Source organism: Pyrus communis, chromosome 12, assembly GCF_963583255.1.
Source record: "Pyrus communis chromosome 12, drPyrComm1.1, whole genome shotgun sequence".
NCBI classification, from domain to species: domain Eukaryota; kingdom Viridiplantae; phylum Streptophyta; class Magnoliopsida; order Rosales; family Rosaceae; genus Pyrus; species Pyrus communis.
In genome coordinates this window covers 15,677,275-15,748,996 of record NC_084814.1, presented here as the reverse complement: position 1 = coordinate 15,748,996, position 71,722 = coordinate 15,677,275, and the positions used below count along the sequence as shown (strand labels likewise).

General features: G+C 37.7%; 5 protein-coding genes across 7 annotated transcripts in view; 3 read left to right on the top strand and 2 right to left on the bottom strand.

Moving 5' to 3' along the window:
- LOC137710068 (uncharacterized) overlaps positions 1-6,687 on the bottom strand; it is a 9,492-nt gene extending 2,805 nt beyond the window's left edge. The window contains exons 1-2 of the mRNA XM_068449023.1: positions 6,588-6,687; positions 6,483-6,504 (exon numbers count right to left, since the gene is read on the bottom strand). Coding sequence (XP_068305124.1) covers positions 6,483-6,504; positions 6,588-6,687 — 122 coding nt within the window. The remainder of the gene's footprint in view (positions 1-6,482; positions 6,505-6,587) is intronic.
- Positions 6,688-17,217: 10,530 nt separating this feature from the next.
- LOC137710067 (uncharacterized) lies at positions 17,218-19,010 on the top strand. The gene is made up of 4 exons (XM_068449022.1): positions 17,218-17,847; positions 17,966-18,121; positions 18,233-18,364; positions 18,891-19,010. The coding sequence occupies exons 1-4, from the start codon at positions 17,266-17,268 to the stop codon at positions 19,008-19,010; spliced, it is 990 nt and encodes a 329-aa protein (XP_068305123.1). The 5' UTR covers positions 17,218-17,265.
- Positions 19,011-42,828: 23,818 nt separating this feature from the next.
- Positions 42,829-48,880, bottom strand: LOC137710700 (general transcription and DNA repair factor IIH helicase/translocase subunit XPB1). The gene is made up of 20 exons (XM_068449803.1): positions 48,731-48,880; positions 48,592-48,638; positions 48,423-48,492; positions 48,152-48,314; positions 47,827-48,049; positions 47,656-47,712; positions 47,282-47,425; positions 46,876-46,956; positions 46,678-46,765; positions 45,912-46,249; positions 45,739-45,814; positions 45,449-45,642; positions 45,109-45,272; positions 44,949-45,021; positions 44,395-44,508; positions 43,983-44,063; positions 43,760-43,819; positions 43,554-43,637; positions 43,325-43,467; positions 42,829-43,216 (listed from the first exon to the last, which is right to left on the bottom strand). Exons 1-20 carry the CDS (start codon positions 48,738-48,740, stop codon positions 43,123-43,125), a joined length of 2,304 nt encoding a protein of 767 aa, XP_068305904.1. The 5' UTR covers positions 48,741-48,880; the 3' UTR covers positions 42,829-43,122.
- A 10,480-nt stretch (positions 48,881-59,360) lies between these two features.
- On the top strand, positions 59,361-66,178 carry LOC137710728 (beta-adaptin-like protein B). The gene is made up of 15 exons (XM_068449838.1): positions 59,361-59,564; positions 60,194-60,391; positions 61,053-61,166; positions 61,333-61,583; positions 61,701-61,836; positions 61,952-62,131; positions 62,263-62,355; positions 62,464-62,675; positions 62,772-62,835; positions 62,972-63,151; positions 63,450-63,542; positions 63,920-64,329; positions 64,632-64,821; positions 64,901-65,104; positions 65,656-66,178. Exons 1-15 carry the CDS (start codon positions 59,478-59,480, stop codon positions 65,953-65,955), a joined length of 2,712 nt encoding a protein of 903 aa, XP_068305939.1. The 5' UTR covers positions 59,361-59,477; the 3' UTR covers positions 65,956-66,178.
- Positions 66,179-67,156: 978 nt separating this feature from the next.
- On the top strand, positions 67,157-70,844 carry LOC137710758 (serine/arginine-rich splicing factor SR45a-like). Of its 3 annotated transcripts, none has more exons than XM_068449881.1 (7): positions 67,157-67,335; positions 67,887-67,952; positions 68,064-68,147; positions 68,276-68,387; positions 68,998-69,147; positions 69,882-69,945; positions 70,466-70,844. In XM_068449881.1, the coding sequence occupies exons 2-7, from the start codon at positions 67,930-67,932 to the stop codon at positions 70,678-70,680; spliced, it is 648 nt and encodes a 215-aa protein (XP_068305982.1). In that variant the 5' UTR covers positions 67,157-67,335; positions 67,887-67,929; the 3' UTR covers positions 70,681-70,844. The 3 variants fall into 3 exon arrangements, with proteins under 3 accessions (XP_068305982.1, XP_068305983.1, XP_068305981.1); XM_068449882.1 differs by having other exon boundaries at positions 67,158-67,335; positions 67,930-67,952; positions 70,472-70,844; XM_068449880.1 differs by having other exon boundaries at positions 67,160-67,335; positions 67,930-67,952.
- The last annotated feature ends 878 nt before the right edge of the window (positions 70,845-71,722 follow it).

Sequence of the window (71,722 nt, the reverse complement as noted above, 5' to 3'; positions counted from 1 at the left end):
GTTCGTTTCGCAAATTCCTAAATTTATGCCAAATCCAAATTAGTAGAAAAAGTGAAATAAAATATATAAACTATTTGCGTTAATTGTATCCATGTCGTACCAAAAATTTACGTTTTTTTGTGATATATTTTGCAGTAATTGTATCCATATTTATTGGTAGGTATATTAGTTTGTTCCAATTATTAAAAGAAAAAATACCACACCTATATTTATATTTTTTGAATCAAATTACATTCCTATAACTTGTAGGTAAATTAATTTGTTCCAATTATTAAAAAAATTTCAAAAAAAAAAAAAAAAAATACTACACCTATATTATATATTTTGAATCAAATAACATTCCTCTAACTTGTAGGTAAATAATTTTCCATGACGTTTTTTTGATGTATAAACATGAGTGTTACATAATATTGTTAATATTATGCATCAAAGTACATTTCTTTTGTTATAGGTAAATTATTTTCCGAGTACTAGTACATATGTTAGGCACGTTTTGTTGGTATATACAATATTTTGTATCATTGTAAAGAAAGATATTACATTATACCCATGGTATAATTGTTGCAGGTAAATTATTGGAAATTAATTTGTAGGTAGGTAATGAACATTTTGCATCATTGGAAATGAACATTTCAAATAGTAGGTAGGTAAATTGATTTTTCTAAAATATATAAAAATTATACTACACCTAGTTGTATTTAATTTGTTCCAATTATTAAAAAAAACATTATACTACACCCAACCAAATAACATTTCTCTGACTTGTAGGTAAATTATTTTCCATGTATTGTTAGATATGTTAGGCATGTTTTATTATTGTATATACATGGGTGTAACATAATATTTTTAATATTATGCATCAAACTACGTTTCTTCTTAATATTGGTAAATTACTTTCCATGTATTAGTATATATGTTAGGAACATTTTGTTGTTAGTATATGCAATATTTTGCACCATTGTAACAAAGAGATATTATATTACACCTATGGTAGAGGGCAAGGTAGGAGGGAGGGAGGGAGGGAGCGGGTGGTGAATGGCGAGTGCAAGTGCCAGAATTCAAGTTGGCGGAAAAGGAAGAACTAGTTGGGGGCCGGAGGTTGTGGGTGAGGGGACGGTTAGCGGGCCAGATTTGGAAGTTGACCTTTCTACACCAATTTTGGTAAAGGAGGATATTAGGGAGGATTCCTTGGTATCTCTTGGGGAAGGGAATCAAGAGACAACGACAACTTCGGCGCGAGTGGCTCTGTTATGTGCAAATTCAATTAGTAATTTTGGTGGGGAGTCGCATGATGTGGTGATGGGGGAGTGTGAGGTAACTGGTGGGGGGACTTTGAGTGGGGATGGGGCTTTAGGCTTAGATGGTGGGCCAAGGTTATTATTGGGTAGTTTGTTTCCTATTAGGGATGTGACACCTAATTTGGTTTGTGGGCCCGTGTCTCCACTAGGGTCTAATTTTTTTGGCCTAAACCCATTTATCTATGGTGCATCCCACGAACAGCTTTCGAGATCAGGTGAAGAAAGAAAGAGATGTCAAGGAGATGGGAGGAAAAGCTTCCAGTGTACAAATACTAGAAGAAGATTGCGTTTTTCGATCTCCCAAGTTGATGGGGTTGCAGTCTCCTTAGAGGACGGGCGATCATCTCATAACCCAAGTTTGCCTGCCAACTTAGAGTTAGGTTGTGATGGGCAAGTAGTGGAGAAAAGAGTACAATAAGAGAATCACCAAGCTAGAGATAGGGCTTTATCTGAGTACAAGAAGTTATGCTCTAGTTCATTGGGGACTAGGCGATCGTCTCGTAACTCAAGTTTGCCTGCCAACTTAGAGTCAAGTTGAGACGGGCAGGTAGGGGAGAAAAAAGTACGATCAGAGAAGCACCAAGCTAGAGATGGGGCTTCATCTGGGTACAAGAAGTTACGCTCTAGTCTATTGGTGGGGAGTACCGGTGAGCACCTCCTCCGTTCACAATGAATGCGTTAAGTTGGAACTACCGAGGACTTGGGGACTCTCGTACAGTTCAAGCTTTGTTGGAAATCATCCAACGTCAACGTCCCCGCTTGGTTTTTTGTGTGAAACCAAGTATAATGTGAAGGTTATGGAGGCAAAAATTAGGATCATGGGTTTTACAAATGGTTTTGTCGTCCCAAGCAATGATAGGTCTGGTGGCTTATGTTTGTTATGGGCTGATGATGTGGAGTTGGAGGTTCAGTCATCATCGCTAAATCATATAGACATGGTGTGCAAGGAGGTTGGGATTGAGCATTGGTGGCGGTTGACTAGGTTCTATGGTCATCCAACGACGGCGAATCGGTATTTATCATAGTCTTTGTTGTCTTCTCTTGGGCAATAAGGGTCTTTACCTTGGCTTTGTCTCGGGAATTTTAATGAAATTCTAAGCGTGTAGAAGCAACTTGGTGGCAATGTGAGAAAGGATAGTCAGATTGATGGGTTTCGAGCTACGATCCAAAACTGTCAGTTGGTTGACATAGGTTATGTTGGATGTGATTTTACATGAACAGATAATAAAGAGGATGAGGTGAGGTGCAGATTGGACTGTGCGTTGGCCATTAATTCATGGTTGGCTTGGTTCTCCTTGTCTAGGGTGTGTCACTTGAACCCATCCAAGTCTGATCATTTACTGGTGTTGGTGGAGATTCGGAGTTCTTCGGTGGTGCGGGCTAAGAAGGGAAAGAGGTTTTGGTTTAAGGAAATGTGGTTACAATGGCAAGATTGTGAGAATGTCATTCAAAGTGCTTAGGCTTTTCCGAGTGCAAGAATGCCGTTATTCCAGGTTTGTGAAAAGATTCATGACACGCAAGTGGCGTTGTTGAAGTGGTAGCACAATGTGTTTAGTTCAACGAGATTGGAAATTGCAAATGTTCGAGAAAAGTTGGGTGTCTTGTTTGAGCACCCACCATCGATAGAGTTAAAGGTGTGTAGGGGGAAATTAATGGGTACTTTGGATTCACTGTTGAGTAGAGAATAGACATTTTGGTGGGAGCAATCTTGAACACAATGGTTAAATGAGGGGGATCGGAATACAAAATTATTTCATCAACATGCTTCGAATCGGGGAAGGAAGAATACCATGAAGTGGTTGCGGGATGAGGCTGAGATTTGGCAAAAGTCTACTTATGGTATCGAGCATGTAGTGGTGGATTATTTTAGGAAGATTTTCAATCCCAAGGGGTTTTGCTGATATGGTGGAGGTTGTTCGGTCTTTCTTGACGCCAAGCCGTTTGTTCCAAAAGTTAACAAACCTCAGGATATGACCCAGCTAAGGCCGATTAGTTTATGCAATGTAGTGTATAAGACTGGGGCTAAAGTGTTAGCTAATCGTCTTAAAGAGATTTCGCTTACTATTATCTCTCCACATCAGAGATTTCGCCTAAAATGAGCAGTGTAGAGCTCTTAGCTGTATTCATATTTATGAAGGTGCTCTGAATATTCATCACTTACTCTTTGTTGATGATAGTTTTCTATTCAAGAAAGCTAGTCTTGATGAGTGTGCGGTTATTCAACATATATTGGATGTATACTCTCAAGAGTCGGGGCAAGTGGTATATTTTTCGAATAGTAGTGTTGCTTTCAATGAAAATGTTGGTTCGATAGAGTAGATTTCTGTGGTCGGGTTTCTTGGTGTCTAAGTAGTGGAGCAACATGAATGCTACTTAGGGCTTCCTACCTTTGTGGGGAAAAATAAGAAACAAACATTCTCCTACATCAAAGAACGGGTTCTAAATAGGCTATATGGGTGGAAAAGAAAATGCTTAAGTACTGTGAGGAGTGAACTTCTTATTAAAGTGGCTGCTTAGGCCCTTCCAGCTTATGCTATGAATTTTTTCTTACTTCCTAGGACTTTTTGTGATGATCTTCACAAGTTGATGGCTCGATTCTGGTAGGGCAGTGATCCGAATACGAGGAAGATACATTGGTGGTCTTAGGAAAAGCTTTGCAAACCGAAAGAGGAGAAGGTATGGGCTTTCAGGACTTATTTGCATTTAACTTAGCGGTTTTGGCTAAGCAAGGGTGGCGTATTTTCCAGCAACTTGATTCTTTGGTGGCATAACTATTCAAGGCTCATTATTTTCCCATCATATCCTTTTGGGAGGAAACCATTCCGAAAAGTTGTTCATATTGCTGGTCTAGTATTTTAAAGGAACGGAAGGTGTTGGTTCGTGGCTCCAAATGGGTTGTTGGGAATGGTGCGTCTATTAAGGTATAGAAGGATAGATGGTTACCAAGACCTCGTTCTTTCAAAGTCCTTTCTATTGCTGCTACTGATCAGGAAGATATGCGTGTCCAGGAGCTAATTGATACAGAGTCTTGCTCATGGAAATTGGTTAAGTTACATGCTTTGTTTTCGGATGAGGAGGTGGGTTTAATTAATATTATGCTAATCATTTTTCGTTTACCGTCAGATCGGTTAGTTTGGCCTTATAATTATCGGGGTGAGTATACTGTTAACAGTGGCTAGGGAGTTGGTGCAATCTATCTCGGTTGGTGTGTCTACGTAGGAAGGGAGCAATGCTTTTTCACCTCCCTAGAAGTCAATATGGAAGGCTAAGATTCCCCCTAAGGTGAAAATTTTTACGTGGAAAGTTAGTAAGGACATTATTCTGACTAAATTTAATCTTGCAAGGAAGAGGGTGCACCTTGATATGGAGTGTGGGGCGTGTTCAAGGAATCTTGAAACGGATGGGCATGTACTCTGGGAGTGTGTGTTTGCGAAGGCTATGTGGTTGGGGTCTCCGTTACGAGTTAGTATCTTGTCGGAACCAGGAGCGTTGATGCGTGAGTGGCTCCTTTCAGTAGTTGAGAATCAAATAGCTAAGTGTGATCTCGTTAGCATGGTTTTTTGGGGCTTGTGACAGGCATGTAACTCTTTGGTATGGGATGGGCATCGTGGACAACCTATGGAGGTAGTATAGAAGGTCATATGTTGGTATCAGGCATTTTTGGTAGCCCATGAAGTGCAGAGTGTGCCAAAGTCGGCTCCTCAACTCAAATGGATGACCCCCTCTGATTGGGGGGGCAAAATCAATGTTGATGGGGCTATACGGCTGGAGCATTTTTCTGGGGGAGTGGGAATTATGTTAAGGGATTGGATGGGGAAGTTTTTAGCAGTGGGAGCATGGAGGAATGAGGGTATTGGGTATGCTCTTCATGCGGGGTTTGAGGTAGTTTTGGTGGGCCTTCGGCTAGCGGGGATGTTGCAGGTTAGACAGGTTATTATGGTGAGTGATTCCGCTCTCGCTATTGGTGCTATCAATAACTATTCTCGAGATTTGTCCGAGTTTGGTTTGCTAGCGGAGGATGTCAGGCAAGTGGTGGAGTTGTTTTTCCCGATCCATTTTGTGCACATGCTAAGAACATGTAATGAGGTTGCCCATAGATTAGCTAAGTTTGTCATTTCTATTGGCAATGAATGTGTACGGTTAAAGGACCCACCTGATCTCATTCAGGACCTCCTCAGCTAGGAGTTGATGTAGTGCATTTGATTTCAATAAAATATCGAGTTTTTGTCAAAAAAAAAAATTACACTATGGTATAATTGTTGTAGGTAAATGAATGTGCATGTAGATAATGACATACAATGTTCTAATATATTAATAAAAAACGGATAAAGTCAAAAGTATTCAAGAGTAAGGGGAAAAAAAACTGAATCAAATTCTAGTTTTATGACAATTCAAAGCCTTTTTTAAAATTAATATGCAATGAATTTTTAAATAACTCTCTCCCTACAATTAATTGTGTACACTAAATATGTAATAGGGGTATTTTAGGCACGTGAAAATTTTAAAAGGTGTAAAGTAATATTAAATTAACGAATTCGCTTATGTGGATTTAAAAAAAAAAATTAGTTAGTGTTTTTTTTAAGGACTAAAGTCATATTTTTAGTTCAATTTATTAGGGGGTTGCTACTTATACTAGTCTTGTTCATTAGCCTTTCTCCAGTGCAAAAGAACTCGAGCCACACTATATGTATAATGATTAACTAGTATTAGAGTATGGATTTTTATTTTTAACAAATCATATTATTTACATTAAAAATGAGGGATGGACTTAGCCTCATAATGAGCTAGCAATAATGGTTCAAATTTGTCTTTAGCGAGAATCGAACTTAAGACCTCTCACTTACAAGTGAACAAGAATACCATTAAACCGTAATATTAAGTGGCTAGAGTATGGATAATTTATGATCTGGTTCTGCAATTTTCGGCTTTACTGCCACCACTATACTACACTCTGATGGTTTTGTTCTTAATTTCTTTCTTTTTTGACAAGTAAACGAAATCTATACGGAAACAAATAAATAAAACTAGTTAGCTAATAGTCTATAAGTATTCCCCTCCATTTTGTTAGCACCAAATAAACATTATTCAAAAATTGATACAAGAAAATAATATTCTCACATTACATTGAGAAATCCAGTAAAAAAATAAACAATGCGAAGTAGCAATGAAACAAGCAAAGCTCACCAGAACGCCGCAAAGCAGCAATCTGCAACAACAAACATTTACAGTACCATATCACATACTAAATCGATCGAATTTAGAGAGACAGAGAGAGAGAGAGAGATTTACAGGGAGTGTCGGCCTGAATTGTGCCCATGAGGTCGGAGTGCCAGAAATTCCGGTAGTTCTGGCGAGCCTGCAACTTGTCCATGTACTCCTGCGACGGCATGGCTGCTGCTTCTGCTAGTCGTCCGAACACACCTCACTCAGAAAATCGGAGAAGTAGAAGAAGCGAAGAGCCAATGGAAAATTGGAAAAATTGTGAAATTTAGAGTCTTCCGGCAGAGTTTTATAGTTTTATTCCGTTTTAAGAAATCAAATGGACGAGGACAAAAGGAAAGTAATAAGCCAAGTAAGAAGATTACACGAATAATTAAAATATTATTATTTATTAATAAAAAAATAATAATTAAATGGTCAACCGCGTGGAATTTAATGACGTGGAAATTTCCAGTTTTTGAAATTTCGATGAATCCGATGATACAAAAAAGAATTTAGTTCCAGGTGGATTGGATTACTTGATTGGTTGATGACATGCTCTCAACGCCTTTTCTTTTTGTCCGGCCTGCTGGAATACGTTTTGTTTTTATGTTTGTTTTGAGTACCTGGCATTCATGTTCTGTTTTTCGTGTTATACTCAATATCTTAATCGATTGTATTGTATAATACATGTTAAAATTAAAGAGTAATATGACTCAATCCGAACTCGACTCGTTATAACGGGTAATATGACCCAACCCAACAAAAAATTATCAAGCCTACATGAAAGGCCTAAAAGGACTTGGTAACTGGTCGGGTCATATTATCCGTTAATACTAACAGGTCAATTTCGAGTCTGGTCATATTACCCGTTCATTTTAACGAGTGTTACGACATAACACGTTAAGATATTTGATATGACACAAAAACAACACGAATGTTAGGTCTACTTCCATGGTAGTTCAAAAAAATTGAGTGTGATATTAATATATTGATCTCATGAGAAATGCTAAGGAGACTCTCCTGGACTTTCTGCTATCTTATACTTTTGGCACAATGTTTTATAGTGTTGGCACAAAAATTGATGTTAAACTGTGATGTGAAAAAGAGTCTGTGGAGAGTCCCACTTTGAGAGTGTTTTTAGCATTTCTCTTGAACTCATATAGGAATCACACTCTTAAACCTTCTATAATGGTTTAGGTAAGTGTGATACCTATATACAGGAATCAAGCATCCTAAATTTGATTTCAATAATACTACTGCTACATTAGTTGAGTTCAATATATCGGTACTATATTCACGAATTAAAAATATTGAACTCATGAGTTTAATATATTGAACTCATAAGTTCAATAAACTGGTATCACACTCAAATTTTCTGGGGCATTGTAAAAGTGTGATTCGTATATGAGATCAACGTATTAGCATCACACTTTTTCCAACCCACTATGAAAGACCTTATAGAAGGCCGAAAAATTTGAGTGTGGTGTCAATATATTAAACTTATGAGTCTGATATCAATATATTGAACTCACACTAGTGTAGCAATAGTATTGCAAGTATTTAGAGGGCCGAAAAATTTGAGTGTGGCGTCAATATATTAAACTCATGAGTCTAATATCAATATATTGAACTTACACTAGTGTAATAATAGTATTGTAAGTATCAAACTCAGATTGTCTAATTTTTACATATAAGGGTTGTCGAAGGGACGTGGTAGCAAATCGCTCTCTTGCCTACCTATGTGTTGATGAACTCAAAAGGATGGGCTTGTATAGGTGCCCCCCCCCCCCCCCCCCCCCCCCAAGAAGCCCAAAACCTTCATCACATCAATTTGCTCCATGGGCTTTGTGAATTCTTGCACGCATCCATACTACAACCCACTCAACGAGCCCCATGAAATATGTGTCTTCGGCCTACGTTAATCTGTCGGGTAAGCTTTGGCATAACGAGATGTTGCACTGCTTAGGAAATTTTGCGACGCTGAAAGCTTGTGGGACATCGACTTTGAAACTTGTTATGCAACGGCTATCAGCTTGTCGAATTCTGATTTAGAGCGAGTCGCACTTGATCGGTCCTTTTTTTTTTTTTTTTGGCAAAGAGGAGGTCAATCATTCTAATACTATTCTCGTCTAAATTCGCTTAACTTCTAAATTCTAATGGAATCCGGTGCACATGAGTTGGTGTGATCACGTCTTTTATCTCTAAATTTTACTAATGTAGTTTTCTTGAGTAGAATTTTATCTAGCTTAACTACTCACCTGAAAAACCTAGAATAAAGTTTCATGAACTAAATGTTACCACTAGTATAGTGTTAATCACTAAAACATTTTTATGCTTAATCTTTCAAAACTTTGCTAGTGTTTAAGACCTAGAAAGTTACACGCATGTGTATTTGTTTGTCTCTTACCTTTATATAAATATTTTATCTATTAACTTTTATTGTCATTATACTGAGCGTTCTAACAATAATTTCCTAATTAGAAGTGGTGACTTTATGTTGTAACCGCTTCTTGATGACCTTGGATAACTCACACAATCATGAGCATGTTGCATTCTTAAAACAATTTATTGAGGATTGTATTTTGGAATTAATGTACTTCTCAACTGGTCCAATGAATCGTGCGTTAAAGAGACGATACAACGTGGAGAGCATAAATTGGTTATACCCTCCCTAATTTTTTATCCTTAATTCTTTTCATGTGGACCTACCCATTTTAACCCCACCGTAGTTGGAAACTTTATCCTAACAGTCCACTAAATTCCCTATTCAAACTCCTTCTCATTAATGTAGGTTAGTATAGAATATCACTAGTAATCAAAACTTTAACCTAACAGCCCAACCAAAGTTACTTTGTTATCTTGGTTGCGCCCTTGATTATATGTGGAACAACTCCACGTCCTCACACACCCTGATGTGTGGCAACACTAAGTAAAACATGTAAACAACAAATGTCAGGTGAAGTGGAGCTAGCATGGTCATTGAGACTCTGACATATTCAAGAAAGTTAAGGTTTTACCTTAAATCCAATTGGTAATAAAAGAGTGGCCAATATTACACGCCCTCAAAAAATTTATTAATTTTTAGCATGAGATAACACTCCACATCCTCAACAAGTACTAAACAATTTAGCTTTGTCAATCTATCCTAATCAAAGTCTAACAAATAAAGAAGGGTAAAATACACAAAGCTACCTCAACTATTGGTCTAACCACAATATCATGCATGATATTTTAAACATTGCAATGTCATACCTCAACATATGAATTCGTTGCAATGTCTGACCTTCGTTAAATTTTCTGTCAATTTGGCTGTTAAATGATGACATGGCAGGAGCGGAGCTCACTCCTTCGCCAACTGGAATACAAAATTAACTCATTATTGATAAATTATTAATTTTTATTTTATAATTAAATTAATTGAAAAAAATTAATTAATTATTAATTGAAAAAAAAAAAAATCTGTCTCTCTTCTCCCCAGATTGCCATCTTCTCCCATTTCTAATCGTTTCCTCCTTCACTCCGTCCTCCTCCATCACTCCTTACCCTCACTCCCTCCCCAGATTTCCGGGGTTCTAGGGGTGTTTGATACGGACCAAAAGGGGTTTTCGGAGTGATAAGATCACAAATCTCATGACCCTATTCAACCTGCAAGCAGCAATAGTAATGGCAAACGGAGAAGATGAAGTAGAAGGGAGTAGTGCTCCAATATATTTGTGTGTTTGTATTTCTTTCTGTGAAAACGGTTCTAATTACAATACTAAGAGTTAGTGCACTTATACAAGTTACAACTCATGTGACATCCCGTCCCAAAATTCATGTTAACGTACGTGTGAAATTACAAATTTGTCCCTAGTTCGTTTTTGTCATGTTTTTGGTTATTTGGTGTGGTGTTGGCAGGTGCTGGGCCACACACACACTCTCACCTTCACTGTCTCTCTCTGTCTCTTTCCCTGTCTCTCCCCCGAGCTCCCTTTCCCTTCTCATCCACCATAAACGTACGGACAAACACATAACTCACTCAAAAGTTCACAGATCGAAGGAACCAAGTACATTTTCGAACTCGTGAGGCTCGTGCGAGTGCAACCATACCATTTTCAGGTGAGAACTCTAACGTTTTCACGTCGATTCGAGGTGGTCCGATTTGAGTACTATTCATGCAAACTTATTGTAGCATGTTTTTGGGATTTTTAAGTTCACAGTTAGCTTGGTGGTGTCCCAAGGAGCCTCGGAGTACTTAGTTGGACGAATTTGGACGTCGGGATAGCTTGGTTCGAAGTTGGCCGGTTTTGGTTTGTGTGGACAGGTATGATCTTGTGGTTTTTAGCCCTTGAAACTTGTACAACGTTGTTCTACTAGGCTAGGGCTTCATTATGGTTCAAGAAACGTGAAAAATGGTGGAGAAATGAGTGAGAAAACACGATTTGAAGTTTTTCCAGTTTTCCGGCGCCGGCGACGTCGCCGGGGGCTCGCCGGAGAAGGTGACAGAATATTCCGTCAAATCTGACAGAATATTCCTGACGCCGTTGACGGAATCCGTTAGAACTAACGGAATATTCCTCACGGCGTCAGTTGACGCCGTCAGCGTGCCAAGCACGTGCCTGCGCGTGTCGCCGTGTCTTGGCCAGCGCGTGGGGGCGCGTGCGGCGGAGGAAAATTTTTCTAAAAATATGGTTGTGATCCTGAGGTTGTGTAGAGCACGTTGGTATATTCATTTGTCCAATTTGAGCAATGTATGAGAAGTTATTACGAGAAGTTGGTTATGTGCTTTAAAGTTAACGTTTTTATAGTTATTTCGCATATAGGTGACACGTACCCCGAGGACGAGCGTGCGCACTCGAGGCAGGGGGGCTACGACCCTTCCACTTACTAGTGAGTGGGCTTTTGTTTTCTGTATATACCTATATACATTTATTTTCCCAGAAATTGTTTAATAAGGGTTAAGTGTTTTATGCCATGCACCATATTATTATAGTTTATGCATCATTGCATACATTAGTAGTGGTATACATATACATATGCATATTTGGTGCTGTGGACGCACAGGTAAGTGCCAGGTAAGTGGTATACATGTTTATATTCAGTAGTGGTTTGAGATGCTTAGAGAGCTCATAACCTGCACCCCCGGTGTTAGTGCTCCCGCCCATAGTAGGGCACAGTCCTTCACGTGATGTTCACCTCCCGCACCACACACTCAGCTTGGATCTAAGTTAGGTGCACAGTCCTGTCGTACAGACCACTTTAGGTGGTTCCGACTCGTAGGTGACCCGCGATTATTCGCACAGCCTTCACGTGATCGTAGCACTAGAGCGTACATATGTATTACACCCAGGCCTGTCGTACAGACCACTTTAGGTGGTTCCGACTCGTGGGCATGTTCAGTTATTGATTTTGAGATTTGAGCTCTATATGCAGCCGTACAGGTCACGTTAGGTGACTCCGGCTGCCAGATTACATGCTATTGTTATGATTTATACCTGAGCACTTGCATTGTATTATGAGATTTCGACATGGCATGTTCTTGAGCATGATTGACATATCCTTGAGCATGATTGGCATACCTATACATACATATATATGTTATTTTCTGGGAAGTATACAGGTTTTACGGCGAGGGGTTAGATTGTGTTTTACGAAGTGGTTTTAGAAAAGATTTGTTTTTGCCCACTCACACTTTTGTTTTGCGCCCCTCCAGGTTCTAGTTGCTTAGCAAGTTCGGTGGTTTCCCAGAGGGTCCTTCCAGTTTTTCTGACAGACACTCACCAGCGTAGGGTCACCTTCGAGTGTACTTTTGTCGCAACTTTTCTTTTGGACTGCTGTAGTCTTGCTCTGAATTTGTATCTCACTTACGCTAGCACTTGTTTTAGTACTTTGCATGCTAGTTTTAAAGTATTCGTACCTTCTTATTATTAATCTATTAGCTTCCGCACGTGCACATGGTTACGTCACCTTCGCGTGACGGCCAGCACGCCCTGATCTTGGTCGGGGTGTGTCAACTCATCATGCCAACTGGCCAATTATAACAAACTTCACTAAAACAGGAATAAGCCTAATAATCCCAAGATTAAAACTTTTGATAGTGATTAAGCTAATCACTAATTACAAATCATATCATTACTCCCCCCTTAAGACCATCTTCAATCCATGGCCTAAAACCTAAAAGTTTTAGCTCAAAAAATTTAAGTTTTAATCCAGAAGTAGCTTTTCCATACCAACCCTTCTGGCCTAAATTTTTTAGCCCCTGATTATTAAAGAATAAATTTAGGCTAATTTTTTCTTTTAAGTAATTTTAAATATATATATATACACACACCATCCTAATTTAATTTTATGAACATTTTAACGTAAAAAATATTTAGATTCCAATAAATATTGAAAAATCACTAAATTTGGGTAAATTTTGAGTTAAATAATTTTTTTAATTATTTTAACCGTTTGATTTAAATTTGGGCTATTAGATCTTTTTTTTACCATTAGATTTGATTATATTCGATCTCAGCCGTTGGATTCTATAAATATTTAAATATTTAAAAAATAAAACAATTTGAACGTGGACTATTGGATCATAAAAACTAAGATAAATTAGAATTAGATGCCTCATTTTAGATTCTAAATTAAACATCTGTTACTTTTCAACTTTTGATTAAAGTGCTTTTACTTTTTATTTGTATCATACTTGACCAATCCTGAAACTACTAAGCACCGATCAACAACATACCGTCAAGGACCCACAAGACTTTTCCTCCAACCAGGAGGCCAATCACAACACGACACATGTCGGTATCAGAAGCCAATCACAGCGCGACACGTGTCGATATCAAAGGTTAATCACAACACGACACGTGTCAATGTCAGAACAAAGCTAGAAACTCTCTTCTATAAAAGGGGATCATTCTCCCACAATAAGCCCTAATGTCATTTGTACTAAACTATTCATTAGAACTCACTAAAAGAGAGCTTGAACCTATGTATTTGTGTAAACCCTTCACAACTAATGAGAACTCCTCTACTCCGTGGACGTAGCCAATCTGGGTGAACCACGTACATCTTGTGTTATTTGCTTCCCTGTCTCTATTCATTTACATTCTTATCCACACTAATGACCAGAGCAACCTAGCGAAGGTCACAAACTTGACACTTTCTGTTGTACCAAAGTCCTTGCCGATTTTGTGCATCAACACTTTTAATTAAACTTTATATTCCAGGTATATTCTTAATTTAAGTATTTTATAAATTCTTTTAAATCCATTTCTATGTAAAAAAAATGCACTCAGTAATATTCATTAATTTATTGCTATTTTTATGAAATCTCATCTGTCACATCCCGGGTTCGACTCCACCATAGCACGATATTGTCCACTTTGGGCCCCTACCAGACCCTCACGATTTTTTTTCTGGGAACTCACACGAGAACTTCTCAGTGGGTCACCCATCCTCGGATTGCTTTCGCGCGAACTCACTTAACTTCAGAGTTCCAATGGAACCCGAAACCACTAAGCTCCCAAAAGACCTCGTGCTAGGTAAAGATGGGAATATACATATAAGGCTTACATGATCCACTCCTCTGGGCGATGTGGGATGTTACAATCCACCCCCTTTAGGGGCTCGACATCCTCGTCGGCACACATTTGGCCAAGGATTGGCTCTAATACCAAATTGTAACATCCCACATCGCCCAAGGGAGTGGATCATATAAGCCTTATATGTATATTCCCATCTCTACCTAGCACGAGGCATTTTGAGAGCTCATTGACTTCGGGTTCCATTAGAACTCCAAAGTTAAGCGAGTTCGCGCGAGGGCAATCCCAAGATAGGTGACCCACTGGGAAGTTCTCGTGTGAGTTCCCAGAAACAAAACCGTGAGGGTGTGGTAGGGGTCCAAAGCGGACAATATCATGCTACGGTGGAGTTAAGCTCGGGATGTGATTGGGGCCCAGGCCGGGATGTGACAATTTGATATCAAAGCCAATCCCTGGCCGAATGTGTGCCGACGAGGACATCGGGCCCCTAAGAGGGGTGGATTGTAACATCCCACATCGCCCAGGGGAGTGGATCCTGTAAGCCTTATATGTATATTCCCATCTCTACCTAGCACGAGGCCTTTTGCAAACTTGCTTAACTTCGGAGTTCCGATCCTAAGGGGGTGGATTGTAACATCCCACATCGCCCAAGAGAGTGGATCCTGTAAGTCTTGTATGTATATTCTCATCTCTACCTAGCACGAGGCTTTTTGGGAACTCACTGGTTTTGGGTTCCATCAGAACTCCGAAGTTAAGCGGGTTCGCAAATACTAATACGTACCCAAATTAAATTTATATAACGTACCAATAACGTACCAAGTGATTGGTACATTATATTTAATATATCTGTTTGGTACGTTATATTTAATAAATGTGCATGTTATATTTGATAATTGTATGTTAATAGGATGTTTATGTGTTTTTAGAATTTAAAACAACAAATTATTTGAATAAGAAAAATTCATTTTGAATGAATTATGATGAGATAAGATAGGATGTTTGTGGTGATTTTAGAATATTTGTGATATTATTTTCTGAACTAGTTGGTTAATTAAATACCATAAAAATCATAATTTTTAATTAAAAATTAGTAGAAGAATGTTTGATCAAAAGTTTAAAAGTTATAGATGTTTGATTAAAAAATTCAAATTTGAGGCATCTATATCAAAATGCCCCTAAAAACTAGCCGTTAGGCTATCTCAGCCATTTGACAGGCGGGGCACATGCCTACGTGGGTGAGGTCCTGTTGGTTTTGGGCCTAGCGCATGCAGAGAGTAGGTTTGGGCATTTGGGCTTCACATCAGTTTCTTCACTCTTACTGGTGGGGCCCACACCATTTTATGAGCTAAATCTTGGCCCATTTTTTACTTTTTTTTAGGTATTAGGTTTGGACCTTAATAAGCCAGTCAATGAGAATCGCCCTCATTTTCTTGTTGATGTCAGGTTGGTGAGCCATGTAAGTTGGGGAGACAGAGCTTGACTTCACTTGAGCTTTTAAAATGGACACTTGAGTTTTTTGATATGGGAAATACCACTGAGACCTTGCCTTAGCCACAACAGCATTCGATGTAGCCTAGGAAGATGTCAATGAAAGCCACTGTTGCTCGAAGCCCCTCTTATTGTGTTGTACCACAAGCCAAGACTCAAAAGCTGAAAAAATGAAAGAAGTGGCATTGCCTCCCCATAGAGCAACTTTGATATCCTTTTCCCACAAGAACCCCATTTTCATTGTCTGTAATGGTTGATGCATTCCAAAAAGACCTGAGCGTCTGCCATGAAGTGGCAATGTGCAACTCAGAATTTGCATGAGTAGTCAAAAGTGCAAGGCCTTAGGCAGCATGAAATCGAAGAGAGTTCCCTTATTGTTCAGTGCCTCTTGGCATGCATTGTTCCATTCTACTGTAGCAGTGTTGCAAGTTACAGACCACACAAACTTTGCCATTGGATGCTTCTCATACAAAGGTCTCTTAGACATTTCCTCAAACAGGTGTAATGCATAGAAATCTTGCTTCACAAAATTTCCCACAAGATACCAATTAACCCATCCAGTAATTTCAGTCAATAAAACATCATACATCACCAAAATAACACCAACATAATACGCCAAATTCGAGAAGAAAAAGGAAGTGAGTTTTTTCTCTGGGAGAGAGAAGAGAGCCGTTTTCCACCATTCGAGCTCGCTCGCTCGCTCTGGTTCTTGAAAAATCCCATAAAAATAAAATCCCTCCGCAAAACAAGAAAAATAACTCCTAAATGCACCCAAAATTTAAAACTCGAATTTGAATTTCACCCAGTAAATTACTCACAAGCTTTGAAGCTCTAGAAAATGGTAGAAAGTTGCAAACTTTTAAGCTTTGTGGTGTTAGATAATGGCGGATGAAAAAACCCAGGGAGAGAAAGAGGGAGCTCGTTGGATATATGGGTTGGTGGAGGTGAATATAAAGAAGCGTGTGGGTGTGCATGAGAATTAGTGGGTTTGCTAAAACCACCCATCTCCAGGTTTGGATGGAATGGGGAGGGAGAGAAAGATTTTTTAAGTAATTTTAATTATTAAATAAAAAATTATTAATTTATTATTAATTAATTAATTAAAAAAAAAATTCAATTATTTATCATCAATGAATTAATTTTTTATTCTGGTTTGGCCGACAAACCAAGTGGGGAAGTAGAGAAATTTTTTATTGTGATCAGAACACGAATAGTACATTACGTGCTTTTATATAAATGATAAAAAATTTCATTTTTTAAGTTATTAATTTTTAACACACATATCACAATATTTATATGATGACATATGATGTACTACTCTGTGTTTCCATCACACTGAAAAATCACCTGGGAAAGTCAGAGGTGTAGTGATAATTAACAAAAAGAAACTTTTATGGTGAACCCTTTTAATTATGACAAAAAACGGGGGCAAATGTGCAAAATCTAGCCCTATTTATAGCATAGCAGAGAAGTGGACTGGTCTCTTCCTGTGATGTTTGAAAAACAACTTTGAGAGAGAGAGGGAGAGAGAGACAGGTGAGAGAGACGGGAACTGGCTTTTGTTTGTCTCCTTGCTCAGTAACTCCCAAAGGCTTTTAATAAAACAACCCAAATTTGTCAGTACACCTTGGCCGTTTCACAACCAAATTACACAAGAAGCAAAGCAAAACACAACCGCTTCTGCTTCTGCTTCTTCCAACTTCCCCTAACTTTCCTGTTAAGTTTTCAACTTTTCAATTTTCTTTTGGGGTCTCCAAACAATGTCCTCCTCCGATCTCTATGTCGTCGACGACTCCTTCTACCGCCACTCCACCACCCCAGAAATGGTGGACTTGCCATTCTTCTCCGAGCCATTCTCTCCCTTCTCGGACATTGACCTCCTCCAACTCCAAGCAATCTCCGACCAGCAAACCCAGCAAAACCCAGCTGACCAAAACTCCCCATCTCTCCTTTCTTCTTCTCCCCCAAGTTACCAGCTCGAAACCTTAAGCCTTTACCAACAAACCCAATTACCCCAAATCGATCAAAACTCTCCAAATTTGCCAATTGGGTTGCCGAATTTCTCCCCTTTTGATGCTCTGGAGGTCAAAACTGAACCCCATCAAGCTTTTGGGCCTCATACCTATGGCGGTGCAGAGAATGTGTTAAAGTTTATGCAGAGGAGCTACAGCAGCAACTGCTTTGACGGAAGTAGTAACAAGCCTGATTTTTGCTTCAAGCCAAGCTTTGATTCTCTCATGGAGTCACCAAGTTTTCAGAACCAAGCTTTTAGCTTGAGCTCTCCGGAAAGCAGCTTTTTGGCTGGTCAAATGAGAAGGGTTTCCAGCACTGGTGATTTGCAAGTCAGATGACTCTCTAAATTTTTAATTGATTTGCTCTGTTTTTATTTTAATTTAATCCATGTTTAACCATAATCAAAACCCCTGTCTTATTTTTCTTTTTTTCGGATTTTTTTGTTAGAATTTTAGAACAAATCGTACTCCCAGAGAGAGCTCAGTGACGGCGGAAGTAGCTGCAAACTTCAAAATGGGGAGGTACAGTGCAGAAGAGAGGAAAGAGAGAATCTCAAAGTACAGAGCCAAAAGGTCACAGAGAAACTTCAACAAAACAATTAAGGTAATCAAACATAATGTTTATTACATAATTCCACTAATTTGTAGGTGTTAAATTAGATTATTAGTGTGTTTAAATCTTAATGTGGTTGTTTGTTACTCTGTACGCGAAAAGTATGCATGTCGAAAAACACTTGCGGACAACCGGCCCCGCATACGTGGCAGATTTGCACGCAACGACGAGACTGAAGAGATTCTCAAAGCTGCATGTTCATTTAATAGAGAAGAAGATGAAGATGAGCTCTGGGTAAAATATTTTTTCTTTTCACATTTTTGTGTTTGTTAAATTTACTGTGTTAACTAGTACCTAAAAGTTTGACCAGTTAAAACTTTTTTTTCTTTTAGCCATTAGAGATTAGACAACGGTGGTACTATATATGTTGTCAGACTGAGAACCTAGACACATTTGGTTCAAATTCATAAGATTGAACAAATTTGCCTGACAACACCAGTCTAACAAGACAATTTTACCTTCTGTATACTTGTTAACCGATATGATTACAACGGGTTTAAAAGTGTGACTGTATAAATTATTAAGGAGATTAATCATAAACTTACATGGTAACATAATATTGATTAATTACCTTAAAATATAGTTTGTGAGACTGAATCTGGACGCATTTGGTTATGTTACTCTTGCATGAATGTGTGATTTATATATGTTCATTGTTCACGATGGTGTGACAAATACAGTTTGATAAGAAAATATTACTTTGTGTATAAAACTCCGTTACTGTGATAACGTAAGAGTTAATGAGATTAACTTGGTGCAGGTTGAAGGGTTTAATGTAGAAGAGGAAGAGATGAATGCAACAGTAAGAGGAGGAGGAGGAGGAGGAGGACAGTTTATGAATAATTTTGAAGCTACCCCGATTCAGCACTATGGATTTTGAGTTCTGATAAGTCAAGCAAACAACAAAAGGCTTTTTAGGAGGAGATTTTCTAGAATATTTAGGTTTGGACCACAACATGACTAAAAAGCCTTTTCGTATAAAGAAAACGAAGAATCAAAGAGTTTCTTTTGCTTTTCTTTTTAATTCAATGAAATAAAACACCTTTGTTGTAGTTGGGTAGTTGTAGTGGTTGAAGTCAGTTGCTCATAGTGTTCATATTTTCGAATTATTTCTAACTTATATCTGGTAATGAATAATATAATCTAATGTTTCTGTCAATGTCAATGTCATGGTTGTTTCCACTTCACATGCGTGCATGTTTTTTTTTATGGGTGGTGTTATCTACATGCTTATTTTTACCTTTTACAGACCTTTTGCTCATTTATGTCTATTAATTTTTTTCAATTTATTTGATCCGACGGTCGAAGATTAAGAAGGATGTGTAAGAGGTATAAAAAAGTGTGTTTACCAACACCCTTTTCTTATAATCCTCACAATCAACAAATTGTGCATCTTTGCTCACTATCTTTAAGCGATGATGGTCACTATAGTGTTAGTTATCATTGGGGCAGTATGATTGAATTTTTCTACTATATTTTGAATTTAAACTCTTTCAATGATAATTAATATGGTTACGATGTTTTCAAAAGAAATATCAAATGCATATCTTCATTCAACATAATGCAGTCGCGAAAGAGTATTAAAATCAATATGCTATATAATTGAACGTGGTTGTCACTTTCTAAATAGCTAATGACATGTTTAATTACAATGTTGGTGGACACATTTTATGAATCTTGTAAGCCAAATTACCAAAAGTTCCTAGTGAGAGGTCTTAGGGTCTTAGGTTTGATTCTCGTCAAAGGTGAATTTGAACCACATTATTGTTAGCTCATTGTGAGGCTAAGCACATTCCCTTTCCACTTAGCATAAATAATATTGTTTGTTTAAAAAAAAAAAGTTCCAAGTGATCATGGCCAATGATTTCACTATATATTCATATATGTCGCATGGCATAGATGCCGCACCCCCCCCCCCCCCCCTCTTTTTCTCTTTCTCTCTTTTTCTCTCTTTCTACCTTTGCCTTTATCCTCACAAAGAAATTTGTTTAAAACCGTCATATTCCTTTTTTTTTTTCTTTTTAAAGAAAATGTAGGATATTGATTAATGATAGAAATATGCACAATCAATGAGGATAGGGTGCATACAGTGGGATTCGATAAAACCTTAAAGGGAATTTCAACCCGATTGAAAGGAAAAAGAGTGTCCCGCACCAAACAAATTAGGAATTACTATCCTCAAAGAGAAGATCCATAATTACATCAGGAGGTTCTTCAAACCAAAAAATAGGATTATCACAACTTAGACTCTTTGTGTTAATCTGTGTGCCACTTTATTTGTCTCCCTACAGCTAAAACCAACTTTCCATTGGGGCAATGCCTGAATCATCGAGCGAGTATCATTTAGAATATTTCCAAATGGCGAGTGATCTTATTGATGATCATGTTGAAGAGCTACCATCACAAGTAACGCATCCCCTTCGAAAACAAAAGCTAGTAGTTGCTTCTCCTTGACCAACCAAGCAGCATCCCTAGCTGCCATAGTCTCGGCCAACAGAGGGGAAGGAATAACATCATGCCTCCTTGCCAAGGCCACCACAAAATCACCCCGATCGTTCCGAATCACCACCCCAACGCCACCAATACTTCTATTTTCATCCCAAGCCACATCTAAATTACACTTGTACCATCCTTCTCTTGGCTTCGTTCATTTTTGAGAAACTTTACAGTTGCATTTTTCATTTTTTCTATGCCAGTGTTGGAATTCTTTCATCTAACTAATTGCCTGACAAATTAGTTTCGTCGGTTTGAGTGTCTTTTCTTGCCACAAAAAAGAATTCCTTTCTTTCCACATACTCCAAGGAAGAATAAGGAATAACAAGATACCATTGCACTCCACTTGCTTATCCAACAAATTGTCCTTACTTTTGACCCAAAAATAAAAGACAAATTGGTCTTACTTTAGAAGGAGTTGTCGTAAGTCATTGGTAGCCACAAAAGCAAAATTTTGTGATCTTCGCTGAAGTAAGGCATTGCACACACCAAGATACCATTGAGTAACACTGATCTTTCAACCCTGCGAATACTCTTATGATTCTTTATAAAAATAATAAAAAAAGTATTCACTTTATTTTTAAATATTAGAAAAAAAGAGTCACGAATATGAATGGCCAACCGATCCACCCACAACGGTGGCTGTTATGGTCAGTTTGACCACAAACAATCTAGCTAATCACCCACGGTTAGCCAATCTTTTACACTCGTCCAGCTTTACAAAGGATGAAAGACTGATGGATTTGATGAAATATTTCACTTCAGCTATATTTTTGAGAAAATAAGAGTTTAAATATTTTAATTCTATTTCAACTAATACCGAAGTTTTTTATGATAAAACTTCACACCTGACAGATTGTGCAAGTGGTAATTACCAAATTGGGGACTATTGATGTTGTTGGACGTAGATCTTTAGCCCGTCTCTCTGATAATTCTACAACATTAAGCAAATGTTCCCTTTGAATTAAAATTGTATATATTAAACTTAGCTTGCTTCACTAAAAGATAGTGGACTTCTCATTCATGTACTTTAGATATGCCTTAAGCAGCTGTTAAGAACTAAGCTTTCATTAAAGTGGCTTTTTAGTAATGACATTCTGTAAACCCTATTTGACTATGAATTTGGCTGCACGTTTGCAAGCAATAGGTTTCTTTGTTCGAACTTAGGCGATAATTCAATTCACAACTTGACACTTGATCCACGAAGGAATAAGAAATATACCTTTATACAAATCTATGATGTTCTTAACCCTACCAGTACCCAGTGCTTATTTACACTCAATTTTCTGTGTCGGTAGGGCAATCGATTAAGTTGATATAAAATTGCAGCATTAGTAGCCACCTCAGATGGTCAATATAGCACATAAAGTTGAACTGAGTTAATGGTAAAATGGGATTCTTCTAATAATTAACTTACCTCTTAGTACCTAGTCGAATCTTGTTTGACAACTTATATACGGCTTAAATATTAAATTCTATATAATAATGTGCTCAATTATGATCAAATTGAAACTTTTTCAGAACTTTTTTTCGTTCTCTCCAATTTAAACCTTGAATAGAATGAAAAATGTCAAGGAGACTCTTTTAAAATGAGATTCTTTATGAATTATCTGACACTTTACAGTTTCATTAATTTCTGTGCCGATAGTATAAAACACATTGTGCAAAAAATGATGAAGTGACAAAGAGTCTCACTCTTGAGAGGGTCTAATATTTCTTAAACTGTATCCGAGGAGGAAAAATTCGAACTCAAGATCTCGAGCGCAAGAAAAATGCTTTTAACTAATTGACCTAAACAAGCCTTTTGCAATGATTATATTTATTAATTAATTCTTGTTGCAGTCCTATTAGATTAGGAATGTGATTGTGTAAATTCTAGTATATCTAGGGATATCTCTTATATTCCTATTAGGAGTAGATTACCTATTAAGAGTTGTAATCCTAAAGGGAAAGGTTTTTACCTATCCTACTACTATAAATAAAGGCACAATGGGGTGGAATAACACACACCTCAATTACACATCTTTCTTTCTGGCCTCCATAATTGTTCAGTAAATTATGCCTACAACACGTTATCAGCACGCTCTTGACGTTGCACTAAAGAGAGTTTGATTTTCAATTAGGAGAGCATTATGTTTTAATCATTCTTTTTATGATTAATTTATTGTTTTGAATTGATCTACATGCTATTGATTCAATTTGATTTTTCTGTGTTGAACGTGATACAACGCATTGAAGATGCAATTCCGGCTTTATGCGAAGGATCTTCTACAAATTCAAAGGCTTTTGTTGTTTTCTGCCAATCAGGTACACTTAAAATAAAGTAAGATATTTGAAACGACCTTGAAGCATGAAAACAATCCCCATGATGCATGAACCCCTCTATGTTTATATTTTCCTTCCGATATATAAATTGTATATGTTTCATATATTTTGTCTATATATATATATATATATATATATATATTTGTTTCATGCAATGCGCAATTATGCTATGTGGAATTTGTGAGTCAAAGAATCGGAATAAAATAGATGCATGATTATTTTATTATTTTTAGGGGTTCTGAAAACCCTAAATAATAGAAATCGAAGAAAGAAAGAAAAAAAAATAAAGACAAAGGGCTTCAAAACCTTAAGCCATGCGTTGACCCACGACCAGAAGCCGACGAGCCATGTGAGCCGAGCCACCAAAGGAGCCGAACTGCTTCTGCACCCAAAACCCAGTTTGTTTTTGGGCTTTGCTCGCTCTCAGCCCACACTTGGCTTGGCCCTTTTTATCTCTGCAGCCTGCAGCTGCATCCCTAACTCGAACCAATAGTCGATCCTCCATGCAACAGTCGTTGGTGGACTTTTGCTCCCTAGCTTGTATTGCGGCAGTAAGCCTGTTGCTTGTGCATTTTTTTTTCTTTCTCGCGGCCCATGATATCACAGCAAGCATGCAGCTTGCTTTGCAGGTCATTGGGATGCCCAATGCAACTAACCCGAGCCTAAAGTTGGGCCTAATTTATTTGTGTGGCCTGCAGCCAACATTAAATAATAAATGGGTCTAGACAAATTTTATTTTGCTTCTACGATCGACCCCGAATGGTCCCAATCTATTGAATTAATTAAAAGTGGCTTGCAATCCATTAATATGATAATGAATCCAAAATTATTGACCTGAAGATCACTTTTGGACATTAACGATTCAATATTTTATTTCTTCTCTTTGAATCGTTGACTTACTTTCGTAGTCCCGAAGCACTCACACTTAAGTCCCTGAAGCAACTCAAATCCACTACACTTAGTTGTATATTGCATTCTGTGTTCTTGCAGGAACCTCTCTTTTATGAACTAAACGTTCATAAACTAAATTGAACCTGTAGTTTCAAATTTAGTGCCTTTGAAACCCGAAGTTTTCATAAAACAATACACCCATGAAAACCCGACGTTTTTGTCATGAAAACCATGTCTTAGAACTCGAATGTTCTAACTTTGATGCTTATGGATGATTCCTTCCCATAACACCAATCACAATCTTGTTCCCTCCATTCAGTGGATTGTCGTACCGTAACAAGTTTGATTTTCCTGATTTGGACGTTTCTAATATAAACCACTTTATATGGGGTACAAGACGTGTATCTCCACTTGACTATCAAGAAGCTGAGAAACCATTGAAGCTAACAATGGCATGGAATAGCTAAATAAGCCTCCGCCATGATCTTCATTCAAAGACTTGTGCCCAAAGCATTACCAACTGAACCTCATGAACGATGATTCCATGGCTCTTTGGCTCGCTCGTACGGACTGTCTAATCATGAAAGACATTGCCTGAAGCACACCATGATTACATCTATGAATGAGTACAATTCTGAAGTTTATAAATCAGATCGAATTTTGACTGGAGAATGTTTTTCTCGTCCTTCCATGTTTCTAACTCGCCCTTCAAGCAGTAGTGTAGAAAGCAGAAGTTTACCAAATTCTTGGATCTGATAACTACCACAAACATAGGGTAGAATCAGGGCATGCCAAGGTGTGGCATTATGCCTGAAGTGTGATCCTTGGTACCTAAGACCTAAAACTTCAAGAATAAGGGATACTATTCCCAAACCTCAACCCTGCAGAATCTACTTCCGCCTTGATGGAATAGATCATTGGTTATGCACCTGTTCGTGCCCCTACCAATGTTGTTGAGGAGTACCATTCTGGTAGTCAATATGTGAGACTAATTTTGCTTCACCAAACATCGTTGAAAAAGCAAAATTTTGACATGAATGGCCTTATTGGCCAAATCCCCTTAGTAAACCATTTACTTTGTGAACATTTTTCCATGTTCTTGGATTTAAGTTTGGTGTGTGTTTTACTTATGGATAATCTTATTGATATTGTCCTCCAATATGAATTAATTGAATCATGTTTCTTAATACATGTGACCAATTCAATTAAACACTTGATTAGGTAAGAATGTGGAAAAGTTAGTTGTCTGGATGAATCCGTACTACGCATACTAACTTTACACATAAATCACATCTCTAACAACGACTTCAGGTCTATCCAACCTGATTAAGAGCATTGGCACACTCCTCATTGTACGAATGGTACTGCATCACCATTTAAGAGACCTTAAATTCTCCCTGACTTTGAGTTTTTAAGGATATTCGAGATGACAATGATCATAAATGAAAACATTGAAGAAAATAGAGTGAAATATTTTTGCACCACCTCCAAAAATGAGCCTGAAGCTTTGATTTGGGGCCAATGGGTTGTCTCCCAACTGTGAATACACCACATGTGGCCGGCCTAGAGCCTGGTGATTGAGCAGTTTACTTGTTTTGGCACGACCATTTAGGACACTTAGGTCGATCAATGATGCTACGACACATCTCTTTACCCGAAGTAAGGATTTTGTGCCTATAAGTACACTTTGCCAAAACCCGCTTGTTTTGAGAAACTTGATTTCTAAATCATCCCTCGCAAAGATACGAAACGACTCTCTTTTCAAAATGGATTCAAGGGAATATATATGGATTAATCCAACCAATACGCGGACCATATAAATACTTATGGTTTTGGTTGATGAATCGACAAACTAGTCACATGTTTGTCCACACACATTACTGCTAAACCTCTTGGCTGATTATGGGTTCACCATCCTACTTATCCCTTAGGGAGACTGGATAATGCCGGAGAGTTTTTCGATAAAGTATTGCATATCGTTTTGGGTTTCTAATTGAACATCGAATTCCCATGTTCAACCCAAATAGCCTCGCCTAACGATCATACAGCGCAATTTAAATTATCGCCCGAATATTGGTAAAAGTATCAAGTTTTCGGTTTTTGCCTAGGGCTATGCAATCTTGTACGCAGTTATGTTGGTCCGCCTTGAAGCCCATTGCCACCTAACCTATATGACGTTACAATTGGTTACTGGGTACGAACCTGACGATTTTCGTATTTACACATTTGGGTGTGCATTCCATATGCCAAGTTGCGTCGCCGCAACGTACCACCATGGGCCCTCAAAGAAGGTTGTGTATCTTTTGTCAATCATGATTCTCCTTCACACTAGCTCTCTTCGAGCCCTTGCATGTGATCTCTTTAACGCTTATTGGCGGGTTGTCTCTTTAATGAAACAGTTTTCCCGCTGTTAGAGGGAGATAAGAACGTCAACGTTCCTGTAGAACGACATGAAGTTGCGTGGACATTGCCCAGTATGTCTCATCTCAATCCCCATACCACACAAGTGTGATAAACAAGTACGATGAATTCTAGTTTTCAGAACATTGCTCCAGACGCATTCCTGATCTAGCTAAAGTGACAAGATCATATACCAGCTGCAAACATGCCTGCAATGATAGACGTTCTTAACGGATGTCAAGTCAACATCCCTAGAAGGTGTGCCGCCTCTGTTGGACGGTTTGGACGCCCCTGTTAGACAGTCCGGTACACCGACAAATAACCAATCAATCTGTCTTGGCCTGGAGCATGACAGATCATTCAGTTCGTATGATTCACTTCCCTAGAAGAGGAAGACATGGCACAATAATGAATCTAAACTCGATCACTATCTCAAATCATTTCCATCTCATGAGATTAATTCGAATTTCTCCCGAGACTTAAAGTTCTTAGTTCAGTATACTAATTTGGATGAGCTGAATGGAATTGAAATGAGATTATCATCAATGATGTTTTCACTTATATGGTAGCTACCGACATAAATGAAAAGCGACGATATCGAACCATGTTTCGTTGATTAAGTGACAACGTAGAACTGATTGGACAACTAAAGTTACAATCCAAGTCAAATTCCTTACCAAAGTGTGTATTAGACTTGTCGTTCTTACACTGCCCAAGATAACCCTATTATGTTACAAGTGGGAAAGGAAGCATTATAAGATGAATGAAATAGTGTGATATGATGCACGCCTTACGGCGCAAGATTTCTCTCAAACGTCATATGATTGATAGCAGTATGATGAAATGTGGTTAGTGTTTTCTCCATGGGGATATACATACGGAGAATTACATGTAAGTTCCTGAAGAATTACATGGATTGGTTCAAATAGTTCCAAAACCATGGAACACCCTCTTAACTCGTTTTAAGGCATTCACTTACAATCTGACGAATGTGGTATACCCGTCTAAGTGATTATTTGATCAGTTAGGGATATGAATTATGCCCTTGCATGTTAAACTATGAAGTCTTATTCCAAATTACTAGAGTTACAGTTTATGTCGTTGACACGAATCTCACTAAGACTCCGAAAGAGCTTGAGAAAACTGCCTTTCACCTGAAGATAGAATTTGAGATGAAGGATCTTAAGAAACTCGTTTATTCCTTGACCTGAAGTTGAAGCATTGTTCTGACGGTATTTTGGTCTACCAGTCGAACTACACCTCGAATGTTTTACTTTTGAGTATACCTTTGATCGTCCATACATTATATGCAAATGAGACCCTTGAAGAGGTTATGGAATCCAAAATTCCATATCTAAGTTTAACTTTGTGCTTCGTTGTACTTAGCTCATTATATTTAAACAGGACATCTCCTTCACTGTTGATCTCGGTAAAGATGCAGCACTGCACCTACACGCAACCACTGAATTGGTATTAAAGACGTACCCTGAAGTTACTACATGGGCAATCCCAACGCATCTCAAGCGGATCCAACCCCCCTGATCCTCGAAATGATGCTTGCCTTGTTTGTTATGCTGACGTTGGTTACTTATCAAACCCGCACAAGGAAAAATCCCCGAATGGTTATGTCTTTACCGTTAGGGATATCGCAATATCTTGGAGGCACGATATGACCTTAGTTACGAAATCCTCAAATCGTTCCAAGACTCACCTCACTTCACTACGCCACAAGTAAGACATGGTTAGGAGTTCTTGTTGAGCATATTTGAAGTACTTGTGTTTTTATCCATCGTTGAGTCTCAACGACGATCCATGAAGACTATGCCGCATGTATCAACCTGACCAATCCATGATACATCAACCAAGTCAACGCCAAGACATATTGCGTCTACATCTACATCAAGCATCAGGAGATTGAAGTTATGCAAGCCGATCCCAAACAACCTTATCAACCTTTACATGATGTCATTGCCGAAGTCAACCTTCCAGAAGCTTGTCCGAGGAATTGGTATGCCTAACTATCATATGCAATGCTTGTAGTTCTCATTTTGAAGTTATGTCAAACTCAGGGGAAGTATACGGAAGTATACTCACTTGATCTTAATGTACTCTTTTTCCCTACAATTAGGAGCATTTTTCCCACTGGGTTTTTGCTACCCAACTAGGTTTTAATGAGGCACCCATCTTGGGCTGATCATACCCTTATGAGCTTTTCTACTTACGTCCAAAAGACATATAGTTTTGACTTAATGCAACTTCTCACTTTTCTCCTTAAACTATAGGTTTTCCCCACCTTGGGTTTTACCATAGCAAGGTTTTGTGAGTTTTAGTTTTTATACATTCTTCCGTTGATTTGAAACTTGTATTGGCCCATTGTGCCGACGACTTCATCAACTGTACTTACTTTATCATTGAAGACCTGATGCGCTATTTACTTAAGTGTTTACACACTCAAGGGGGAGTGTTGCAGTCCTATTAGATTAGGAATGCGATTGCGTAAATCCTAGTATATCTAGGGATATCTCTTATATTCCTATTAGGAGTAGATTACCTATTAAGAGTTGTAATCCTAAAGGGAAAGGTTTTTACCTATCCTACTACTATAAATAAAGGCACAATGGGGTTGAATAACACACACCTCAATTACACATCTCTCTTCTTCTCTCTCTATGCCGCACCCTCTCTCTCTTTTTGACCTTCATAATTGTTCAGTAAATTATGCCTACAACACTTTGTTTTTTTTTTATTATACCATTTTCATACATACCAAATTAGGCAAAATCAAAATGCTTATTCAAATGATGATGTACTATTTATTTTTCTCATAGTCTTCGGGTTTAGATTATTAGGGCAGGACTTTCATCTTCCAGTAAACGGGCGGTCAAAGAATGTCCTATGCTTGTAATGAATATATATAAACTTATGTTTCAACCCTTTTTAGTGTTGTCAAATCATTAGCCACTACCCCAACCAGTGGCAAATAACTTCCACTGTAAGTAGCTAGCTACAGTGAGGATATGCACACGCCTCGTCCACCATGTCACATTGAACCTAATATTTTATATAACATAGAACTCTCCCACAACGAAGAGGAGGAGAATACAGATGAAGTTGAGCCTCCTTTCTTATTTGATAATGGTTCTTGTAATATATATACATATATATATATAGATACATACATTTTGAATAATGTTTCTTATTCGATAAATTGTTATTTATGTATTGTCAAACTGTGAATATAAATTAAATTTATTTGACTCGTGTTTAAATATTCTGTTGAACATTTTGATAATGCAAAACTTTACAACAAGCCATCGATTCATATATTATTGTGATTGTGATTGTGATGATTTTGCATTTAGTTTGAAATTAAGCGATGAAGATCGTATAGTGGGAGTGAGAACTATAGCAGTCAATTCTATTATGATTGCAGAGTAGTAAAAACTATATGATAGAAATTTAAAAACAGACTGAATATGCATTTGGAATATATTCAGCTCCTCATGAACATGATATTGAGCACTATCACCTTAAATTTATATATGCAACTTTAAATTTTGTGTTCATTCCAAAACATGATCAAAGAGTAGATCATTTTTCCTTTGAATCTTCCAGGCATAATATGCATGCATTAATTCCAAAATCCAATATTATATCTTATTATATATATAATGTTCATATTACATTATAGGTCGTGACAACATATACAACGAGGTGTTAGATGAATACATTTCTTCAGTGACCAATTTGTTGATCTGAAGATAAATCCGCAAAGATTGGCAAATAAGGAAAACCCCTACACGATTACCACAACACAACAAGAACCATGAGCCACCGATATAGATCTGCCACAAAGACGGCAGGCGTAACATACCAAGCACCGGAGCACAAAAGCCATTGCAAGAACGAAGCAACAAATAAATCGCCGAAGTGATACAAACAAGACGAAACAAAACCAAGAGAAGCTGCTGGTTAATTGGTAGCTTTGTATGCCCATGGAGGGAACCTAGCTAATATTTGTACCTGAGAGAACCCATGTATGTTAATTGAAAATTTGGATGACTAATCTTGAAGATTTTGCACTAATAGGGCCGATTTCAGTACTAGTAATATAATATATAAAAATAAGGAATCAACATGGCATTGACGTCCTATAATTAATTAGTTAATTAGCAACAGATGGAGAGATGCTTTATTTGGTCTATGTCATAACCTTCATCAAGCTTGGCATCTTCAATTCACGACTTTTCTTTACAGAAAAAAGATGAACATTTTACCAGTAAAAGCATCTGAGAACCATATTTTTCAAGTTCAGAATGACAACCTATAAATAGATCATCACTAATCAGAAATGCAAAAAGAAACTCGAAAAGAAACAATGAGCATCTAACAAAAGAGTAATCACAAAAAGATAGATATAAAGACCGAATCTCTGATCAATAAGAAACCACAGCACTCCGTTTGGGTGCTTTTCCCTGCTCACAAAGTCTATCATTGTGCAATGAACTAGCTAAGTCTAGCTAGTTAATTATATAACATTCTCCATACCATTTGCTTGTGTGATCAATATGTGCATGAGACAGTGGGGAGAGCAGTAAAGAAAAGAAATCTTATTAAAATTGATCAAAAACCACAACAATGATTCCAAAGACCCACTTTTTGACCATCACAATATAACAAGAATTAGTATTTTAAACTACTTAATATTTCCTATCAGTACATTGCTATAGAGTGGTTTAAAATACTAATTCTTGCTATTTTTCACTAGTTTGAAAAATCTAACTTCTAAGCATGCATTACCATTTTTTTAATCAAATTATTTGTCAATCTACGTGTTATTGTTACCATATTGTTTAGAAGAATTGAATTCATAAGTCAGTCGTAAAGAAATAACACTACTCTGATAAGAGTCACCAATCACATTCATAAAAAAGACTATACACATATGCCGCATGCAACCAGCAAGCTCGGTGAAGCCGAACACATCAACCGAAAGAAATTTTAAATTAAAAACCCTCATATGAAGAAAGCAAATAGTAGATATTATTTGACTGAAAAGGTCCACATTTGAATTTTGAAAAATAAAACGTTTTGATGAATAAATTCGACCAACGCAGCACTACTGTTTGAAATATATTCGAGGAGGATGAACTTTGTTGAGGTAGAAGAGAAGATGTGGCGGAAAAAATAAGCGATGATCGAAAAAGTTGTTGATCATTTAGCTGTCCTGTTTGGTAGTCTAAGAAAAGGGTCCTTGGCGCCTTGCTGGTACATACAAAATTCCATGTTCCAAACAAACTTTACTGGTTAATTTTCTCACAAATGATTGAACAGAAAATCATATAATAAGAAGTATGTGCACGAATGGTATATGGTTATTGAGTGGACCGACTTTATTCATAAACTATTGTCCCTCTAGCAGACAAGAAACAGCCCTATGTCAGTGGTGATAAAACATGAGAAGTGTTATTGGCACTCCAAAAATCTCATTTTGAAGTGCTAATAATAATTTCCTAAAACTTTTGGTTCAAGAGAAGGCAAAGGGGAAATAAAAATTGGGCTTCTTTCTTCGGCTTAGGAAATTGAAGATATGGGTTATTATAACTGAAATCCAACGTACCAAGAAGAAAACACAAAAAAGACATAAATATTGTATAGACCCAGAACTATCCTTTATATACTTCATATTTATACATGTGTGTGTATCTGTGTTTTAATGAAACTAATGCTTCGAAAGTAGATAAATTAGCTTCCTTGTGGGATAAAAATTTAAGATAAAAACAAACGAGGAAATCATCATTTACTGATTCATTTGAGGGATGAACAAAATTTTCTTATAAATAATGATTCTCATAATCATGACTTACATGGTGCTACAATGATTCGGTATTACAGTTTAACGAAAAAAAATTTATTTAGCCAGAAGTCTAGATGATTGTTGAAGCTAAGCGATTGAAATAGGATGATATATGAGGCGTTAAAGAATAAAATTCATTAATTAGAATTGAAAGATGCGTATTGTGAGAGTCAAGACCTATTGATTGAAACAACAGTTTAGGTTGAGGTGAATGTGAGTTTAGTAGTATCTCCAATAGCTAGAGACTTTTAAATTAACCCGAATCTTTGAAAAATGACTAATGCTTGACTATACCATAGACAATATACAATTTTCTTATTACTGATTCAGATTCTGGGTGTAATTTATGTATTTAAATCATAACTTTCTTATGAATTGTGCACTCAGTACTCATTAGTAGTCCTCCTTTACGGCAAACAATTGTTTAAGTCTCCTTGTCCCTCCACTACTTCAGATTAGCAGTGATGTCCATTTCAAGCTAGCTAGCGACAAGCGTTGTAGTTGGCTTTGGCCAAATGCAAATATATCTGTTACTTTTGTTTGCACCCATTACATTGAGCTCGATCTCTCTCGAACGTGCATTTTTAACAGCAATGATGAGCATTTTAATCAGTTGGCTTGATGAAGTGAATATTTTCTCTGCTGGGATTCCTTTTCTCAATGTTCAAGAAACATTTATATGTGCATAAACATAATGAATTTCCACTTGTATAACTAGTCAAAGAAAGTGCAGAAGAATGTAACAAAAAGCAGTCAAAATAATATTGACTAGGGTTTCTTATTTGGCCTTTGCGGGCCAGAGAAGCTTCATCCAACGTGACAGTAAAGAATCCATAAAAAGCATTCATCGGCCCTTATTAGTTTTGGTAGGGTCTCTCACCAACATCCTGATGTTGACACCACGTTTTTGTGGCTGCGCAGTGACTTTATAGCACAATCAAAAGAAAAGCTTCACCACGTTTTTGGTGCCACGATTCGGTTTGGTAATGATTTGGTCATTCTACGTTGAGTTTCTAACCGTTATTTTTTTTTTTTAATTTTACTTGGAACTAGGCTGGTCTTGAGATTTTTGAGGCCCGAATGACACCAAAAAAATAAGTTGTAATTTTGTATAAGAAAAATAATGTGTTTCACACATAAGACTTTGATAAAATTATACTTAGAAAAACATTTTAAACTTAATAGTTCAGAAACACGGAAAAACCAATTTAGTTTGTATTCAGAGAAAGGGACCAAAAAACCAATTTATTGGATTGTTGGAATAGATCAAAATCACAAGTATGGATTGTAATTATCACTATAGCTAAGTTATGGGCTAAAGTGATGGCTACAACCTTCCAACTTGTCATCTCACTTTGGGTTCAACCGTACTTCTCTTTTTGTCAATGTTTCTCCCTAAAATCTGGGATTTCCTTACTTGTATATTGTTCTTAGGGCAGAAACCATGTGGTAGGTAGTGGTTGATGTCCACTATTTTTTGTAATCTGTTCTCCGGCTCTTTATAAGAGCTTAGTTCTCTCTCTTGTAAAGTTCATGATCAATACACAAACCTTGAAATTCAATATGGTATTAGAGCAATGACCACAATGGCATGTCTCTGCATAACTTCTTCAGCCTCTTTGTTTTCCATATCTGTTTCAAATGGCTGAGGAAAATCATCCCAGTTCTGATACTGCGAGCTCTAATGTTTCAACCACTTCAAATTCTACCGAAGTAGAAGTTAATCCGAATCAAAGACTCAGCTTAGTTTTGCTGAATGAGTTCAACTATCTTCCATGGTCTCGAGCAGTTTCACTTGCTCTCGGTGGAAGATCAAAGCTTGGTTACGTGAATAGAACCATTCAAGCACCTGAAATCTCATCACCTTTATATGAGACATGGCTATGCAAGGATCAACTTGTCACGTCGTGGCTTCTCAACTCCATGGAGAGAAAGCTAGCTGAGATCTTCAGCTCAAGGTTCTAAAAAATGCTAGGCGCTAGTCGAGCGGCAGACTAGCACCTAGATGGCTAGGCGGGGTCTAGAGGGCGCCTAGGTGGCCTAGGCGGATTTAAGTAAATTTTTTGTATATCTTGTAAATAAGTGCATATTGACACTTACAAAAAATTATATTTGTATGAAATCCATGGATAAGATAATAAAAGAATGATAAAAGCAAAAAGAGTATCCAACAAGTCCAAAATTTAAAAAGACATTAAGCATATATGCTATATAACCATAGTGAGGAGTATTGTATGATGACACATATACAACAAGTTCACAATTTAAAACCACATAAAATGCAAAATATGAGGAAAATAAGGAAATATAGTAATTAGGATGTTAGGTGGCGGTTCCTTATTGGGCAGCAATTAAAAACAAAATTGAAAAAAAATGAGGCTTTGTCACATAGGTCTGGCTCAGTGTCTTCTTCCTCCTTGGAAAAACAGCTCTCTTCATGGAGTTGCAGAGTTAAAACAGAGTCTTAGTGTTGCTTCTTTCTCACCCATGCCCAGACCACCTAAGTCTCCGGCACCCACCTAGGTGCCCTAGTCGCCGCCTAGCACTCTTAGGCACCCGCCCAAGCCCCTTAGGTGCCCACCCAACCCCCTTAGGTGCCCGTCTTACCTTTTCCCCGATTTGCCTCCTAATTTGAGCTTAATCCGGGCGGATGACCACCGTGTAGGTCTTAAGCACTGCCTAGGTAGCCGCCTAGGCCGATTTTTAGAACACTGCTTCAACTACTCATAGTCTTCTTTCCATCTCTGGAAAAATGTCTGCGAGATGTATGGAAATCAAAACAATGCTACTCAGATTTTTCAACTGAAAATGGAGCTTACAAGTTTGCAACAAGAAAGTAAGTTTTTTGTTCAACACTTGGGTGATATCAAGAGTATATGGAATGAGCTTGATGTATACAGGCCTCACACCATAGATGCTTTCGTGCTTCTGAAAAGGGATGAAGAAGATAAGATTTTTCAACTCTTGGCTAGTCTTAGCTCAGACTATGAAGATCTACGTAGTCACATTCTGCTGAACAGTGAGTTACCTTCCTTCTCAAGTGTATGTGCCATTATTCAACATGAAGAAACTCGAAGGAAAGTGATGAATCTTGAAACCAAAAACAGCTTGCTTGAATTTAGGGCATATTTTCAAACCACAAGTTCTCGAATGACAGAAGAAACAAGGGTAGAAGGTTTGATCTAAAGTGCAAACATTGCAACTATGGTAGACACACCATTGACAAATGTTGGATTCTACATCCTAAGCTCAAGCTAAACTTCCAGAAGAACAAGGGTTTCCAGAGAAACTCACAACCACATTTGTACAAAGCTAATCATGCAGCTTTAGTTGTTCCTCCTTCCTCAAGTGAAAGTTTGCTTGACTTCACTTCCAATCCAATGAACTTGAACAACGAATTTGCTATCTATTTGCAAGGAAGACAAAGAAGTGGAGATCTAGAAAACACAACTAGAACTGAAACTGAAAACCCTACTGCCTTGCTGAGTAAATTTGCTGGGTTTCTTGCTAATTATGATCATGGAAGCTCAAGTAAACAGATTCCAAGTATATTGAAAGCTTTCTGCACTGCTTTAAATTCTAGTCTTATGCATGATTATTGGATAATAGACTCAGGAGCCACAGACCATATGACAAACAAATCTTCACACTTACATGACTTCGAAAAAATGAAAAACTCTTCACAAGTGTCAGTAGCAAATGGTAAGGGTGTCTCAGTTGTTGGAAAAAAGGAAAATTAACTTGATCCCTAATCAAATAGAGCCAACATCCTTGTATGTTCATTCATTTCCATTTCACCTTTTATCAGTATGGAAAATCACAAGACAACTAAATTATCATGCTATTTTTTCTTCTGATCAGGTCATCTTTTAGGATATAGTCACCAAGAGGAAGATTGGTGAGGGTTTCTTCCTAAATGGGTTGTACTATTGTACTATCTTTCAAAGGGTCTTGCAAAACCTAAGAGTCTTCACGTCAGCTGAAGCCCTTCTCAAAACAACAACTTTGGCATCATCATCTTGCTCATCCCTCAAACCATGTTTTGTCCATTTTGTTTCCCACAATGTGTAAAAGTAGTTTAGAGTGTGATACTTGTCACTTCTCCAAATCTACTAAGTTACCTTTTAATTCCTCAATGTCTAGAGCTAGTAAATTGTTTGAACTTGTTCATTCAGATATCTTGGGACTTACAATTGAATCTTTTGGTGGTTATAAATACTTTGTAACATTTGTGGATGATTATTCAAGGATTACTTAGTTATATCTTTTAAAGTGCAAGAGTGAAGTCATGAATGTGTTTAAAGATTTTTATAAACTTGTAACAACTCATTTTGGTTCTCATATTCACACCTTAAGGTCTGACAATGTCATTGAGTACATGTCAAATAACATGTCTCAATACTTAAGTTCCCATGAGATATTTCATCAAACAAGTTGTGTTGGCACTCCTCAACAAAATAAAGTGGCCGAGAGGAAAAATAGGAATTTGCTTAAGAAGACTAGAGCCTTAATGTTACATATGAATGTTCCCTAGAAATTTGGGTCTCAAGGGGTGCTTTCTGCTACCTATTTGATCCATAGATTGCCTAGTAGGGTGTTGGATCAAAAATCACCCTATGAAGTCATGAAAGGAAGAAAGATTGACTTGTCTCATTTGAAAATTTTTGGTTGTACTTGTTATGTTCATGTTGCTTCAATACACCATGACAAGCTTGATCCAAGAGCTAGCAAATGTGTTTTCTTGGAAACTCTTCAACACAAAAAGGTTGCAAGTGTTACAATCCTTCTTCAAGGAAAATCTTTGTCTTAAGGGATGTAAAGTTTGATGAAACTACACCTTTCTTTAAACATTCAGTGCAAGGTTTAAGTCAAGGGGAGAATGCCTTCGAAATCTTTCCTTTACCAAGTCCAACAACCAATGAGGAAAATATATCCATGTCCACTGACAGAGAACATGAGAATTCTCTAAGTCATGAAGAAGAAACCTTGCTAGAATCGTCAATTCAGTCACCTACATTCCATTCATCCCTTGATGAACTAGAACCATCACCTGTCTTGCCTTAAGTAAGAAAAAACCCTTCTCGTGATCGTCACCCTCCTTCAAGGCTGCTAGATTATGTGACTTACAATGCAAGGTATCCTACTGCTGAGTACCTTTCATACCAAAGGGTGTCATGCAGCCTTTCTCAATTCTATATCAAATGTTGTTGAACCAAGAAGTTTTCAGGAGGCAATGCAGTAAGATGAGTGAAAAAAAGCTATGAAGGAAGAATTGAAAGCCTTGGATGACAATAAGACTTGGAGTGTTATCAAGCTACCACCAGGAAAAAAGGCAGTGGGAAGTAGATGGGTGTACAAAACAAAGTTTCACTCTGATGACACCTTGGAAAGACATAAGGCTAGACTGGTAGCTCGTGGTTTTACTCAAACTTTTAGGATAGATTACAAGAAGACATTTGCTCATGTAGCTAAGATGAACACAATTCGAGTGTTGTTATCTGGTGCAATTAACCATGCATGGCCTCTATATCAAATGGATGTCAAAAATGCATTTCTGAATGGTGAACTTGAAGAAGAAGTTTATATGAAATTCCCTCGTGGTCATCCTCAATCCAGTGACCCCGAGTTAGTCTGCAAGCTGCACAAATCCATTTACATATTAAAACAATCCCCTCGTGCTTGGTATTGAAAGTTGAGCTCAGTTCTTGAAGAAGTTGGCTTCAAGAGAAGCAATGCAGATTCATCTCTCTTTATTCGAATTTGTTCTAGTGGAACCCTAGTGGTTTTTATTTATGTGGACGACCTCATTGTCACTGGTGATAATGTCAGTGAAATTGTGTTACTAAAGAGCACCTCAAGCAGAAGTTTGCCATCAAAAATCTTGGGACACTCAAATATTTCCTTGTCATTGAAATGGAAACTTCTAAAAAGGGAATGTTTTTTAATCAACAAAAGTATATCCTTGATTTGCTTCAAGAAGCTGATATGGTGGATTGCAAGCTTACCTCTACACCCCTTGACTGCAAACACAAAATGACCATGGATGGAGAAACACTCACTTATATCAGTTACTACCAAAGGTTAGTTGGGAGACTTATTTATCTTACAATAACAAGGCCGGACATTGCCTTTGCTATCAATCATGTGAGTTAATTTATACATTCTCTAACAATAGATCATTTGCAAGTTGTTAAGAGAATACTGCGGTACTTGAAAGGTTATGTGGGACGTGGTCTTTTGATGCAAAACAATGCTCACACTCACATCCTTGGTTACACTGATGCGAACTAGGCAGGCAACTCCTTGGATCGCAAGTCAACTACTGGTTTTTGTATTTTTGTTGGAGGTAATCTGGTAAATAGAAAAGCAAGAAGTAAAGTGTGATTGCTCGATCCAGTGCTGAGGTCGAGTATAAGGCTATGGCAACTACTGCTTGTGAATTAATCTGGCTCAAGGGCCTTCTTTCTGATTGAGGGTTTCCTAGCTCTCAACCAATGACTCTCATGTGTGATAACCAAGCAGCCATGCATATAGCTTCTAATCCTGTTTTCCATGAGAGGACCAAGCATATCGAGGTTGACTGCCATTACATCCGTGAAAAGGTTCAATCAAAGATCATACAAACTTGTTACACCCCGAGTTCTCGCCAGTTTGCTGATCTCTTCACTAAGCCATTGGCAACTGCCGTGTTTCAAAGTCTCTTGTCCAAGCTTGGATCAATCAATCTCCTCGATCCAAGCTTAAAGGGGAGTGTTGGAATAGATCAAAATCACAAATAAATCACAAGTATGGGTTATAATTATCACTATAGCTAAGTTATGGGTTAAAGTGATGGCTACAACCTTCCAACTTGTCATCTCACTTAGGGTTCAACCGTACTTCTCCTTTTGTCAATGTTTCTCCCAATAATCTAGGATTTCCTTACTTGTATATTGTTATTTGTTTAGCCCTTGTTGTGTCCAGTTTCTTAGGGCAGAAACCATGTGGTAGCCTGGCAAGTAGTGGCTGATGTCCACTATTATTTGTAAGATGTTCTCCGGCTCTTTATAAGAGCTTAGTTCTCTCTCTTGTAAAGTTCATGATCAATACACAAACCTTGAAATTCAATATGGTATCAAAGCAGTGACCACAATGGCATGTCTCTGCATATCTTCTTCAACCTCTTTGTTTTCCATACCTGGTTCAAATGGCTGGGGACAATCCTCCCAGTCCTGATACTGCGAGCTCTAGTGTTTCACCCACTTCAAATTCTACCGAAGTAGAAGTTAATCCGAATAAAAAAACTTAGCTTAGTTTTGCTAAAATGAGTTCAACTATCTTCCATGGTCTCAAGCAGTTTCACTTGCTCTCGATGGAATATCAAAGCTTGGTTATGTGAATGGAACCATTCAAGCACCTGAAATCTCATCACCTTTATATGAGACATGGCTATGCAAGGATCAACTTGTAATGTCGTGGCTTCTCAACTCCAAGGAAAGGAAGCTAGCTGAGATCTTCAACTCAAGGTTCTAAAAAAACACTAGGCGCTAGTCATGCAATAGGCTAGTGCCTAGGTGGCTAGGCGGGGTCTAGGCGGGCGCCTAGGTGACCTTGGCGGATTTAGGTAAATTTTTTGTATATCTTGTAAATAAGTGCATATTATAGCAAATTCAAGCATCAAGTTGTTGAAAACAAGGTTTCGTCGTCTTTATCTTATAGCAAATTCACAATTTTCAATTTTTTTTAATACATCAATATTTTTACACTAAAGGAAGAGGGAGTTCGGCTAAGCCACACAATGGGCAACCTAATTTGGTATCGAATTCGTCATCCACGAGTTTCGAACCTAAGACCTTTCATTTTAAAATGAAGTGGAATACCACCAGAACGTAGTACTGAGTGACCACAATTTTTAATTTCAAAGTGAAAAGAAAAAGAAAGAACGAAAGAATCAGATACCTATTTCGAGTGAAAGAGGAAAACAAATAAACAATTAGGATTAGAGTGAAAGAGGAAAACAAATAAACAATTAGGATTAGAGTGAAAGAGGAAAACAATTAGGAGAAGTGTTGAATCCCGCAAGCATTAATGTAAGATGGAGATTTGAAGATGCTGATAATAAGGTTAATTAAATATTTTCAAGATTTTTTAGCCTTCTATATGAATTTTTTTGTTGTGTCTCTGGGAATGCATGCCCAACTTAGAGATATAACTAGTTTCTTTAGATTTTAAAGAGATGGTGGAAATGCTAATATGTGTTGAAAATAAAATATAGAGAGAGAGAGAATAAGGGAACAAAGAGAAAACAAGAAAGAGAGAGAGAGAGAGAGAGAGAGAGAGAGAGAGAGAGAGAGAGAGACTGGGGAGGAGAAAACGAAAGCGTGCATTTTCATTATCACTAGACCTCTCTATATAGGGTAAGAGTAACTTAGAGGAGAAACTCAAGTGTCTCTAACTAACATCAATGATCAATAAGTGATGAACTAATAATACTACACAATTCGTTATGAACATGGACAACCACATAGACAGAAATATTTACAACGCTCCCCTTTGAATGTCCGTGCATTAATGAAGTTATGTCCACCATCAATTATAGTTGCCCAGATAAAACATTGCTTGGAAAATCCAATGGGAAAAACCTAAGCGAAGGAGAAAAACCGAGTGCCATGATTATAAAATATTGATATATTATTGGATACGTATAATTTTACCTCACTAAAACCTTGACAGGAAAAACCCAAGGGGATAAAAACCTAGTCAGAGGGAAAAAAAGTACAATGCGCGCTTATATGTCCATTATAGCATATTGTCAATCCCCATGATGGATAACTCTGCTAAATAAGTGATTCCCCATTATAATAGTAAGTTTCTATTGGTAATCATTGTCAAGTTTAAAGTAATGTGACTTCAGTTTCCAAAAAATTAAGTTTGGATAGAACTTGACCTGGAAAAGTGCGAAAGATTATCATGAGTTGACAATAGCCGTTTGTATTCTTCAAAGTACAAATACATACAAAATAAAATCTAAAATTCAAAATAAACTAGCATGAGTAGTTTAAACTCCATGGTAAATATAAACCATATATAGTCAATAATCCTAAGAATACTCCCAAGAATAACTTTTGGAGTTGAATTATAATTCACTTATTTCACGCTAAACCATATCTAGGGCTTTCAATAATCCTAAGAATGCACCCAAGAATAACTTTTGGAGTTGAATTATAATTCACTTATTTCACACTAACTCAGTGTCATTCAACACTAGAATTTGCCTCTTACCAGTTTGGCAAAATATACATTGTCAACATTAATGAAAAAAAAATGACTAATTAGTTGTTGATGATGAGAAGCAACTTTAATCAAAATTATCAATATCATCAATTTATGATCCAACAGTTCTTATGTGCATGCGTAATTTATAATGATCTCATTGCTTAGCTATTGTGCGTCTTCAAGGCTTCCATTGTAACTTCTATGCACCGTTCTAAAAATCCTTGTCTAGGCCCTAGACGGTTCACCACCGTCCCAATTAAATGCCTAGGCATTTGAAATTTTAGAAAGAGCGCCTAGACCGCTTAGGCACCCATCCAAACTCGCCTAGACACCCGCCTAGGTTGCGACTCACTTAGACAGAAAATAGATAACTTTCATTTTGCATTTTTTTTTTTTAATAAATTGTAAAAACTTGCTGAATACTTAAATAACACACATTATATGCTTGTTCCCCCATGTTGTCATTATGTTTCAATACTTCATAATATATGTCATTCTATTTTGTAATTTATGATGTAGTTATATATATTTTAAGTATAAACAGACACTTATTTACACAAAATATAACAGATTTACTTAAATCCATGTAGGCCCCCTAGCCTCCTAGGCGCTAGGCCTTAACCCACCGCCCGACTAGCGCCTAGCGTCTTTTAAAACCTTACTTCTATGACAAACGTCTCAAGATGAATTATTTAGAGAATTACATCATAACCTCCTATGGAACGTCATTTAAATTGGGCTTAAAATATTTAATCTCCACATCTTGGGATTTCAAAGTTTGGAACCCATATTCCATCATGCCTCAGGCATGCAATAGATTAACATACGTCACTTATGAGACAAAGCTGAATGTATCAATGATGATTCACGACGTTCTTAAAAATGTCATTCTTCTCCCTATTGGTGGACAATCCAAAAAAACATAGTAGATAAGAGCACCACTAAGATAGAAAAATTAAATTTGAATCCCAATTTGGATAGATGAGCAATCTGTGTACACAATCATTGGTTGGAAGATTAACTTGAACCGAACTAATCACGATGATGCATGCGATCAAGAGGCATCTCTCAGCCGAACTAGTTTCTTGGATCCGTTCCGTTGTGAGTAGGCATCGGTGGTGTTGTTTAAGTTGGTTGGAAGAGTCGTTTATTTAAGTTTCGTTACTGGCGACAGAAGGATTTCAGAGTTTACAATGTGATTAAGTGGCTTTCTTACCCAGTGGCCCCTGTTTTTATTTCCACTCAGTCTACATATGGTGGAGAATGGTATGGATGTCTAGCAAAAATTGCCTTCTTCCTGTTCTTGGCCTATTTTTTAGCATCAACCCTCCCTACTATCGTCTTTGCTCGATGTGTCTTCTCTGCTAAATGCTGAGTCACATTTGCCTTGTTGCCGAAGAACACGTCCCATCAATGGATCGCGGACAAGGTCCTTTCGATAACACATAATTTGCCTATGAGCAAGTAAAGGTGGGGGAGATGTAAATTTGATTTTATATCCGTTTTTCTAATGTATCGTACTCGCTTTCAAACAACTTGCGTTCCAAGTTTATCCATCTTCCTCCGCATAATAACTTCCATATCAAGCTAGAGTACAAGGACACTCCACAGATCAGGTGAATTTTCTTTTACAGCACAATTTCTACCGAGAGCACACTTCGCCAGTTTCCAAAAATTTACAAGATGAGGAACAGGGGGTGTTCCTATCCAAACATCGGAGGAGCATCACCTCAGATCTCCGCTTATCTTTGTTTCTCTAGTCTCTCTCTCCTCAGGTAAAGCGTTTTTTAAACAAATGATGTCGCTTGGCTGGATCCTTGGGCTTACCCTTGATCTGGCCTTTGCCAAATTTGTTTCTCCCAGTGCTGGCACAGTAGGGTACACGGGGTCATGGTTAAGCCAAACAATGGTACATGTACCTTCTTCCTACTTCCTAACAAAGAAAAAACAAGGAAAACCAGATCGGCATATACCTGTATTCCATGTAAACCATCCCATTTGCACCCGACATAGCACTCATGGATCCACTGAAACGGCGAGCTTTATGAAGGGCAATGTCATCGGCGTCTTCTTCTAGTTGCTCCAAACCAACTGCATCATCACCAGCACTCAACACCTGGGGAAGATAAACAAGTCAGAAATTTCCATCTCTAAGAAATAATGTTTTGAGCAAAAACTTGGGAAACAATAAAAACAGGTAACCTTGGAGAGTAGTGACAGTTGGTCATTAAGATGGTGGTAGTTCAATTCTGGGCCTGAATCAGGCGGGGGCAAGCTTGTAATAATCTGTCAATAGTAAATAATAGGAAAGATAATTACGGAACCGTAGAGATCAAGGAAAGATACAATTTTTTACAGCTAATGACAACAGCACTTCCAAGAGAACATAGATATATCAAATATTGTACCTTGAAACTATAACCTTGATCAATCAAAAACTGCTGCCGCTTAGTTGAATAGTACATTTCCTGTATTCCAAACAGATGACTAATTGAGTACGGAGATATAACAAAATGGAAGTTATATTATCATCTGAGCAATAATCTCATTTCTTGGGGACACTGTCAAAAAATTCTCTATAAAAAATTCCTTAATGTCGAACACAGGAAGAAGGAAAAAATAAGCACATACCTGTGTGTCCATCGATACGAGGGAATAAAAGAATGCATTGTACTCCTCTTTACCTCCTGCCATCCGGTCCTGAAGTCTACCCTGTACAAGAACACATTAAAATGAGATATCTAGTGATTGTGAATAGTGAATTCATGTGATCTCCAGATTTGAGAACACAGAAACTGCATCTTATGGCATTCACCAATAGTAATGACACAAAGAAAATAGCACAAAATTGGCCTTGGCCCCCATTATATCAAAAAGAAAAGAAGAAAACAAAATATGGTAACCAGGATTTTGTCAAACGGATGTATAAAGGGTGAAAAATACAGAAGTACAGAGTCATGGGGAAGAAAATGGTAACTAATTCCTCAAATAATAAAACCCCACTATCAGAAGAAGGTGCAATTATATCCGTAGGAACACAAACCTTAGCCCTCAGAATACGACCAAGACGCTGCGCTTCTTGACGTCTTGAACCAGCATGCGACGAAATCTGAATTATCACATTTGCCTCCGGAATGTCTATGGAATTATCACCTACCTGAAATTAACATAAAATTAATCAAACATCCTTTTTAGATCAAATGTTTAGCTTCAAATACAATAAATAACCTTTACACAATAAAAATGCATATATCTCCCAATTGTCCGTGATATATGATATGTTTAAGTTGTCAAAAGTAGACAGACTACTCCTTTGAAAAGCAGCAATAGAAAGACCGAAACAATTCAATTTCTTATGACAAAATAGGCTTTTCTTTCTCTTTCCCCCTAAAAGCGCACAAGTGTTTCGCATCAAAGTAAATAAGTGATAAGCTAGAATAAAGCCTAACCGAAACACGAGATCCCAGCAACCAAGTAGTAATTATCACACAAATTCATTTAAAATAAATGGAAACTTATCTTCTTACAAGAAAAAGAAAGTGAAATCTATTTCATAAAACAAGAACGTTATAAAGGATGACAACATTGATAGAGTACCTTAGACAGGAATATAGTGTTTACGTCACGACTTGTTTTAAAAGCTTCTAGGATTTTTGTCCTCTCCACATGGCTGACATCACAAAGATTTAGCCAGTATTAGATGCGACAAAACCCAAGGAAACATTGTTAATGAATACAAAATATGCCCATGAGCAACCTGGTGGCACCATAGATCATAGGTTTCCGAAGTTTCATTGCATACTCCACTAGTGCAAAAAGATTGTCAGCAAAGACAATAATTTTATCTCCACGTTGCTGTTCATGGAAACGTATAAGAAACTCGCATGCCCTAAACTTATTTGGATTCATCACATAAAGTGCCTGAAAATGAAAAGGAAGCATCAGGCGACAGCAACCAGAAACATTTTGTACCAAACAAAATTTGATGTCACATGCTTGACACCAAATGACAAATGTTATATCTTGGCACAAAAGGAAATTATAAAAAATGAATAAACACCCGACCCTCAACTATGAGCACTTCAGGATGGACACACCTGCTTTTTCTTGGAGTTCTCTTTCTTCAAATATTCTGCAAAGAACTCTTTTGTCATTGGACACCATACTTCAGCGCACTGTACATTTGCAATAAATCCACCTTTTACCAAATCCAACCAGTTTGCTTCATACAATTTCGGACCAATAAGGAAGTTCAAATCTGTGATCCTCTCATCCTCTCTCACAAGTGTGGCTGCAAATATATTGATAAATAAATTAGGAATTCCAGGAGCAAAAAGATCAAGGACAAATGTAGGATATGGTCTGAAGCCATGATTATCACACTTACCAGTGAGCCCAAGCTTGCAGTGAGACTTAGTAATGCTAATGACCTTCCGAAACATTTGAGCAGGAACAACGTGCACCTAAATAAAAAGGAGGAAATGGTTAATGTTCTATAATGCATATGAGGTGTACATAATCTTACGAGTAAAGATTCATCCATGAAAATAATATAATTACCTCGTCCATGAGAAGCAATCCCCATTCTCTATTTCTTATTTCTTCAATAATCTTTTCAGATTCTTCTGACCTCTTTCCACCAAAGGCAACCATGTTATATGTTGTTACAACCACCCCAGCATTTCCACGGAACCTTTCTTTACTATCAGATGTGAAACGACAAATTTGATCATCGCGGATGGTTGACCACAACTTGAACTGAAAGGCCCACTGATCAACAGAGACAGCATTTGTTGCTAAACAAAGGCAGCTCTTTCTTATCCGGGAAGCTGCAGAAACACCAACTAGAGATTTTCCGGCACCACAGGGTAGCACAATAATGCCAGATCTTGCTCTCCCTGCAATGTTACATGATAAATTTGAAGATAAAAAGATCTAACTCTTAGCCAAAACGACATGTTTATTTCTTAGTATTAGAAAGACATTATGAACCGAAAAAAAAAAACTCAAACAGAAAAACTAGGTCCTTAAATATTTTTCAGGAATTAAAATTAATAATAAAAGGGAAACAGGAAAAGGAAAAAAACATCAAATAACGCAAGATAAATATGTTCTCTTTTCATTCAAAGGAACTAATGTCGACTGCTTAATGCTTATGCACAGATCTTTAAAGAAAAGTTAAAAATGAATAGTCCTTTACATGGTAATTCCAGCCAAAATTGAACAAGCCTGGTTAAATTGAATGAATTCAGAGAGCTCCCATGATTAAATGTTCAGAAAAGTAGATTACTTCTTCAAAGAATGCTTAAATTTTCAAGAAGCATACCATTCCCAAACATTTTACTCAAGCTCTTCTCCTGATAAGGTCGTGGTTGAGCCTGAGGCTTTAGTTCCATATCTAGATCAGGGTTAACCTGCAGTGTGAAAAGAGTGATGGTTTTGATGAAAATCAAAAAACAAAAAAATGGTTGATTTATCAGCAACTAATAATTCTGTGCAGGAAGAAACTTGGTCATTAACTCACTGTATCATTTCTGAAGTCATACTCCTCCAACATGGGATAGTTCAAAGCATTTGGCAAGCAACGTTCCTTAACATTTTCAACCTGACAATCATACAAAAGAATGCTGATCTAATGCACATATCATCCAATGAAAATTATAAGATGAATAAAGTCTCACTAGATGCCAATATATTGACATTCAATGATTGCTTTCTCTGTTTATTGTGATGAAATCTAGGTACTTATCAACCTAATAGATGGGAACACGGTGCAGCAGGAAATATGCATAACCAAGGGCGTCAGTTTCAAGAAGATAGTGTAGGGGTAAGAGTCTAAACTGTGACCCTAATACCAACCATGACCTAGAGGGAGACAAGCTAACAATGAGAAACAAGGGGCATCATTTTTCAAATCACAAACAATCTACCTGTGAAGGATCAATTTCAAATGCATGAGTTTCTTTTTCTTCAGCTGCAGCTGCCAGTTCTGCTTCATTTAGCAAATCACTGGGACCAGCTCCAATTTCACCCATTGTTTTGCTAATGGTAAAATCATCAACTCCACGAGAACCCTATAAAAGAACTCCAATTTATATCAATGTTGAAATAGGTTTTTCCATGCACATCACACACTAGGGAAATCAAAGAAAACTACTCTTACAAACTAAATAGTTTCAACATAATGATCCACATATGCAAGTAAGAAGTTAAAACATATTACTGATGAAGACTTGGAGAAACAATATATATTAATAATTAACGCATGCACTCAAAAAGATTCTAGGAAGATCAATGTGCAAACCTCAGAGTTAAGCCTTGCTCTAGATATAACTTCGTCCTTAAGCAATGTCTTCAATACCTGCAACCGTTTCCAAGAACAGCTCAATAACCAAACAGATTGGAACAGCTCAATAACCAAACAAATCTGTATCCATAATATAAATGGAAAAATGCAAAGGCATAAAAAGCTTGCCTCTGGGAATGGGGATTCGACAAAATACTTATTCTTCTTAAGCACGAGCTTCACTTTGCCGTAATTGGCAGTAGAACCGTGTATAAATTCAATCATTTCTTTAGGGAGCTTGGTCTTTGACAGTTTATTCAAAACAGAAATGATGGTTTCTGTCTCAAGACCGACTGACACAGCCGCGTACAACGAATGTGGGGTCAAATTGTACTCGTGCATCGACTCTGGCCTATTAAGCAAAACCCGCATACATTATAAATTTTCCTTAATTCAACAAAACAAAGAACCCGGCCAACAATTAGAATCTCGTCTGAACTCAAAAAATGGGTACCTGCAAACGGGTTCCGCAATGGCAATTAGGAAATCATAAGCTTGTTTGTACAAAGCAGAGAAGGTTTCGAGGAATATCCGGCCATCAGCGCAAGCCCATAAAGGCCGATTGGCGTGGTCAGGTTTCAGTTCTAATTTGGTAAAATCCCTCTTTTTCCCTTCACCTTTAATCAACCAATGACAGTCAAAATTCACCCAAATTAATTCAAGGTAACCAAAACCCATCAGAAAAATCAAAAACTAATTTCCAAAACAGAGAGTAATTTCAGTACCGTCGCGAGGATCATCGTCGACATCTTCGCCGCCGTAATATGGGTCGTCGTCTTCCACGTGAGCAATTTCCTGCAATTGCATACAACAGCTGATGTTGTGAGCAATAAATCGTAAGAAATTTATGTAAAATTACAGAAACAATTGGAAGAACAAATCAAAAACAGAAACCTTGGCGGAGAATTTGGGTTTTTTACTGGGTCTGCCTCCTTTATCACCTGAAAGATTGAAACAACAATTAGCACCACTAATCTATCTTAAATTCTGAATGAAATTAAAAATAAAATTGAGAAAAACAACTGAAAAATACCGTGTCCCATTGTTGTTTATGCAGATAAAATTGAAATTAAACCTAATTAAATTCGATTGATTTTGTTTTTGTTTTTGTTTTTGATTTTTCGTTTGGGTTTTTGGATCGAGGGATATTGGAAATTTGGAATGCTCTCCGAGTTCCGGTCAGGTTTTATTTATAGCGCAATGGAACCGCCTAAGCCAATAGTGAGAAACGATGGTCACCGAATCAAGACATGTGCGTGGCACGTGTTGGATCGTATAAAAGGACCTCGGTCCCGTTCACCACCGTCGGATCTAATCCAACGGTAGAGAAATTTAAGTGTTTATTTAAGATATTTTTGCCTTTTTACCTTAACACTATTGAAGAGACACAATCGGACCTTCACCGACTGAGCTCTGGAATCTGCTTCCCTGTGTGATTTCTGAAGGTGCTTCAGAGCCAACGCCGCCATTCTGCCGCAGCTAGCATTTGTTTCTCTTCCAGAGCTCCACATTCAACGATTCTATCGTTTTCCGCAACTGATTCACCTCCTCCGGTTCGCCACCTTCCTTCTGGCTCGCTTAAGGCGGTTGACCTTCTGGCGGCGTGTTGAATGTGGCCGCGATGGTGATCGAATCTGGCTCCGACGGTGAGAGAGAAGATGTGAGGAACGAGAGAGAAAGAGTCAACATAAAAAACACATATATTTCTCCACCGTTTGATCTCATCCAACAGCAGGTGATCAAGCTTTCCCTAGACCACAGGGTCCAGAATTAAGAATGACAACGGTTCAGTTTGAGAACTGAAATGCTATATCCATTCTCATAATCACGAAAATTAACCATATATAACCACAAATTAATCATTGGATCATTGGGTATTATCCATAACTATACTCACCGCGTAACGAACTGCTCATCGGTAACGGTTATATCCATCTTCATTAATACAAAAAATATATTCATTCAATTGACGCATGATAATTTAGTAAATATTAATTTCATCACTAAATATTTGATGTATAAAATTATTTAATGAATGGATCTTGTAGAGTATAAAAATTAAAGCTAAACATTGATAATGTTGGCAGATCTTTGATATCTCCTAGAACTAGAAGTACTGTTGAATTCTTATAGATTTTGATTCGTATCAAAACTTTTGAATTTTCCCACAAAATGCAACTCACACAATGCAATTTTTGTATTCTTAAGGTAATAGATTCTGTGAATAATGAATATATATTATTTAATACTTTAATATTATATATTATTCTATTCGGATACGGGAAGAGATACAGATTGGGGATCCGTATAACCATATCCAAAACCATAACTAAATAATATTCATGGTTTTTCCCATACCCAAAATATACCCCGAATTTTCATATCCAAATCCAATTCATTCAGACAGTTATCCATTACTATCGAGTTTAACGGTTAGAATTGTTATCTTATCCAGATCCCATGTTAGATTCCACATCGCTCAGGGAATGATCCTTATATGTATATTCTCATCTCTACCTAGCATGAGGCCTTTTGGGAGCTCACTAGTTTCGGGTTCCGTAGGAACTCCGAAGTTAAGCGAGTAGCACGCAAGAGCAATCCCATGATGAGTGATTCATTAGGAAGTTGCTCGTGAGTTTCCAGAAACAAAACCGTGATGGCGTGATCAGGACCCAAAGCGGATAATATCGTGCTACGGTGGAGTTGAGCCCTGGATGTGGTGGGGGCTCGGGCCGGGATGTGTCATCCCAAATGTACGGGACTAAAATGAAAATTTGATAAACTATTCATTCATTGATCGTTTTTTTCTTTTTCTTTTGAACAAACAATATTCTCTACACTAAAGAAGAAGAGATGAGCTTAATCTCACAATTGGCTAGCAATAATATGATTCAAATTCGCCTTTAATGAGAATCGAACCTAAGACCTCTCACTTACAAGTCAAGAGGAATACTACCATACCGTAGTACTAAGTGGCATTCATTAATAGTTTTAAATAAAAAATAATTTCAACACTACACTTTTTATTAATTTTTGTCATATGTTCAACCTGTTATAAATTTATGTAACTTGGCTACTATACATGATGAACATTGTAAATTTATTGTGTATTGCGTTTATGTTAAATCCAATCAATATAAACATGTTGAAATTTTTATTTGGAAGTTCTTCGTGCATAAGTATCAGGTTAGTGTGTCACTTAGTATTGCGATCTAGTAATATTATTTTTCACTTGTAAGTGAGAGGTCTTAGGTTCAATTCTCGCTAAATGCGAGTTTGAACAACATTATTGCTAGCTCATTGTGAAGTTAAGCCTACTCACTTTTCTTTAGTCTAGATAATATGGTTTGTTTAAATAAAAATATCGGGGCAATGCTGATCCAAAGTGTTTTTATCTCTTCTGAAAAATAGTCCTAAACAATGGATTAGGGCTCATTTTCATAAGAACTTTTGCCAGAAGTAATTTCACTACAAACATGCTATATTTTTTATTATAAAAAAAATACATAAAAGAAACTCATGCATTTGAATTTTACTTTATTTTTAAAATTTTAATTTCTTTATATTCACATAGGTCCCACATAGTGCCAAGTTATTGTCCATTTGAAGGTCACGCCACCAGTTAACACCTGACTTAATAACAAATTTAACTGAAGTGTAAGACTTTCAAAATTTTGACATCAGATACCATCCTGAAATAAAAAAAACTTGACGATAGTAACCTTAAAATCTAATGGACTATCTCATAATTCTAAAATCTTTTAAAGTTCTTTCCAATTTTAATTAATTTGACTATACCCTTAAGATGCGTTTACTAACCTGTAATCAGATCGAGGGGAATTGAATTAAGAAGGAATTGAATTGAGGGGGAATTGGAATGAGCTGGAATCAGAATTAAATTCCTGTTGAAGTTGTTTACCAAAATTGTTTGGAATCGGAGTAGAAATGACATTGATATATATATAAACTATTTACTAATTCATATGAATCGGAATAAAATCTAATATAATTACTAAAGTACCCTTGCTTAACTAATCTATTTTATTTGCTAATTATTTTTAGTAAAACTTTTACTCTTTCTGACACACCCCGACCGAGATCAGCGCGTGCTGGCCGTCACACGGAGGTGACGTAACCATGTGCACGTGCGGAAGCTAATAAAATAGTAATATAAAAAGTATGAATAATTTAAAACTAGCATACAAAGTACTAAAACATGTGCTAGCGTAAGTAAGACACTAAGTTCAGAGCATTAAGTCTACAGCAGTCCAAAGAAAAATGATATGACAATAGTACACCCGAGGGTGACCCTACGCTGGTGAGCGTCTGTCAGAAATGCCGGAAAAGCCCTATGGGAAACCACCGAAACAGCTAAGCAACTAGAACCTGGAGGGGCGCAAAACAAAAGTGTGAGTGGGTAAAAACAAAGTTTTTCAAAAACCATTTAGTAAAATACATTCTAACCCCTCGCCGTAAAACCTGTATACTTCCCAGAAAATAAACATATATACGTATGTATATGGATATGCCAATCATGCTCAAGACTATGCCATGTCAAAATCTCATAATGAAATGCAAGTGTTCAGGTATAAATCATATCAATAACATATAATCTGGCAACCGGAGTCACCTAACGTGACCTGTACGGCTGCATGTAGAGCTCAAATCTCAAACTCAATAACTGAACCTGCCCACGAGTCGGAACCACCTAAAATGGTATGTACGACAGGCCTGGGTGTAATACATATATACGCTCTACTGCTACGATCACGTGAAGGTTGTGCGAATAATCGCGGGTCACCTACGAGTCGGAACCACCTAAAGTGGTCTGTACGACAGGACTGTGCACCTAACTTGGATCCAAGCTGAGCGTGTGGTGCGGGAGGTGAACATCACGTGAAGGACTGTGCCCTACTCTGGGCGGGAGCACTAACACCGAGGGTGCAGGTTATGAGCTCTCTAAGCATCTCAAACCACTACTGAAATATAAACATGAATAACACTTACCTGGCACTTACCTGTGCGTCCACAGCACCCAATATGCATATGTATATATATATGCAACTACTAATGCAACCAACGATGCATGACAACGATAATGTAATGCATGGCATATAACTGATAACCATTTAATCAATTTCTGGGAAAAATATAGTATATAGGTATATACGGAAAATAAAAAACCCACTCACTAGTATGTGGAAGAGTCGTAGCCCCCTGCCTCGAATGACCACGCTCGTCTTCGGGATACGTATCACTTATATGCAAAACAACTATAAAAACGTCAATTTTAAAGCACATAACCAACTTCTCGTAATAACTTCTCATACATTGCTCAAATTGGACAAATGAATATACCAACGTACTCTACACAACCTCAGGATCACACCCAAATTTTTAGAAAAATTTTCCACCGCCGCACGCGCCCTCACGCGCCAGCCAAGGCACGGCCACACGCGCCGGCCACTCGCAGGCACGTGTCTGGCACGCTGACAGCGTCAACTAACGCCGTAAGGAATATTCCGTCAGTTTTGACAGATTCCGTTAACGGCGTCAGGAATATTCCGTCATACTTGACGGAATATTCCGTCTCCTTCTCCGCCGAACCTCCGGTGCCGTCGCCGGCACCGGAAAACTGGAAAAACTTCTAACTTCGATTTCTCTCTCGTTTTTCAACCATTTTTCGTGATTTTTGCACCAAAATGACGCTTAGAATTAGGAGAACACAACCATACAACTTTTAAGGGCTAAAAACTACGAAATCTTACCTGTCACCAAACTCCAAATCCGGCCAACTTCGAATACAGCGATCCCGACGTCTACTTCTGTCAAACGAGCTACTCCGAGACTCCTTGGGACCCCACTAAGCTACCTACGAGCTTCAAATTTCGTAAAACGTAAGAAATTACGTTCGCATGAATAGTACCCCAAATCGGACGTCGTGAAATCGACGTGAAAACGGTGATAACCTTACCTGAAAATGGTACGACTGGATTCCTCTCAGCCTCACGAGCACGAAGGTGGTCTTGGTTCCCTCGATCTGCTAAGGTTTGATGGGTTTGGGTGTGTGTGTGTCCGTACGTTCGAAGGAAGAGGAAGGAATGGGAGCACGGGAGAGAGACAGGGAAAGGGACAGGGGATCTGGGAGAGTGACAGTGTGTGTTTGTGTGGCCCAACACATGCCATATCACACAAAACAACCAATAATGTAGTGAAAACGAACTAGGGGTAAAAATGTCATTTCACACACACGTTTTCGATAATTTCGGGACGAGATGTCACACTTTCATTTTTTTATTTTTTAGAGAGATTTTTATTAGAGTACAAATTTAATATGAAATAATATTTTTTTATTTGCTTCCACATATTTGAGAAGATTCTTAATCACCCTAATTTATATCTTCTTCTCTCTCTCCCCCTCTCCCCAGTCTTTGTCAGCAGCCGCAGGATGCCCACCACCATCCTCTCCAATACCCACCACTGCCACCGTCTCTCTTCCCTCCCTCCCTCCTCCCCCATCCTCTTCTTTCTCACCCTCCACCGCCTTAACTCACTCCCCCTCACCCACAAGGCTCTCCTCATCACCAACCACATTTTGCTCATCTTACTATGCGAAGTAGATCAGCACAACCCGCAAGGGCGACAAACAATATCCCTGGTTTGTTCTCCCCTTCCCCTTATCCTAATATTACTTTGAAGCTTGAGGGTATTACCGGTACAAAACTTGGATTCCTGATGAACACAATTTCCAGGAATCCAAATCCCTCCTCTCACCCAAGAATCCCACTCTGCCTTTTTCAGGAATTGAATTCCTGATTTTATGCGGGTCCCACTAATTTTTTGATCTCTGAAGTTTTGGTAAACACTTGAATGAATGGGGATGTTCCTATCATTTCATTCCCCTTTTGGTAAACATACCATTAGAGTAAAGCAAATTTTAGTAAAAAAAAAAAAAAAAAAAAAAAAAGCAAATGGTGTCGTAGGATAGTTTAGAGGAGAATAATATGGTCTTGTAATTAAAAAACCGGCCCGGTTTAGCTCAGTTCTCCCACTGGCTCGGATTTAACACAAGTAATTTTTCATTGGTTTTTTCTTTTTGTTCTCGTTCTTCTTTTACTGTCGTCGTCTCTTAGACAAGCATTTTGGTCTAAGGCATTGAGCTGCAGATGGAGAGAGAAAGAAGAGAGAGGAGTGGAGACGACTCCGGAGCAAAGAGATAAGCAGGCATGACTCCAAGTACTTCTCCACCACCAAGAAGGGCGAAATCCTTGAACTCAAAGAGGACCTCAATTCTCAATACAAGGTCCCCCCCTCTCTTTCCTCTTTCTCTCTCTACAGTCATATGTGCATATTCAAATTGATATGTGATCTACTTGTATTAGGTTTTCGATTTTTTTTTTTTTTTGGAACAAACGATATTATCTACACTAAAGTAAGGGTGGGCTTAACCTCATAATGTGCTAGCAATAATGTGGTTTAAATTCGCTTTGAACGAGAATCGAACCTAAGACCTCTCACTTACAAGTCAAGAGAAATACTACCAGACCGTAGTACTAAGTGGCATTCATTAATCGTTTTAAATCAAAAATAATTCCAACACCACACTTATTAGTAATTTTTGTCATATGTTCAACCTGTTATAAATTTATGTAACTTGGCTACTATACATAATGAACATTGTAAATTTATTGTGTATTGCATTTATGTTAAGTCCAAGGTTTTAAAAAACGTTAGGCGCTAGTCGGGCGGCGGACAGGGCCTAGCGCCTAGGTGCCTAAACTGACACACCCCGATTGAGATCAGGGCATGCTGGGCGTCACGCGGAAGTGACGTAACCATGTGCACAGTGCGGAAGCTAATAAAAGTACGGATAAATAAAAACCAGCTTTACACAAAGTAAGAACATACATGTGCAAGCATAAGTGTGAAAAACAAAGTTCAGAGCACGAAGACCTAATGTAATCCGGAAGAAATAACACTACAAAAACACACCCGAATGTGGTCCTACACTGGTGATAATCTGTCAGATATGCCGGGGAGATCCTCTGGGGAGCCACCAAAAGTGCTAGCCAACTAGAACCTGGAGGGGTGCAAAACAAAAAGCGTGAGTGGGCAAAAACAAAGCTTTTCAAAAACCATTTCATAAACAAGATTCTAACCCCTCGCCGTAAAACCTGTATACTTCCCAGAAAAATAGAATATACATATATATAAGTCATGCTCAGAAATATGCCATGCCAAAAGCCTCGAAATAAAATGCAAATGCTCAGGTAATGTCAAATCAATGCCATGTAATCTGTCAACCAGAGTCACCTAACGTGATATGTACAGCTAAATCTAGAGCTCAAATCTCCATCTCACTAACTATACTTGCACACGAGTCGGAACCACCTAAAGTGGTCAGTACGACAAGACTGAGTGTATGATAAGTACGCTCAAGTGCTACGATCACGTGAAGGCTGGGCGACTAATCGCGGGTCACCTAAAGTGGTCTGTGCGACAGGACTGTGCACCTAACTTGGATCCAAGATGAGCGTGTGGTGCAGGAGGTGAACATCATGTGAAGGACTATGCCCAACTCTGGGTGGGAGCACTAACACCGGGGGTGCAGGTTATGAGCTCTCTATGCATCTCAAGTCACTACTGAACATAAACATAATTCATAACTCACCTGGCACTTACCTGTGCGTCCACAACACCAAACATATATATACATATGTGACTAATAATGCGTAAATAAATGGCCAACAATAAGCATGGCATAAAAACGTATAAACGTTTCATTTCACTTTCTGAAAAAAGCATAAGTATATAGGTATATACGGAAAACCAAAAACCCACTCACTGGTATGTAGAAAGGTCGTAACCCCCTTACCTCGAGTGACCGCGCTCGTCCTTGGGATAGGTCTCACCTATATGCGAAACAACTATAAAAACGTTAATTTTAAAGCACATAACCAACATCACGAAATAACTTCTCATACAATGCTCAAATGGGGTGTATGAATACACCAACGTGATCTACTCAACCTCAGGAACATCCCCATATTTTTTAGAAAAATTTTCTGACGCCGCACGCGCCGGCCAAGGCACGGCTACACACGTCGCCCACGCACAGGCACGTGCCTGGCACACTGACGGCGTCAGTTAATGCCGTCAGGAATATTCCATTAAATCTGACGGATTCCGTTAACGCTGTTAGGAATATTCCGTCCAAACTGACGGATTATTCCATTGTCTTCTCCGGGCAAACTCTGGCGCCGGTGAAACCCGAAAAACTTCAAAACCTTGTATCTTCTTCGTTTTTCAACCAAATTTCACAAAATTGGTACCAAAATGAAGCTTACAACAAGAGGAACAAATCCATACCACTTTCAAGCACTAAAACCCACGAAATCTCGTCGGGAAAACACCAACTCTGGCCAAGCTTGAAACTCACGATCCCGACGTCCAAAACCTTCAAACGAACCACCCCGAGCCTCCTAAGAACCTCACCAAGCTTCCTACAAGATGAAATGGGTATGGTTGAACTCCCAAGGACCTCACGAGCATGAATATGTAATTTGTTTCCTCGATCTGTGAAGGTTTCAAGGGTTTTGGTTGTCGTCTGTACAAGAAGAATAGGAATGGGAGAGAGAGAAGGCTTGGGACAGGGCAGGGAGAGAGGGTGAGTGAGTGTGGTGTGTGTGTGGTTCAAAACCAGCCAAGCAACACTCAAAAACAACCACACAACGAAACAACCATAATAGGGGCAAAATCGTCATTTCACCCCTACGGTTCGAAAATTCGGAACAGGCTGTCACATAAACTGCGTAAGCGGATTTATGTAAATTTATTATATATCTTGTAAATAAGTGTTTATTTACACTTAAAAAACTATACTTCTATGGATAATAAAAGAATGATAAAATGCAAAAATAAAAGTAAAAAAATACACAAAGTATATACATCCAAAAAGACAGAACCCAAAAAGACCTTGTATGTTTAGTTATTTACAAAGAAAACCTTAACCTAAAGATAATAAAATATTCAACAACTAGCTCCTAGATATTTTGTTTAATTTACTATATATTATCAATCCATTATTTATTCAAAAGTAATTTTCTTTATTCATTGAATCATTTTTTATTCTGACTCCTAAACCCAATTACTCTCATCTTTTTTTTTTCCTTATACCGTCAATTCCAAAGTCTCATCCATTCTCTTCACTTCTCCCTACCCAAACCCAATTACTCTCATCTTTTTTTCTTTATGCCATCAATTCCAAAGTCTCCATCCTTTCACTTCGCTTCTTCCTTGGTTTAAGCAAGCCTTGCCCAATTACCCTCTCCATGCGATGTCATTCTGTCATTGACCAAACAAGCCTTCATCTTCATCAAACCGTAGATCCCGACCAACCCAACCCAAAAATCAACTGAATTTGTGTAGGTCAGTGTAGTGGTGAACCCTGATGACGATGGTTTCAAGAAGTTCCAGACAGCTCTCTCTCTTCTTTCAACAACAAATTGCAGATCTTTCTCTCATTCCTCAACAGATCACTCTCTTGTCGTTAGTACAAATAGTTTTGTTTTGTTTTTTTTTGTTACAAAACCAAAAGGCCGCCGAGGCCGCAACCTAGCCCGCGTTGCCCACCCAATGACCGCCTAGCTCGCCCATCAAGCGTCTAGATACCGATTAATAGCCCTTCCGATTTGTTGAACGATTTCTTAATAATCGCGACGGAGGCCCGCCGTCCAGCGCCTAGGTGGTTGCCTAGGCCGTGTTTTAGAACACTGGTTAAGTCCAATCAATATAAACATGTTGAAATTTTTATTCAGAAGTTCTTCGTGCATAAGTATCGGGTTAGTGTGTCACTTAGTATTGCGATATAATAATATTCTTTTTTATTTATAAGTGAGAGGTATTAGGTTCGATTCTTGTTAAATGTGAGTTTGAATCAAATTATTGCTAGCTCATTGTGAGACTAAGTCCACCCACTTTCCTTTAGTCTAGATAATATGGTTTGTTTAAAGAAAAATATTGGGCCAATGCTGCTCCAAAGTGCTTTTATCTCTTCTAAAAAATGGTCATAAACAATGGATTAGGGCTTGTTTTCATAAGGACTTTTGCTAGAAGTAATTTCACTAACATGTTATATTTTTTATTATAAAAAATACAGAAAAGAAACTCATGCATTTGAATTTTTTTAAGTTTTAAATTTTTAAATTTAAAATTTATTTTTAAAAATTTTTAATTTCTTAATATTCATGTAAGCCTCACATAATGTCAAGTCATTGTCCATTTGAAAGTCACACCACCAGTTAACGACTGAATTAACTGAAATATGAGACTTCCAAAATTTTAACCTCAGATACTATTCTGAGATAAAAAAAACTTAATGTATTAAATGTTAAAAAAACCAAAGAACTTGACGATATTAACTTTAAAATCTAATTTACCATTTCATAATTCTAAAATCTTTTAAAGTACTTTCCAATTTTAATTTGACTATACCCTTACAGTAAAGCAAATTTCAGTTAAAACAAAATAGCAAACGGTGTCGTAGGATAGTTTGGAGGAGAATAATATTGTTTTGTAATTAAAAAACCGGCCGGTTTAGCTCAGTTCTCCCACCGGCTCGGATTTAACACAAGTAATTTTTCATCGGTTTTTTCTTTTGCTCTTGTTCTTCTTTTGCTGTCGTCGTCTCTTAGACGAGCATTTTGGTCTGAGGCATTGAGTTGCAGGCGGAGAGAAAAAGAAGAGAGAGAGAGGGGAGGAGACGACTCCGGAGCAAAGATATGAGCGGGCACGACTCCAAGTACTTCTCCACCACCAAGAAGGGCGAAATCCCTGAGCTCAAAGAGGAGCTCAATTCTCAATACAAGGTCCCCCCCCTCTCTCTCCTCTTTCTCTCTCTACAATCATATGTGCATATTCAAATTGATCTGTGATCTGCTTGTATTAGGTTTTCGATTCTTTGTTACGGCGTTTCGTTGCCAATCTTAGATTGATTTTAAGCAGATCTGTTAGTTTGCGATTTGAGTTGTTGCTTAAATTGCTGTTCGATTTCTTCGAGTTTCGTTACTTGCGACCTTAGGGTTCTGGAATTGTGCGGATCCGATACGGAATGTGTGTGTGTCACTTGTCATGAGGTTTGTGTTCTGTTTGGTGCTGGAGAAACTGATGGAAATGAAAACGAAAATGAAAACTTGCTCTTTTTGTTTGAATGCAATTCCGTTTGTTATCTGATAATAGTAAAAATCGGAGCGTTTTCTCGTGGTGCAGTGAATTGTAGTTTTACATGATAAATTTACATTTCTGATATCGGCGTAGTTTATGAGTTCATTCCTGTTATTTGTTTGATTCCCTATCACAATGACCACGACCGCTCGTTGCACCATCATATTTGATCTTTTCATTATAAGCTTGGGTCTTTGTTTCGGCTCCAAGTTATGTTTCTGGTGTGCTTTATCGGAAACATTGAGAACGTAATTGTCTTTTATGCGTGGTACAGGATAAGAGAAAAGATGCGGTCAAGAAGGTGATCGCCGCAATGACTGTTGGGAAGGATGTTTCGTCACTTTTCACAGATGTAGTGAATTGCATGCAAACAGAAAACTTGGAGCTGAAGAAGCTTGTCTATTTGTATCTGATAAATTATGCTAAAAGCCAGCCTGATCTAGCAATACTTGCGGTGAATACATTTGTCAAGGTAAAACTGCTATGAAATCTTCAGTGTTTTACAGTTCATGCAGTTATTTTTGGTGTAAATCTTGATTTCAAAATCTGTCCCAACATGTTGGTTGCTGATTTTGAAATTTATATCTTTTCATAGTTTTTGAGTACCACACATTTCCATGTAATTGGGTTAGGTCAATTTAGACATTTTACAGATGATTTGTATACTTGCAATTAGGGGAGAAGAAAAGACAGGTGTAATATAGCCATTTGATTATAAGTTAACGGGCAAAGTATATGTGATAGATGCTGAAATTGCGAGGGGTCAAGGTTGTACATTAATAATTTAAACGTATAGGTCTTGTAAAGAAGAGAATGTTATCATGCTAAAGCAAGTAGAAATTTGATTTTTCACTCCATATTTAAGTTTCAAGTCAGTAATATCATTTCTTTTTTCTTTACCCCCTCTGGTTCAGTTAATTTTCCATCTTTATAATTGACAAAGCGATGTTCCAAATATGATCTTGAGGACAGCCAAATTGGTAATATGGCATTTCCAAAGGATATAGGAACACACCCTTTTTTTTCTTTTTGGAAAGGATGAGCTTAATTCCTATTTGTGTTAAAAATGAACAAAGCATATATTTAATGATTTTTTGTTCTAATTGCCTTGTTTTGCGTGATCAATTATGCAGGATTCACAGGACCCAAATCCTTTGATTCGTGCTTTAGCCGTCCGGACAATGGGTTGCATTCGTGTTGATAAAATTACAGAATATCTATGTGATCCCCTTCAGAGATGTCTCAAGGTTGATTTTTAGTGCTTATACATTTTTGCATACTTGCTTGTCGGAACTTAGTCTTAAGTTTGTTAATATTTGCAGCTTCAGCTGTTTACTTTTCAACATTTTGTAAAGTATTTTGCTTGGCTTGTGTCTTGTTATCTGTTTCTTAGTTTTCTATACTTCATGACAGGATGATGATCCTTATGTGCGGAAGACAGCAGCCATATGTGTGGCCAAACTTTATGACATAAATGCAGAGTTAGTTGAGGATAGGGGTTTTCTGGAATCCCTCAAGGATTTGATATCTGATAATAATCCTATGGTTGTAGCAAATGCTGTGGCTGCTTTAGCCGAAATTCAAGAGAATAGTAATAGACCCATCTTTGAGATCACTAGTCACACTCTGTCAAAGCTCCTTACCGCCTTAAATGAATGTACAGAGTATGTTTACTTTTAGTAGTGCTGACTTCAATTATTTTTTATGCGGCTAGATCATGTTAGCTTTTTGTTAAAATCCTTTTTATTTGTTTATCTAACTTGCTTATGATAAGTGTTCAGGTGGGGTCAAGTTTTCATATTGGATGCTCTTTCTAAATACAAGGCAGCAGACGCTCGTGAAGCTGAAAATATAGTAGAGCGAGTTACACCACGATTACAACATGCTAACTGTGCGGTTGTACTTTCAGCTGTTAAGGTGGGGATTCCATTTTCTAATGTTCTGAATCATTATGTCGTTGTTAATGCTTTCAGTTATCATCATTGGTAACCTCTGTAATTGTTTTGTCGTTTCCATATGTTTTTACTTGCAGATGATCCTCCAACAAATGGAACTTATAACTAGTACTGATGTCGTCAGAAATCTTTGCAAAAAGATGGCTCCTCCACTCGTGACACTACTATCTGCTGAGCCTGAGATACAATATGTTGCATTGAGAAACATCAACCTTATAGTGCAGAGACGACCCACAATCCTCGCTCATGAAATTAAGGTAAATAAAAATTAGTTTCAGTGTAGAGTCTTGTTGTTTGATCCACTTTAACAAGGAGTTGATACTTGTTATCAACTATGTAGCCGAATCGTAAGCAAGGCAAGCTCCCATAACGCTCGATTCTTTTATAGGTGTTCTTCTGCAAGTACAATGATCCAATTTATGTAAAGATGGAAAAGTTAGAAATCATGATAAAGCTTGCTTCAGACCGAAATATAGACCAGGTATGTAGATCTTGCCAGGAGTTACTTTTTCATATTAGACCTTAATGGTTGAAAGTTGTCACCTCTCAAAGTGGAGTTAAAATCATGATTGCTCCAACATTTCTGCAGGTTTTGTTGGAGTTTAAAGAGTATGCTACCGAAGTAGATGTGGATTTTGTCCGAAAAGCTGTCCGTGCCATTGGTCGCTGTGCCATCAAATTAGAAAGAGCAGCTGAGCGGTGCATTACTGTTTTACTGGAGCTTATTAAGATCAAAGTAAATTATGTAGTTCAAGAGGCCATTATTGTCATCAAAGATATATTTAGAAGATATCCAAATACGTAAGTTATGGGCTTTCATTTTTTTGAATTTTGAATTTTGTTGATGAAGGAATCTTCCCTTACAAACTTTGTAATGGATTGCTATCTTGATTACAGCTATGAGTCCATTATTGCAACTCTGTGTGAAAGCCTTGACACTTTAGATGAACCAGAAGCCAAGGTACTCAAGTATCCCCAGCTTAAGATTTATGTTTTTTCTTTTTGCTTTGCTATAAAATATTTCACTGCTTAAGCCTTCTGATTTGTACTTCATGTTTCCATGCTCATGTTCTTTCTCACTTTTTCTTCCCCAAAAGGCATCCATGATCTGGATAATTGGTGAATATGCGGAACGAATTGACAATGCTGATGAGCTACTTGAAAGTTTTCTGGAAAGTTTCCCTGAAGAGCCTGCTCATGTCCAATTGCAATTGCTGACTGCAACTGTTAAACTCTTTCTTAAGAAGCCAACTGAAGGACCACAGCAGATGATACAGGTTCTCCTTTTGTATTATTCATGTGCAGTTATCCTCTCTAGCTTCTGTTCTCCTTCTTTTACCATAAATGACATATTAGAATGCAGAATACCATCATTAAAGCAGCCATTGTTCTGATTTCGTTGTTCTAATATAATGTAGTACCTAAGAGGCGACACTCTTTTTTACTATGAATGCGAATGTCTAAGGGTTATATGTTTATTCACTTTTAAAGTATTTCCTTGCATACTTGGGCCATAGTTGTATTTTCTAGATATTATCCAAGTAAAATTCTCACTGTGTAGATGCATATTTGCAGATTGTTTTAAATAATGCTACTGTGGAAACAGACAATCCTGATTTGCGAGATCGGGCCTACATATATTGGCGTCTTCTATCAACTGACCCAGAGGTGGGTTTGGCCAAAATGATTTTCCATTTCTTTCTCAATATAAAAACCAATCTTTTTTTTCCCTCTCTCCCCCTTAGTTGATATATAATATTTTGTTTCTCTGTCAATCCAATAGTTAATGCATGCCCCTTTTCTTTTACATGTATAACCACAAATCTATTTTTCCACTTTTGTTTTCTTTGGGGGGACAGGTTGGGGTTTGAAATCTATTTTAGGTGAAGATTACTACTGGTTGCCATTATTGTGCTCATGTATATTCCACTCGAGTACAATGGCTTGCTGTGAACCCTTTGCAAAACCATAGTTTGACAATTTAGAATAGCATATCCTTGTACGGTTATAGTATTGAGCTCATGGGAATGCTTCTTATCTCACAGGCAGCCAAGGATGTGGTGTTAGCTGAGAAGCCAGTGATCAGTGATGATTCAAACCTGATTGATCCATCTCTTCTTGATGAGCTTCTTGCTAACATTGCTACGTTATCCTCTGTGTATCACAAGCCTCCAGAAGCATTTGTTACCCGTGTGAAGACCACAGCCCAAAGAACTGAAGATGAGGACTATGGTAGCGAAACAGGAAATTCTGAATCACCTGCTCATGTTGCTGATAGTTCTGCATCCCCAACCGGCTCTAGTTCAGGTGTTCCATATGCTGCATCTAGACAACCTACACCAGTTTCACCTGCACGTGTGCCTGCACCTGCTCCAGTGCCAGATTTACTTGGTGACCTGATGGGCCTGGAAAATAGTGCTATTGTCCCTGTGGATCAGCCTGCTTCTCCTGCTGGGTAAGTATAATGGAAGTTGCATAGTGGTCTTATTTGTGTGGTGGATACTTTGTCATGTGGAGTGGACTGACCCCGCTGGCTGTGCGTGATTTGGTTTCCATTTTTTTGTGAGCATTAGTCTTTTTCTGTGGGTATGAGCTCACGCCAAAAAAAAAAAAAAAAAAAAAAAAAAAAACTCCTTTTATATGAACTGTTTGATAAAATGAATCCCGTGTTTAATTTAGATGCTGCAAATAGTCGTTGTTCAATGTCGGTGTAAAGTATCAAAAGAACCTTATTGAATTTTCTGGCCTTGTTTGCAGACCTCCGTTGCCTGTCGTGCTACCAGCATCAACTGGTCAAGGTTTACAAATCAGTGCTCAGTTGACACGTAGGGAAGGGCAAATATTTTACAGTTTATTGTTCGAGAACAACACACAGGTTCCGCTGGACGGGTTCATGATTCAGTTCAACAAAAATACATTTGGCCTTGCAGCTGCTGGACCCCTTCAGGTAGTTATTAAACGTGTAAATTGAGTGAGATTTCTTCCCAAACAAAAATTTATAATACAAATACCTTGATCCCCATTAGGTTCCACAATTGCAACCTGGGACATCTGCGGGGACTCTCTTGCCTATGGTTACATTCCAGAATATGTCTCAAGGTCCTCCAAGCTCACTATTGCAGGTTGCTGTGAAAAACAGTCAACAACCAGTCTGGTACTTTAACGATAAAATCTCATTGCATGTCTTCTTTACTGATGATGGAAGAATGGAGCGTGCAAATTTTCTTGAGGTAAAATCATCTTGCACCTTCTGTTTTCTTTCAACTTTTAGTGTAGGGTCATTTGCATCTTCGCCTAGTAGATATCAGACCCCACATCAAGCTGAAAATTTATGTTGCCTTTTTAAGGTTTATTGACTATATTATTCAAGTATATATTTAAACAATGGCGTAGTTCGGTTAGACATGGAAAGGGGCTAGGTTGGGAGGTGATACAACAATGGACACCTAGCATTCCATTAGGGTCATTACTACAGCAATGCTGTGGTCATGTGGTTCTTTGCTATATTTCCTTTTTGTTAAAGAGAAGGATTAGGTTAGAATGAAGGTGAAGTGGGTCAAAATGTGGGTTGTAAATTAAAATTTGGAATATTTTAGCACAAAATTTTGCTACAGAAGTTAAAACGGGGGTAAAAATACCGGAAAGCAGTGTAGTCTGGAACTTATTGATACAAAATTTCTGATCATTTACTGCCAGTTCAAACACTGATGCCAGTGTAGTCTGGAACTAAACGAGTCTTGATTGTAGCATTTTAAAACACTGATGCTTATCCCCATTGCAGACGTGGAGGTCTCTTCCGGATACAAATGAGATTACAAAGGACTTCCCTGGAATTGTGTTGAGCAATGTTGAAGTGACTCTGGACCGCCTGGCCGCTACAAACATGTTCTTTATTGCGAAGCGCAAACATGCCAACCAGGATGTGTTCTATTTCTCTGCAAAAATCCCCCGAGGAATACCATTCTTGATTGAACTCACCACAGTCGTGAATAACCCCGGGGTCAAGATTGCGATCAAGACTCCAAGCCCGGAGACAGCACCTCTTTTCTTTGAAGCCATGGAGACTCTCCTCAAGGATTGATTGTGTTTATATGTTTAAAATTTGTGAATCTCTTATATTTTTTTTGTGTTAGTTTTTGTAAACTCAGCAGTGGCTATCGAGTTTTTCTTCTTTTTTTTGTTGATCTTTCTGCCATTCTTTGTACTTTTCCTTTATTGCCACTTGAATTGACCTTACATTGTTCAAACTTTTGAGGTTTTATATATTTCAATACACCGGTTTTGAACTCGGTGTGTAATTGTTATATTCTTCACCGTAAGTTTGATGGTTCAATTTGCATTTGCGTATAGAATGTATTTTCCGTTCCTTGTTAAAAATGTCAGCGACAATTGCCCCGTTCATGGATGACTTGAATCGTTGTTATAGGATTTATTTACATCAACGGTTGAAAATCGTCCATGCCGGTGGCAGATTGTGGCAAGCACGCCTAAAATTATTGCTGTAGAAACCTGGATTTCCAGTTTCTGTATAATTTCTCATCAACCAATACCATATTTCCATTAATATTCTATCCGCTGGGTTGATTTGATGGAACCCTTCAAAGTTTAAAACATAAAAATTGGTTGAGCCCAAAAGTTTCCTTCTTAATCAAGCTGTATTATCATCAATTTTCTTCCCGTAAGCTTCATACGGCCTAATTTGAGTTTGAGGAACGACCAGATGCGGACAAAAAACGGAAAATGAAAAGGCTGACGTTATTTACACATTCTCGGGGCAAATATGCGAGTACAAATGTTTTAAAACGTAACCGCCAACGTTGTAATTAATCTCCAGACGTTTAAAACTGATCACATTACGAAACTTTTTAATAAATGTAGATCTTATCATTGTATATAATATAAGATCACATTTAACATAAATGTAGGTTCTGCCATTGTATACGATGTAATTAATATCTAGATGTTTAAAACTAATCACATTACGAAACTTTTTAATAAATGTAGGTCCTATCATTGTATACGATATAAGATCACATTTAACATAAAGGTTTAGATATTAAAATTAGAGAAATGCTAAGGAAACTCTCAAAATGAGACTCTCCATGAATTCTCGGTCATATCATATTTTTGACATGATTCTTATGCTAATATAATAAAATATTATGCTATGAGAAATGAGATGACGGAGTCCAAGGAGTTCGCTTCAAGAAAGTTCCCTTACCATTTTTCTTAGAATTAAAACTAAGTAGTAAACTTTTAGGTGGAAAGTAAGGTAAAAGAAAAGGAAGAAAACATGAAAGCGAATGCTGGAGCCCTTCTACTTGCACGTGGGAGCTGAGAAAGCATCGTCCAAATTGCATTCGTTTATACGTTTTCTCCCCTTTCGGGTCTGAGGCAGTTTTCCTCTCGCCGAGTTAGGGCATCCGAGTTGACTCAGCAATTCCACCAGCCACAGCCAGAGGTAAATCTGCTTCCAATCTTTTCCCCTAATTTCCATCTAGAGATTTCAACCTCTTTAATGCTTTTTGCCCAATCAATTTTTCGATAGTTTCTTGGTATTTTGATTGATATAATTTGAATTACTTAAATAGGCGTTCATAAATTGTTCGAATATTTCGAATTATTCTGTTTAATTTAACAGCAAAAGAACACGTCCGGAGAAAATGCAGGAAACTATGAGATTTCTAGGTTTTTTTGTTGTCTAATATGTGTTTGTGACTTAATTATGCCTTCCATTGAGTTTAATTTTAACGTTTATAGCTGAATTGTGTATTTTTGGGTTTTAGTCACGTCCTAGAAAGTAAAGGTAATGATAATCATTAGTTAATGAAGCTGTTTATTTGACTAATCTATGAATCTGAAACCAAATTATCAGTAATTCATACACGTATTAGAATCTGAAATGAATATATGGTTGAAGGCCCGTATTTGGTTGTATGCATGTATGAATGTACACACGCATTCCCGACAGCTATATTGATACATTATACTGAATGTTTAATATTTTTGAAGGGTATCTAATGTTGTATACTTGTTTTTCTGTGTCTACTCGTAGATGCCATACCCAAGAGAAAGAAGGTCAGAATCCGTTTTAAGTTTTATTTGGAATTGCAAGTTTGTTCACTTAATAACGAATCAATGATAGTAGTCCCACAATTTCTCAATTGATTTTGGTGATTATTGACTTAGGTCCGCTTCGCCACACAACTCTCCTTCACCCGTCAGAGGCCGCCGGTCGAGATCATTGTCGAGGTCTAGGAGAAGTCGTTCTAGGTATACTGCAAATCTCAAATTCCCTATATTTAACCGGTTTTGGTTTAATGGATTTGGTTTTATTCAAACCTAAATACTGGGTTCATGCTTTGTTGAGTTGAGTTGAAGAATGGTTTTTCTTGCTGCAGGAGCCATGAATCTGTCGATGCATCCAATCCTGGAAACAACTTGTACGTAACAGGCTTATCCACAAGGGTTACCTCCACTGATCTTGAGAAATTTTTTAATAAACAGGGGAAGGTACGAGTTATTGCGCATCTAGTTTTTAAATCATATAGGGAACACCTGATATGAGAATGATAACTTATACAATACAATTTACCCGGGAACAACTTCATATCGATGTAATTTATTGTGCTTTGCAGTTCTAATGACTGCAAAGCACAAATATCTTACAAGGAAAGAAAGTGCCAACTTGGGAGATTGTTATAACGAGTACTTTAGATACAAGTTAGGCTAACTACCCATCACTGGATAGGTACCTTGTTTCCCATGTAGCTTACTAGCCTATTATGCTTGGATCTCCCTAGAAAGGAAGCGATAATTTTGAGTTCTATCTTCTAAAGAAGAGGGTGACATCTGTGGCAATATAATGGCTTCCCTTCCATTTACACTTTAGTCCTGATATTCAAGTGAAGCCTTACTATTGATTGATAAAAATAACTGTTCTAGCTTCTAACTTTATGTTTGTACCTAGAAAATGTGTAGTCCTTTCTTTATTAGACTTCTCATAGAATAGCTCATGCTCCATGTTTACTATAGCTTCATGTCAACCTGGAAAGTAATTATCTTTTGAGAGCCTTAATACATATCTTATTCCGAGAGAATCACATATGAGCTATTGTTTCAGGTACTTGACTGCCATCTGGTTACAGACCCTCGCACCAGAGAATCCCGTGGATTTGGCTTTGTCACAATGGAAACTGTTGAGGATGCAGAACGCTGCATCAAATATTTGGATCGGTCTGTGCTTGAAGGTCGATTAATTACAGTGGAAAAGGTATTAGTTTCTGTCAAATGATCAAGAAAGTTGCTGTGCAGTATGCAGTTGAATTGTTTAAACTTTTACTTGTGAAGATTTTACCTCTTAAAAAATGTTGCCTAATAAGTTTTGGCAGCAGGTCTGGTCACTGTAGCTTCATCGAATTCACAGTCTAAGCTCTAAACAGTCAAAACTATCCCCTTCACGACATGGGTTTCTGCGTCGACATTCAAAAATCATCGATACAAACTCAACTATTTTGCCAAGGGTTGTATGCCCTTTATCCCTCTTTTTCATTGGCAACAGCGTTTTCCATGGTTGCTTATTAACCACAATATTTAATACCCTAGAGGCATGGTAAATTCTTCTTGTCACATTTGCTTTTTGGGTTCTCCTACTTAATCCATCCGAACTATATGTTGTATCTAATTAAAATAAAAGTTGGAAGTCGGACAGAAAAGCTCCTTGCCGCCAGTAAGGTTAGCAAGGCATGCCATTGGCTTGGTATACAATTAGGAAGGTGACGTTAAAAATGCGATAATGCACTGCTGTGGACCTTCCAATTGTGTGGATCATAATCATTGCGATGGCCAGTTAGCTTCACGTAGTTTGAAATAGTTGCAAGCAGCTGCATATGGACTGTTTTGAGTAGATTGTTAACTTGTTTATCTGCCCTTTTTTTTCACACCTCGATTAATCTATTCGCTTATTTATCTTCCGTGATGTCATTTTGCATTTTGTTAAATATGCAGGCAAAAAGGAAACGAGGGAGGACTCCAACTCCCGGAAGGTATCAAGGTTTGAGAGATAAACGAGGTACAGACATGGATCGGTATTATAATTTTTTAGCAATTGTACATGGTTGCTGGCCTTGGGTTGGAACCCTCACATAGAGCTTTTGTCACTCCTCTCCCCGTAACCTTTTACACACTACCACAGAGGGTCTACTGTGTTATTTTGTGCGTGGCCCTCTAGATCTGAACGATCTACATTTCGGGTGTACAATCGAGTTCACCATACCTAATTTTTGGATTAGAGTCTAGTATAATGCTTTGTTTGAGGGGTACTGATGGAGGAATGTGGTCCTCTTGAAATTTCCTTCCCTGTTCAGCACAACTTGATTTAATTTTCACTAAAAATGTTTCCTCTTTGACCTCACGCTTTTAAGCCCTGAAAATGCAGCCGAGGTATGAAAAACAATATCACCTCACCCTTTTCGTCATGTCCCATTTATCATAAGTCTAGAGTGCCAACTTCCTTTGAGATGGGAAGATGCTAGTTTTGATGTAGGATCCAGACACAGTATTCATATCTCATGTCAACATGGTTTATAAAGATGCAGGACGTGACCGTGACCGTGATCGTGATCGTGATCATGACCATAGACGATCTCGAAGCTATTCACCTCGCAGGTTGCAAGACAGAGATCCTTATCCCAGGGACCGCCGAGGAAGATCACGCTCTCCATATGGTAGGAGGGCGGATGAACACTCGCACTCGTACAGGAGGCGCAGGGAACGCTCCTTGTCAGGGGGCAGAAACCCTAGATAGAGAAAATCCAAATTTCTAATCGTCCCCTTGCATTTATTTGTTTTACACTTTGGTGTGAGGTTTTGGGATCTTTAGTTTTATTCTGACCAAGTATTTCTCCAATGTTGTTGTACTTGTGTATTGTGTTCGTATTCTTAATCAAGTTGTATGCATCTTCCATTTTATTCCCAAATCCTCTAAATTTGAAATAACATATGCGTTTTCAAGTTTAATAACGCAGTTCTTTTTATTACAACGATATTTGACACTAAAATACACTAAGGTGAGAGGGTAAAGTTTGAACTTGGAACGTAGTGGGTTAAAAAAGAATACTAATCACCATGACAATCAACCATATAGTTTTCTAGTTCAATTATGATATTTCAAGTTCATTTATGCTATTTAGACCTTTTTTTTTTTCTTTTTTTGTCAATTCTTCATGTATTTTGCAGATTATTACGTCCAAATTAAAAATACGTTTTAAATAAAGAAACAAAACATGAAAGTGAATGTTGGAGAGCTTCTTCTATTTGCACGTGGGAATAGATATAACACACGTCAGTGTTAATTCTAATTGCGTTTGTTTATAGATTTTCTCTCTTTTCGTGTTTGAGATTGTGAGGGCTCATTTGGTATACATAATTGGATTGAAATGAATAACTTACTAAATTAAAAGTATGTGGAAGGGAGAAGTTACAAAATTATTGACCACCTAGAATATAAAAGATGCATTGCCCATGAAGAAAACTTATCTATTTTAATTCTCTTCTAAATAGTAGGAAAATTCATCCCTTCTTTTTTTTTCGACCGAAAAAAAAAAAAGAAGGGATAAATTTTCTTCTTGGCTAATCTTCTTTTAATCCTCTCCATGTATAAAATCGTTCACTTTCACCTTCAATGTACTTTGAAATTTGAGAGTTCTTCATTTCAATCGATCATGTGTATCGAACAAGTGTGTATTCCTCTCACTGAGTTGGGATATGAGTCGACTCAGCAATCCCACCACTTTTAATAGCCAAAGTTCTAAAAGTCACTATGCGCTAGTCAAGTGGTAGGCACTGAC

What these genes read in the sequence shown, in the direction of transcription:
- LOC137710067 (XM_068449022.1), top strand. Translation starts at nt 17,266, where the DNA reads ATGTCCTCCTCCGATCTCTATGTCGTCGACGACTCCTTCTACCGCCAC. An exon ending in CCAGCACTGGTGATTTGCAA is followed by an intron (nt 17,848 to 17,965) that starts GTCAGATGACTC and finishes TTTTTTTGTTAG; the next exon opens with AATTTTAGAACAAATCGTAC. An exon ending in ACTTCAACAAAACAATTAAG is followed by an intron (nt 18,122 to 18,232) that starts GTAATCAAACAT and finishes GTACGCGAAAAG; the next exon opens with TATGCATGTCGAAAAACACT.
- LOC137710700 (XM_068449803.1), bottom strand. An exon ending in TTGAAATTGATCCTTCACAG is followed by an intron (nt 46,957 to 47,281) that starts GTAGATTGTTTG and finishes TATGATTGTCAG; the next exon opens with GTTGAAAATGTTAAGGAACG. An exon ending in TCGTATCGATGGACACACAG is followed by an intron (nt 43,820 to 43,982) that starts GTATGTGCTTAT and finishes TTTGGAATACAG; the next exon opens with GAAATGTACTATTCAACTAA.
- LOC137710728 (XM_068449838.1), top strand. Translation starts at nt 59,478, where the DNA reads ATGAGCGGGCACGACTCCAAGTACTTCTCCACCACCAAGAAGGGCGAA. An exon ending in AGCTCAATTCTCAATACAAG is followed by an intron (nt 59,565 to 60,193) that starts GTCCCCCCCCTC and finishes TGCGTGGTACAG; the next exon opens with GATAAGAGAAAAGATGCGGT. An exon ending in CAGCCTGCTTCTCCTGCTGG is followed by an intron (nt 64,330 to 64,631) that starts GTAAGTATAATG and finishes CCTTGTTTGCAG; the next exon opens with ACCTCCGTTGCCTGTCGTGC.
- LOC137710758 (XM_068449881.1), top strand. Translation starts at nt 67,930, where the DNA reads ATGCCATACCCAAGAGAAAGAAG. An exon ending in TTTTTAATAAACAGGGGAAG is followed by an intron (nt 68,388 to 68,997) that starts GTACGAGTTATT and finishes CTATTGTTTCAG; the next exon opens with GTACTTGACTGCCATCTGGT. An exon ending in AGGTTTGAGAGATAAACGAG is followed by an intron (nt 69,946 to 70,465) that starts GTACAGACATGG and finishes TGGTTTATAAAG; the next exon opens with ATGCAGGACGTGACCGTGAC.